This window comes from Vidua chalybeata, chromosome 7, assembly GCF_026979565.1.
Source record: "Vidua chalybeata isolate OUT-0048 chromosome 7, bVidCha1 merged haplotype, whole genome shotgun sequence".
Taxonomy (NCBI): domain Eukaryota; kingdom Metazoa; phylum Chordata; class Aves; order Passeriformes; family Viduidae; genus Vidua; species Vidua chalybeata.
Window position 1 is genome coordinate 569,766 of NC_071536.1, and position 57,351 is coordinate 627,116.

Consider the following 57,351-nt stretch of genomic DNA (forward strand, 5'->3'; position numbering starts at 1 on the left):
CCAAGCCCTGTCCAACCTGGCCTTGAGCCCTTCCAGGGATGGGGCAGCCACAGCTTCCCTGGTCAACCTGTGCCAGGGCCTCACCACAGCAGCTGGAGCTGGTCTTTGGGGGAAGAGTAAAAGTTTTGGGCAGCATTAACTCAGGGAAAGGCAAAGTGAGAAGGAACAGGCTGGCTTTTCCTGAGCGGGCATCAGGCTCTCAAATGGTGGCCCACGGACATGGTGTTTGCTGGGATTCCATGTTTCCCTTGGACAATGGCCCACAGACATGGTGATTCCCACAATCCAATGGTCCCGGAGGATGGTGGCCCACTGATAAAGTTTCCCAGGATACAGTGTCATCTGTACATAGGATGGTGGTCTATAGTCATGGTGTTTCCCAGGATTTGGTGGCTCCTTGGGGATTTGGTGGCCCCTGGGAAGAGTGGCTTGTGGACACTGTGTTTCCCAGGATTTGGTGTCCCCTGAGGATTGCGGCCCAGGTGTGTGGTGTTTCCTAGGATTTGGTCTCCTCTGTGGATGGTGGCCCAGGGGCACAGCGTTTCCTAGGACTTAGCGTCCCCTTGTGAGGGCAGCCCCTGGGGCTCAGTGTTCCCAGGATTAGGCTGTCACCTAGGGACAGCGGTCCACGGGCACAGTTTTTCCCAGGATTTGGTGTCCCCAGGCACGGCTCCCCGGGCGCGGTTGCCACTCAAGGGGTGTCTGGGGCGTGGCCTGTGCCGGTGCCCCGGAGCCCCGCCGGTGGCGCGGTGCTGCCGCTCCGGTGGGTGCTGCCGGTGGCTGGGGATGTAGACCGGCAGGAAGAGGAAGAAGCCGGTGCCCAAGAGGTAGGTGCGTGGGACCGGGCAGGACGAGCGAAGGCCGGGCAGCGAGAGCCCAGCTGGTTCTGGGGAAGTGCCTGGAGCCGCTCTGGTGCGAGCGCTGCGGGTGCAAAAGGGAGCAGCATGCTTGGGTTACTCGGTTTTAATCAAGGTTAATTGGAGCTAACGCTGTGTCGGCTCTGGCACGCTGGTGGGAGAACAGAAATCCCAAAGATGCTTGTCCTGCATCCCAGTGAGGAAACTCGCCGGAGAGTTCGAGCCGCTCAGCAGTGATTTGCAGGCTGGGCTATGTTTTGGTGCCCGCCTAAATCAAACATACAGCAATTAGTAATTACCAAAACATCTCGGTTCCTTAATTATTAATTACCATGCTGCTCAGTAGCTGTTGCATAACATCCCCCTCGGTGTCCCTGGTGTTTCCTGCCTCCTTCATGCCTTCCCCAGCTCCCAAGTCCCACCAGCCTGTTTAAGCTCAGCTTTTCCAGGTGTATAGGAGCTAAAGGTGGGTATCTGTTTCTGGGAGGCTGTGGGGGAGGACATGGATGAGCTGAGTCCAAGCCCAGGATGAAGGAGGGAGCATCAATACTTTAAACCTGTGGTGAGGTGACCCTGAGCCTCTCTTGGGTATTTAAGTGGGAGTCTTGTTGCGTAAACATGAAGGATAGCTGTTTTGCCACAAAGCTGTCTTCTGTTCATCTCGGAGTGGTGATTCCAGCCCTCTGGCATACCAGCCTGAGGGTTTGGGCTGGATCTGTGTGGCTCCGGGTGCAGGAGAAGGTGTCTCTTTGGAGCAGAAAGGCCCTCATTCCATGGTTCTGCAAGGTCAGCCTTGGGAATCGGAAGAGATTGTTTTTCTCTGTGGTGGGTTGGATCTTGGAGCGGGATCCTGCGGGGAGTGGCCAGGCGGAGCAGGGCTGGTGGCAGTGGGATGTACAGCCAGCCAGAGGGGACAGCGTGGGCTGAGTGGCTTCTCCAGCCCCTTTGCAGTCTGCTTGGGGCTTTTCACTTACTAAAAAAATCTAATCATAAGAATTAGGAGACAATAGATCAGCTCAGGCAAGTTCCACTGTCGGGAATAATCTCCCTTGGTACTTGCCAGCTTGCAGAAGGGACATGCTTCCTACTGGGTTCCCATTGAAAGAGCAGCTGAGGAAAAACAAACCCCAGCAGCAGCACAGCTTTGGGGCTGGGAGCTGAGCTTTCCCTCGGCACAGGAGCCACTAGCTTCACCATGAACCCCCTGGCACAGTGTGCTTCATAACCACTGGGCCAAAGGGAAGGGAAATTAAGCAGGTTTGGAATGTCTAGAGCAAGCTTCACTGTTTCCATGAGGCATTTTCCTCACTGGCATTCCCCCTCTCAAGGCTGGCCGTGGAGCACCCTGCGTGCTGTGGCTGGGCCATGCAGGACCAGAGGTGTTGCGGTGTCCTCCTTGGGCCTTGGGGTGACTTGCTGCTGGCTGTGTCACCCTGTGTGCCTCAGCCAGAGGATTTTCAGTGTTTGGCCAGGCTATCCCAGTGGTTCTGTTATATACCTCAGTGTTTTACCCACTGCCGTGCTCATCTCCAGTCTCATTTTCTCTTCTTTCTGTCTGTTTGGAGCTGGATTTGGTTGGTGAGTGGCCAGAAGACTTTAAAAGATATTTGAGGAATCTCAAAAAATTTTTCTTCACCCCTTTTTTTTTTTTAATCAAAGGAAAACTATTTTAATTTTTCTCCTTCCTGGTGCATGACTGTGATTTCAAAAGTGTTTAAGCTTTGTAAAAGCCCTGGTGCCAGTGTCTTTTAGCCAGCTTGCGTGGACTAGTTTGGAGCTGGGTTGTGCCAGCCTCCCTGCGAGAGGGGATATCCCTCCTAATGCTGCTCTTACAACCCAGCAGGCTTGAGCTTTCCTGGGGAAATGCTGTAATTTTCCATTCAGCCTTAAAAGACCCCTCAATCTCTCTCTGAGCTGCAAATTCAACAGGCACTTCAGTGCATTTCATTTAATGCTCATTTCCTCTCGTGTCACATATGTGAGCAGCCCTGCCAGATGAGATTGGAGAGTGGTGGTAGAGGAGAGAACTTAAATTGCTGCCAAACACTGGCAGACCCTGTTAATCAAAGCTCCTTCCTGAAGTGAGGATGCCTGCAGAGAGGGAGTTTGTGGTTAGACAAATTACATCAAACCAAATGAGGTGCATGTTAGGGGGATGCAGCTGAGTGAGACACAGATCTGGGGGGGACTGAAGGGTTTGTCTTTGAGCTATGAAATTCAGATTGGCATTAAAAAATGAAGGACACAGGGTGACATCCAGGACTTGTTAAAGTTATTAACTGAGCTCTTACTGCTGTACTGGAGTTTTGGCTGGGGTGAGTGAAATAACTGCAGCTCACAGAGAAGGGACCTTGTGTAGGCTTCAAGCTGCTCTCCTGGACATTGTTCCTTTTGTAGGCTGAGGGTTGCCCCTGGTGCCTAAGTTTGGCATCAAATGCTGCTTTAATTTGTAAATGCCCATCTGAAAGGGACAGAAATCAGAATATTGGAAGAAAACAAAATTTTTACATTATTTTTTTTTTAAGAGAGGCTCTTTTCACAGTGCAGTGCCCTAAATCACCCTATATGATATCCCTTTGTTTAAGTCATAGAATCCCAGAATGGTTTGGGTTGGGAGGGATCTTAAAGCTCATCTTATTCTGCCCCATGGTTGCCCCATCCCTGGAAGTGTTCCAGGCCAGGTTGTACAGGCTTGGAGCAACCTGGGATAGTGGAAGGGGGTGGAACAAGATGGGCTTTAAGGTCTCTTCCAACCCAACCACTCTGTGATTTCTAAGAGGATCAGGGTGTGTGTGGAAAAATCTAAACCATTTCACTGTTGTGGCTGCACCAAAGCCAGTGCTGGGTTTGAAAAGAGCCTGTTGGACAATCCCAGTTTGATTAACCTCTCCTCTGCCTCTTCCAGCCCCAAACCACCCCCCGCCTCCCGCTCCAAGGGCATGAAGTCCAATCCCTCCAAGCAGCACCGGGAGTGGCTGAACCAGGAGCTGAACAAGGTGATGGGGCTGCTGCCCTTCCCCAAGGATGTGCGCTCCAGGCTGGATAAACTCTCCATGATCCGGCTGGCCGTGGGCTACCTGAAGGTGAAGAGCTACCTGATGGGTGAGTGTCTGTGCTGGGAGCGGGGAAAAGCCCCTGGAATCGATCCCCAATGCACAGCTTGTGTTCCACCCCAAGCTTTGGGATGGGAGGTTGTGTTTCCTGCAGGAAGCATGATGGTGAGTTATGGGAGCAGGCCCTTGAATGTTGATACTGGCAGGAAAATGTCACCATGTGTAAGAGCCCATCTGAAGCCCCTCATTTTCCATTCTGCCTTCCGATTGCCACAAGAAAAGAATCCCTTCCCCCACTGCAGTTCTGGCTTAGAACAGGACACAGCACAGGTGGAACCACTGAACCGTCATGCTGGCTGTTCCGAACAAGGCCTGGTAAGAACTTGGCAAGGAGTTGGCAAGGACTTGGCAAAGACCTGACATGGAGCCAGCACGGGACCGCCTGATGCGCGGCCTGCTTCTAATCTCTGTTCTTAAGCCGAATGAACTTTTGGGGTGACTCCCGTGGTCCTTCATTGAAGACCCCTCATCTGCCTCGTTACCACTGTGACAAACAAAGAATGAGAACCCTCCTCCCAAGGACTGAGGCTGAGACCCCTACTACAGGGAGGAGGGGAAATTGGTGGTCTGACCACTAATGACATGACCTGTTTCCCTTCAGTGATTCAAATGGACTTATTCTTCATTGTATTCGTTTTGCTTTGGTGGTTTCTGTGGACTCACCTGTTCCCGCGTGGCGATTACAATGGACTTTCATTGTTACACTTGTTCCCCCCTCTTTCCTCTGTGGACTATAACTGGACCCCCGAGTCGACCAGAACTTCGAAGACTTCCCCGACACGACAGACGGATCCCCATCGTCTGGACCACTGAGGATCTCGCCTGTGTTGGTAGCTATTCCCATACCCCTCTTCTCTCTCTCTCTCTCTCTCTATCCTTTTATCTCCTTTCCGATCCCCACTATCGCATTTACTGTTTTGGCCCCTAATAAAGGTGCATTTGTTGTGATTAACTGATAGTCCCTTGTTGTTTGCCTTTTTGCACTTTTGGGATCGGTGAAAAGAACCATCACGACACCCCGCAATAAGCGGATCGTGACACCATGGATGGTGGGAGACACTTGGGAGCCTGCCCAGCAGCTGAGACCTCCTGCAAAGTTCCTCCATCTCATTAGCAGGCATCCTGTATGTCCAGAACTCCTCCTGTGTTGCACTCCCAGCACCCTGTGGAGAAGAGAGAGGTGGGTAAAACAGTGTGTCTTGTTGAACAGCAACAATGCCCTCATCTAACTGGAATGGCAATTTAAAATTAAATTCACTAAGTAATTGAATGTTCATAATATAATACATATTACATGTTCCTTTTTATTATATTTCATATTCTGTATTTCCTTATTTATTCCATATTTGGTATTCTTATATTTCCATGTTCCTTCTCCCTCCCTCCCTATTCTTCTTTAACCCTTTATTATTATTACAGTTACAGTATGTTTAATAAATTTTAACATTATATACAGCGCGGAGCCTGACTGGGGGCAGTCACCACATTCCCAGAAGTCACCAGAATGTGCAGATAGGGACGCGTTCCCTCTCTGGCAACTTGGGCCTGATGGAATGGGTGATGGACACTGGGGAAGGCAGAGCATGTGGGGCAGGAAGGCAGCAGCAGCTTCTATTTAGAGGCTCTTATTGCGTCTTCTCCCCGCCACAGATTGGATAAACTTGGCTCCCTTGGTTTTTCGCTCATGCCCACTCCTCTGGGCTCTCCCAGCGCCCTCTCCAGCTGGATGCTGGGCTCCAGGAGGAGACTCCTGTGCCAGACTCTCCAGATGGGACCTGTGCCTGCAAGCAGGAGCTGGTTCCCAGTGGATGTGCTCAGCGTGTGCTTCCCAGTGAGAGAGCTGCTCTGGAAAAGCATTTGGCATTGCAGGGGTTCTGGCGTCCCGTTCTGCCAGGCCAGTTATTCCCATCTGGCCACTTGCCTGTGATTTCCAGCTCCTTCCCCTTGCTCTGCCCTGAAGTTCATCTTGTTTGACTTCAGATCATCCCAGATACATCAGGGCTGGCCTGGGTCTCAGGCATGCCTGATGAAGACCCGTGCCAACTGCAGGTCACAGCAGCCTGCTGCTGGCGTGTCCTGTCGGGCATTTTGGGGGGACATGCTGGCACCTCTTGTGCTCTGCTTTCTGCCTCGGGTTTGCTGTCCTGTGCTTTGTGCAGGCTCTTCTCCCGGAGCAGGAGAGCATGGCATCATCTGAAGAGCATCCCTATCCTCTCCCCATCCCCAGCCCAAGCCTTATCTCCAGGCAGGAGAGAGATGGATGTTTTGATAGAGTGGTAATTGCCTTATCTCCAGGCAATTGAGAGACCAATTGCACAGTGGGCTCAGGGTGATGCCCTGAGGCTCCTTTTTCCCTTGTGCTGCATTTCTCCAGCCCTAGAGTGGAGCTTCCTGGTGTTGTCTGCATCTTGGCTGGCTGCTAACACCAGGATAAATCTGAGAAGGGGCTTCCTGCCTTCTCCACCTTCTCTGGTATTTTGGAGGTGTGGGTGTTGTGTGCCTCTGGCTTGGGAACAGACCTGTTTAATGGGGTGTAGGAAGCCAGGCATCAGAGCCTGGGGCAGGGTTTAGGGTGGGACAGAGCAGAGGACAACCACAGTGGGTTTGGGTGCTCGTATCAGTGCCTGCTTCCACAGCGGATACGAGGAAAGGGATTTGTCATCTGCGTGGGATCCTGGTTTCTGTTGCAGGATAATGCCTCACCGCATCATCCTTTGAATCTGCTTTGCTTTTAAATATTATTCTCTGTCTGTGCTTTAACGAGAAACCAGACTAATTAATAGTTTCCTGGAAATGTTAAGCTTCGAGCCTAGAGAGGGAAGCTCTGGGAGCTCCCTCCATGCCTCCACAGGCTGATTCAGGGTGTGCACATCTGTAACTCCTCTGTGCCCCGGGGCAAACGCTGCAGGTGTTGCACAGCTCTCTGCTGCCTGGGATCTCAGCCTTCCCTGCACAAAATCAGGGGGCTCAGGGCTTGGTCTCCTCAGGCTTTGCCCATCAGGCCCAGCCTGGGAGCAGTGCTGGGTAGCGGTGACAGCTCTGGTGCTATCACTGCCTGCCTCCAAGGCACTTTAAAGGTTTTGTCACTCGTGTAATCAATGACTGAACCTCACTGCCAGATTTGTGCTGAGCTCTGTCTGCAAACCAGTTTGCAGTGGTTGCTACTTGGACCTGTATCTGACAGCCTCCCAGAGAAATCTGGAGTGACTTTGCTGATCCTGTCTCTTTGAGAGCAAGCGCCCAAGGAGGAAAGCTGGTGTCTATGTTGCCAACCGCCACGATGCGCTGGCCTCTCTGTGGTGTGACAGGAGCCCCACTTGCTGCAAAGAGGGAGATCTCATGAAAACTTGGATGGATTTTAGTGGCTTGGTAAAGCTCCAGCTAGCTGGAGAGCTGTGCTGGGATTCGTTTCCTATAGTTCTGTAACAACGGAGGCAGATGTTGGGATTGCAGATGTGGCTCTGCCAAGGGTGAGCAAGAAAATGGGGCTTAAAATGCTCTCTGAGGTGGAGAGGGTGTGATTAGGAAATGTGCTGACATGCCTTCTTCCTAGGACACCAGGCAGAGAGGTCTGCAGTGGCAGTGCGTTACTTTTCTTGGCCCCGGTCAGCTCTCAAGCACCCGGCTTGGGCATCTCGGCTTCTTGTCGGGGCCAGGGCTTGCCATGATTCCCGGGTGCTTCTGCTGCCACACTCCGGGGTGGGCTGCCAGCCACGCTTTGCCGTTGGCGCGAGGGAGGAAACGAAGAGGCAGGGAAAACGTCCAAATCCGTCCACGTGGCGGCTGGAAGCTTTATTGGCCGCGAGAGCCACGACGGAGAAGCTGCAGCCCGTTCCCAACCTCGTGTGGACGAATATGCCCCTGGGATCGGGGGGAGCGGGATGATATAGGGGTGGGACAGGGAGGATGGGGAGTCCTCCCGCCCAATGAATACAGACGCCATGGCGGTGACGTGTACTACGGCGACCAATGGGAACACGGCACGGGCGGACACGGGGCTTTGGGGCGACTGGGACCACGGGAATGGGGTGACGGGCATGGAATCCTCAGGAGTTGGCAGGGAGTGGTTACAAGAGTGACAGGAGGAAACTCCAATGGCAGGCAGCCTGGAGCTAGGCACCGTGGGGAGGGGGGGGAACCGTGGGGAGATGCACGAGGGTACACAGGACCGGCAAACTAACAAAAATCAGAACCCCTAATCTGAACCCAAACCCAGGATGCAACAGTCTGCAAGAGAGAGGATCACAGAGTCCCAGACTGGTTTGAGTTGGAAGGAAGTTCATCCCATTCCACCCCCTGGCATGGGCAGGGACACCTTCCACTACCCTAGGGTGCTCCAAGCCCTGTCCAACCTGGCCTGAAACTCTTCCAGGGATGGAGTACCCACAGCTGCTCTGGTAATCTGTGCCAGGGCCTCACCACCCTCACAGGGAAGAATTATTTCCCAACATCCAACCTAAGCCAATCTCTTTCAGAACCCATGGAAAACCCTGTCATGGTGCGAGACCACACTCTGGAGTCTGGCAAAGCTTGAGATATCTAACAGCTCCTAGCAAACAGTGAACAGTGGGCTACCTCGCCATACAGCTGACCTGGCTGGAGCAGGGGCTGGGCTTAGGAGGTCTCACCAGGTCCTTTCCCACCTCTGGTGCTGGTCTCGCCAGTTCCCTCCCCAGTGCTCCACTGCAGGGCAGCTGGCAGCAGGTCTCCCTGGGTAATCTCCCTGCAATCAGCACTAAATTAGCTTTTGTTGCTACCAGAGCTGACTGTTGGGCCAGAGCTGCAGGGGTCTGGGCCTGAAGTAACTGAGGCAGTGAACGGAGTCAAGTTGAAGTCTGTCCCTGGGCAAGATCCTGCAGGACTGTGTGGGATGAAGGTTTGCAGCAGCAGGTTGGAGAGGCCAATGTGTCTGCTGGATCGGTCCGTGTCTCACAAACGGGACGGGACCCTGACTGGTTGCAAACTTGGGGATGCCAGTGCTCCCCAGGGCATTTCTGTGCTCCTTGGAAAACGCTGAGTGACTTTTCCAAACAGTTTATAATTTGTGGGTTTGGCATTTGTCTGTTTCACTTGGATGGCATGAGCCTGCTCTGCCTGGCACCGTGCTTTGTTAAACAGCTGAGGCAAAGGTTAGTGCTAATTTGACAGGGTTTGGGATTGGGTCCAAGACAAAAATGGTTGTGTCTGGCTTGGTGTTACTTGAAGAGTTGGGAGCTCCTGGTTTTTGGATGCCAAGTGTTTGCCGTGCGTGAAGCTTGTCAGCTCCCTCCAGCGTAACCCAGTCTGAGAGAGTAGATCTGGCTCTGGGGTTGTTACCAATAACCTTTTATTTTCAGTGCCAAATCTATGCCAGAGGCAAGGGATGTGTTTTAGCCTCCAATGCTGCCTTGCCATGCTTTTCTTTGGGAATGTGATGGACAAAAAAGAGAAGAGATTAGATGACTTTGCTCCTTCTCCCTTCTTTCTCCTGCTGGATTTTTTTCCTCCATTGCAGGGCTTAGGAACCTCCTTGCAGAGGCAAGAAAGCCAATCCAGGGGGTGCTCTTGGGGATGTATGGGGCACATCCTGATTCATTGATGCTGGAAGCTCTGCTGATCCTGTCTGGCATCTTCCCTGGCTGAGTGAAAGCCTTGCAGTCTTTGGGGATCACACCAGCGGCAGGAACCCTGCAGTGCTCTGGCTGGTTCGGGACAGAGCTGGATTTTCCCCTGCTGTCTTAAAAATTACACACAGCCTCTGTCCCAGCACTTTAAAAATGTAAGTGATCACCACACTGCTCCAGCAGATGCCAGGGACTTACCTGGTAATGCAGATGGCTTTTGCCATGGTCTTTTTCATAGAATTACAGAATCATTAAGCTTGGAAAAGACCTCTGCAATCACCAAGTCCAACCATTAACCCAGCACTGTAAAGCCCACCACTAACCCATGTCCCTAAGCACCACATCCACATGTTAATTCCCATTAATTGTGCAAGATGCACTGCAGGAGATTGGAAAAACTGGGCACAAACAGCAAACGTGAATTGTTCTATTAGCCAGTTACTTTTGTTTTGTGGATATATTATAGATTGGATACATGTTGGACCTGTTTCCTTTAATCCCATTAATTCGTGGTCTCAGCTGCTTTGTGTGGGAGTCTGAGCTGCTCCATTAGAAGGAGTGTGTTAAATGGGATGAATTAGCCAGCTTTTAATACATCTCATCACCTGCTTTGTCCTGCCTGGCAGCCAGCAGGGCTCTCCTCCTGCTGCCAGCCACTGTTTCCAGTCCATCATAGCCATTGGCCCCTTGGAGACCTGACTTCAGCAGGCTGAAGGATCCGTAGCTCCGGGGGGGATTCCAGAGGGTGGCATCTCCCCATCTTGTTTCAAGCAAGGGGATGTTTCAGGAGTGACCCCTCCTTCCCATGAGGTTTCCTGTATTGTAAATGAGCTGGGATATGGTTAAAATGTTGGGTTTTCCCTTCCAAGTCAAAAAATGACTGGGAATAGCCTCTGTACCCTTGGTGGTTGCATGGGCTTGGAGTCCTCTACCTGGAAGTGCTTGGGTTTCTCTTGGGATTGCTCCCAGTCCCGATGCCTCTTGGCAGTTTGAGTGAGGATGAGTTCAGAGTGTTGGGGAAGATGAAATAGCAAGGCCCTATAAATATGATGGCCTGGCAAAAGAGTCAGAAGATACAGATATTGAGATGAAAACAAGGTTTGAAATACCAAACCTTAATTACTGAGCATCTGGAAAACAATAATGCAGCCAAGCTGAAAGCAATCCCCCCTTCTGATAGATCCTAAGGTCAGATGGAATGTCCTGTCTCACCCCGCAATGTATGGTTCATCCCATACCTGTAACCCTCCCCTGAAGTATCAGGTGTCTGTAACCCCATTGGCCCAAGTCCTGTCCCAGCCCACCTTGAAGCCCCCTGATAAGGTGTGGCCAAGGGACCGGATGCTCTCTCTTGGACCTTCCTCCTGGGACGCTCACCTGGGACACTGTCTCTCTCTCTCTCTCTCTCTCTCTCTCTCTCTCTCTCTCCCTGCTCTCCCTGGGCCTGCCACGAGTTGCGGCTAGCAACTCTAAGCAGGGCCCTTCATCCTTTACAATAAACCATATGTTCTAAAGACCAGGCTTCAGAGATCCCTCATCACCACACATCCAAACCGTCCTGGAGCCCAGCAGTCCCCGCACAGAGACCTGTTTGGAGGAGGAGAGCCACAGGAACAACATGGCCCCTGGCTGTGGATGGTGAGGACTGGGCTGGATATGACCACCAGCTGCTCCACACCACCAGTCCTTTGGTGGCAGACAACATCTCTTTGAGTTTCCTCCCCTCTCTCCATGCTCCAGACCTTCTCCCCAGGTCAGGTGTGTCCCATGGGAGACAGATTCTGGAGGATTTTTGAGCTCAGCTCTGCAAAAATGGACTGCTCTGTGTTTGAGAGAAGGGGAAGTGAGCACCTTTGGTGGGAGATTAAAAGCCCCTTGCTAAGATCAGTGGGAGAGGTGAAGAAATTTTGCTGGAAAGCACAAAATGGGTATTTCCTGCTGGATTCTGAAAGCCAAAGCAGCTCTCCCCAGCTTTCCCTGCAGATACTGCTGGTGAATGCTGTGGGAGAGAGCTGGAGACCAGATGCTCTCAGGATGTGCATGCTCTCAAAAGGTTCTGTGCCCTTTTGGAGCTTTATTTTGGAAGAACTTGCTTCTTTTTGAAATCCCCTGCCAGCCTGCCTCATTTCAATGCTTTCAAGAGGAGTCAACCCTTCAAAAGAAATAACATTTTAAATGAGAATCAGTGTTTCATTTTGAAACTATTACCCTCCATGAAGTGCAAATTGAAGCCATGTGGTCTCGATGGGATTTTTTTCCTTGAGGATCACTCGGCAATCATGTGAGGAGGCTTTTTGCTTGGTGTCTCCAAACAAAGATTCTGTTGAATCTCGTCTTTCCCAACCTTTCCCAGAGGTCTCACATCCCCTGAGCAGGCTGGTCTGACAGCACAGGATGGAAAAGAGCAGAAGCCATGGCTCATGGATAAGGTGGAGATGCTGCCTGAGCATCTCCAAGGAGTGCTGAAGGTTTGAGGGAGCAAGAAATATCCCAGCTCTGCCAGCAATGCAGATGGAGGCTGACTCTGCTCCAGAGCACCCTCTCCACTGCTATTTGTGTCACCTTGTGCAAGACCTGCAGCTAGTTACCCTAACCCTACTGTATCCATACCTTGGTTGATGAAAGCCTCCACAGGTGGGTACTTGTTGACACTCAGGCTCCGGGTGTAAATACATCCCAGGGATGCTTTGATTCCAAATTAGTTTTGAATTCAAGCATGCCAATCCACCACATTTGCTGCAAAGCAAAATGTCCCAGATCAGCAGTTGCACGTGAAACTGCTTTAGATTCCAAATTTGGTTTTGAACTTGGTGTTACCAGGGAAGAAACCCAACAAACCTTCAAAACATTTCAGTGGTGAAGTGAGAGCTTCTGCCATGGAGAAAATTAAACGTATGGTCAGACTTGGGATGGTTTGAGGTTCTTCCTCATATCCAGCTTTCAGAGGATCTTTTCCCTTTGGATCCAGCACCATCTGACAGCCGGGGCTGAAATGGGGCAGGCAGTGCTCTCTGCTGGGATGTGAATTACACAGGGGGTGTGAGCTCAGTCGGTCCTCAGGGAGCTGCACGAGCTTCTGGTGGTGGTGGCAGAGGTGGGGTGGCTCCTACACAGGAGCTGCTTTGAGCTTTTCTGTGATTTTCCTTTTTTTTGGTGTGAGCTGGCACAAAGACATGTCTTGAAAATCATCCTTTTGCTGGCAGCTGAGCTTGGATTGAGTTTTTTCAATGATAATCAGCAGATAAAGGATCATGCTGGAGATTTGCCTGGGAGCCCCTGTCCTCATTCCTGTTCCCTGAACAACTGGTTCTGTGGGAGTCCTGTGATGCTTGAGGTCCCACAAGCAGGGCAGCAGGAGGTTTCATGCTGGCTGCACCCAGGGGTGTTGCCTTGAAGGCATCCAGTGCTGAAGCATGAGGCAGCTCCTGAATCAGCCTAGGGAGGTCATGGCAGCAAGTCCTGGGAGCCGAGAGCTCTCAGGTGTCACTGGGAGTACCATGGCCGCCAGCTCTTGATCTGCTTCCAGGCAGCCAAAGGTGGAAGGGAGAAAACAAGTATGGGTGCTTTGATGGCATCTGAGGTGCTTTGGGAAGCTTTGTTTCTGTCATTCTCTAACCCTGAAGGGCAGCAGAGCAGACAGACCACCCCAGTGGGGTGGCTTGGAGCCAACTCCAGCTCTGCCAGGCTCTAACCAGAAGCCTCCTGGCTGTGTTGGGTGGTGTTCTCCAGCCTGGGCAGCAGAGAAGCACTCAGCCCCCCTCTGTCCTTTGCATCTCTGCCTCACACCCTGGCAGGAGTGAGGTTTCCCAGAAATGAGATCAAGCAGGGGAAAGAATCTCTTGGAGGAAGCCTCAGGCAAGCTGGGCATGGCTCTGTAAGTGGGCTCTGTGCCAGTTCCCACTGATGGTCACACCTTCCTCCACACTGAGCTGGGTCCACGGCATCCAGTAGCTGCATGAGCAGCCCTGGGGTGGGAAGGAGAAGTGGGAGGCTCCTGCCTTGCCTCTTCCACACTGATTTCTTGCCTTCTCACTTGCAGCTACAGCTCCAAACGTTGGCAACTGCGTGGATCAGCCCAGACCCCCAGGAGGGGACAGATGGACGGAGCCGCAGGGTGACAGGGAGCTGTTTCCTGAGGGGGAGCTACTGCTGCAGGTATGGTGCTGTGGTTTGGTCATTTGGGGTCTCCCCAAGCTGCTTTGGAGCTTGTGGTCACATCTGTGGAGCGGGAGGAGACCCTGCCTTGCCCAGAGCTGCTTCACTGTGATTCCTGCAGGCAGTGAGTTCCTGGGGACAGAGACCAGTGGCACTGCCTGGCTGGGATGGGTCAAGATCCCCATTCCCACCATTCCCTCTCATCCCACAGCAATTTGCTGCCCCTTTGATTATATTACATCTCATGGACATAAGCTCCATCCCAACCAAGAGGTTCAGGGATGTCATATGGTGGTGTAAGGATTGATCCCTGAGTAGTTCCCAAGGTGCTGGCTTGGTTCATTATCTTTAGCAAAGGCCAAGAGGAGAATGTTGAGAGCTGTGGGACAAAACATCCCCCAGGAACTCCTTGCCTTACCTGGGGCATTGTGTGAGCTCCGGAGGGATGAGTTCACAGCCTGCCTAGGATGGGAAAAGCCCAGCTTCAGTTTGTAGGTTTTGGGGGAGAAAAGAAGAGCACTTGGATGTTGGGCAACAGTGGTGGACAAAACCAGTGGGAAATGAGAGCTATGCTTTGTAGAAAGGCCACGTGTGTCTCATGAAACAGCTGACAGTGAAGCTCGGAGCACGAGGGCCTGGTGAATCAGCCTCCCACAGTGCTGCTGCTTTGGGCTGCCATCTATAAATGTCAGCTGGAAGGGCCTGGCATGGAAGGTCACATGGAAAGGCTGACTGCTGAACAAGCATCTGGGCACATCAGCTGAGGAACATGCTTACTGGGGCTGCAGGACGAGTCTGTGCAAGACCTTCAATCATTCTGTGCTCTTGGCATCTCCCATGCCTGGCCTTTCACAGAATCCCAGAATGGTTTGGGTGCGAAGGGACCTTAAAGGTCATCTTGTGATGAGCTGCCATGGGCACAGACACCTTGCACTATCCCAGGTTGCTCCAAACCCCATCCAGCCTGGCCTTGGCCACTTCCAGGGATCCGGGGGAACCACAGCTTCTCTGGGCACCCTGTGCCAGGGCCTCACCACCTTCTCCAGCTCTCCTATAGGCTTTCTGGGCCTTCAGTCCTCTTCTCCCACCTCTCCAAACACCAGCAGATGAATGCTTGGCTCTCTTTAAGCCTGGCTTTGGTTGCTTCAGCCCTGCTCCTGCAGAGCCCTCCAGGCAGCAGGCAGTGTGAGCAGACCCCCAGCAGGAGCCTCCATGTGGGATTTTGGTGAGGCAGTGACTTCTGGGAGCTCAGTGTGACTGTTGGCAGTGAATCTTGGACTACACGAGGTCCCCCACGGTCCTAGCTATGTGCCAGTGTGATGGTCACAGAGGAGCAGCTGGATACCAGGAGGGAGCCCGTGACTGCCCCAGCCCCAGCATCTCCTGAGCACTCCCCAGGGCTGTGGACTTGGACCATATGATGGCAATTTGTTGAGCCATCAACATCAGAGCATTGGCAGGCTGGGGTGACTGAAGGCATCTGGAGAGCTTATGAGGTGTTACTGCGACAGAAATCTCCCCCGCTGAGCTGCCTGGTGGCTTTTTTTCCCCCCCCACAAAGATCATTTTAAGCATATACTGTGATTTGCAGCAATCTCTGACTTGGGATCCCTCAGGGGGCTCCCAAACAGCACACAAAGGGAAGGGACTGGTCCCTCAGCAAGCTGGATCTGTATGCTAGGATTCCATTTCGGGTGTTCTTTCCCTAATTTCTCTCCTTCCATTCACTAATAAATTAAACATATCACAGTGAAGAACAGGGGGCATGAGTTACTATCTAGTGCAGTGCTTTGCTTTTGAGGAAAATCAGCCTGAAATGGTCACCAGAATCATAGAATATGCAGAGCTGGAAGGGACCCACAAGGATTGTCATGTCCAAAGCACAGTCCTAGGAGAGTGTAGCTATTCCCAGCTGGAAAGGAGGACTCCACATCCTCCATGAAACCTCTCCCTATCTGGTCCCTCCTGATGCAGGAGCTGCCCTGCAGTGAGAGGGGGTTCCATGGGAGGTTTGGAGAAAGTGGTCAGTCCAGCTTGGATCATTGCTTGTGCTGAGAAGAAGAAACTCCGCAGAACGGAATCTTGCATGGTTACCAAGTGCTGTCCTTCTTTGTGGGGCTCCTTGTTGAGGAAGAAGGTTCCTTCCTGTCCCTGGATGCTGAAGAAACAGCTGGGGGATTTCATCGTTCAGCAGCGGGATTGAAGCTGGGCAGAGTAAGTTTGGACCGAACTTTTGCTTTCAGGCACTCAATGGATTTGCCATCGCCGCGACTGGAGACGGCTACATCTTCTACATCTCCCCTGCCGTGCGGGACTACTTGGGCTTCCACCAGGTGAGCACCATGTTTTCCTGGCTGGAAACAGATGGATGCACTCCTGGTGTGGGAAGGAGGTGCAGATGGAGAGCAAAGCTTCCCAAAGGGCAGCAGCTCCTGTGGCAGGGGAAGGAGCTGGAGTTTGCCTGTTCTTTACACTCAATCCTGCACGTTTAGTGCCCAGGAAGGGAAACCTTCTGCCATGTCCTCCTCCCGACACCTCTGCCAGGCTGTCCAGGAGCAGACACTATTCTGTTTTGTCATTCCAGTCGGATTTCATCTACCAGAGTGTGTACGAGATGATCCATGCGGGCGACAGGGCCGTCTTCCGCCGCCAGCTGCACAGGACCCCACTGCATGCTGCTGACAGTGAGTGCCAAGGTGATCCCTGCAGGGGTTCACTTGAGCAGCTCTGATCCATGAGCTCAGGGTGTGCAGCACAGTTTGGAAAGCTTCCTTTTGATTTTCCATCTTTTCCCCCTGAGCAGCCGCTGCTTGCCAGATGCAGCGCCACGTCCAGCCCCCAGCACCTCCATGCTGAGAAGCAATCCTTGGTGGAGAGGAGCTTTACCTGCCGCTTCCGCTGCCTGCTGGATAACTCCTCGGGATTCTTGGTAATGCTGGGACACCCTTCTGCTCCTCCTGTGCCTGCAGGGTGTTCCCCCAGCGCCACTTGTGTCCCATAGGGATGAGAGCACAGCCAATTCCCACCACCCTGTTTGCTTCACACCCACGTTTTCTAATCCCTGTAAGGCCTTGAATTTCCATGGGTGCCTGAAGTTCCTTCTTGGGCAGCAAAAGTCAGCAGCAGACAAGTTCCCAGTTGCTCTCTTTGCCATTGCCACACTCCTCCAGCCTCTCTCCATCCTGGAGCTCCAGACCAAAACACTGATCTTCCAGACAAAGCACAAGCTGGACTTCACTCCCATGGCCTGTGATTCCCGGTAAGGCATCTCTCACTTTCCCTGTGGCAAAATCCCTGGTGCTGGACAGAAAACTAGACCTGGTGGGGACAAGGAACACCTGACCCAGCTCCCATGGCCTGATGTTTTTGTCCCTCTACTGCAGGCCCCCAGTAACACAGGGAGCAGGTTAACGGGGCACCAGCACTTCTTGTCTGCTGTGGTTTGCGTGGTTTGTGGAACAGAGGATGCAGCTCAGCCCAGGGCGAGGTTGCACCATCCAGAGTGGGGGTCTGGCCAGTGAGGTGCAACTGTGGGGGATGCATCCCTGGTGTCACTGCACTCCTGTGCTGTTTCCAGGAGGAAGGTTGTCCTGGGATACACAGAAGTGGAGCTGTGCAGAAGAGGGTCCGGATACCAGTTTGTTCATGCGGCTGACATGATGCACTGCACAGAGCACCACGTGAGAAGTGAGTGCTGGGGGACTGTTGTGGGGGTGTTTGTGGGGTCCCTCAAGGTCTGGCTGTACTATTGCTCCTCGATGCTGTCCGTCCCGGGGCTGGAGTAGCTGTGACAAAGGCTTTTCCTCCTGGATGAGCTTGGGCAGCTGGCAGAGAGACAGCACACTGCATCTCCTGCCCCTGTAGCACGGCCACGAGGTGATAGTCAACCTCGTGGCAACTTGCGTGTGTCATTGGTCTGCCTCCATGGAGGAGCTCTGTCAGTGGCAGTTCTTTTGTGTCCCTGCCCCAGTGATGAAGACAGGGGAGAGCGGGCTGATGGTATTCTGGCTGCTGACCAAGAGGAGCAGCTGGGTGTGGGTGCAGGCCAACGCACGGCTGGTGTACAAACGATGATGCCCGACTGCATCATCGCCCGCCAGCGAGCCCTGTCGTGAGTATTGCTGGCCCCCTTCAGCTGCTCTGGGCTTGGGGGGCTGCCCGAGGCACGCAGAGGCCATGAAGGTGGAGGAAAGGGTAGGTGAGGTTGGCACTTTGCAGCATTTGTCCTCCTGTAGTGTGAGTGAAACAGCTCTGAGGAGGTGGTTGTGGACATGCTCCTGCCTGGGAGCAGCAGCCCTTCCCTGAGCCATGCAGACCTCCCTGTGGACTCCCCAGAGCCCTCTTTAGCCAGCCCAATCCAGCCCCCTTTTCCTCTAGAAAAGCCAGGGCAGGGCTGTGAGTTCCCCTCTTGCTGTCAGAAGGGTGGTTTTGCCTGGCCTGGAGGAGCTGCTCATGCTGTTTCCATCCCTTTTTGCCTCCACACCGAAGGAATGAAGAAGGGGAGGAACATCTCCAGAAGAGAAACTTGCAGCTGCCTTTCAGCTTTGCCACAGGGGAAGCAGTCTTGTGTGGGAATGATCTTCCTGGGTTCTTTGACTCGTTCCAAGCCAAGGAGGAGTTGCAGGTGCAAGCAAACTCCAAGTCAGAGCAGCGCTTGGTAGACCCCAGCTCTCTCCTTGGGGCCATGATGAAGCAGGATGCATCCGTATACAATTACCACACTGATAATGTGCCTCAGGTCTCCCTGCTAGCTCTCATCCCTGAGCCTGATGGGCTGACTCAGAAGGAGGATGTCAGCAGGGCCAAGGAGGACAGCAACTCCCTCCTGGTGGTCATCGAAACCCTCTTTGAGAAGAGTGAGGTGGATGGAAACGTCTGCCAGACCCTAAAGGTGGACAGCACAGAGCTGCAGCAGTGGGAGGAGGCTCTGCTCAGCCTGGGGGTAGAGGAGGAGCCACTAGCTCAGGGGCTTGGCCAGAGGCCGGGCACCAAGGTGACATCCTATATGGAGCAGATGCTCCCCAGGGAGGGTGTTGGAAAGAGCCTGGACTTCCCACACTGCCATGAGGAAAACAGTGCTATGGCTCACTTCCAGCGCTGCTGGGCAGCTGCTTCAGCATTCCCAGCACAGCCCCAGGCAGCGGGCACATGGGGAGGCCAGGGGGCTGTGGGCTCCGTGGGCTCCGTAGCCTCCGTTACCTCTGAGGGCAGCTTTGCCCAGCCAGAGCAGCAGGTCCCGTTTAACCCAGCTGGGCCAGTGGCAGGGACTATGCTGGCTGTTCCCATCTCCAGCAGCAAATCCTCTGCAGCACTTCAGCTGGCAAACCAAGTGTTTCAGGCAGAAGCTACCCCCTCTGGTCCTGTAGATAACACTCTTCCTACTGCTCAGAGCCAGCCTGGGTGCCAGCTGGTGGGCTCAAGCTGCTCACCCCCATTGAACTCAAACACGTTGGTGACTCTGTGGCACAATAAACTCCTCCAGGCAAACCCAGTCAGTTGCCCATCGGAGGCTTTGCTGGCCATAGTTCCAAAACAGCTGGAAGCTGCAGGAGCATACGTGGAGTCCCAGACTCTGCCAGGTGGCAGTCCTGAGAATTTCCCGGGGGCTGGGCTGTGGTGGCCACCCCCCTCCCAGTCTTTTCCTTGCCCTACCCAGGGCTTGCATCAGTCCCTGTTCTCCGGGGATGGGAAGCTCGATGATGTGGAGGCTGCTCTCCCTGCACCCTTAGAAGCCAGAAGGCTGCCAGGGCATGGCGGCTTCCCCAAACAGCCCCTGGTAGCCCACGTAGACCCCAGCTTTTCCTGGGAGGGGGAGCAGGCAGTGCTCCGAGAGGACAAGGGGTTCTCACAGCTGTGGCTCCCACAGGCTGGGGCAGCTCCTCAGAGGAGCCATGGGGCAGGGCCAGTGCACCACAGCGGACTCCTGCTGAACTCCAGCATGGATCCCAGCACCCACCAGATGGACTGCATTGTGCTGTCCAAGTGCCAGTATGAAAACAGCCTTTTTAGGCAGGAGAGCAACTTCCTGAGGGATGCTGCTAAGGTACGCCTTCCCCAGAAGCCAGGCGCTTTGCTTTGCCCTGCTGAGAACCACCCTGGAGCACCTTCCTCCTCACTGGGCTCGGTTTCAAGGTGCTCAGCAGCTCTCCCTGTGAAGGTGGGTGCAGGAGCACCCCTGTGCTCCGGGCAGGGTCCTGGCTGCCCATCAGTTCCCTTCTCAGCTGGGCAGCCCCTCGGTACCTGTGAGATCCAGGCTCAAGGTGAGGTGCGAGGGCTGCAGAACCTGAGGGGTGTCCGGCTCCTGTGGAGGTCTGCCAGGGGTGCAGCCACGCCATCCTTTGTGGGCAGCCTGGTTTGGGGCTCCATGTGAACCAGGAGCCCTGTCTTGAAAAGCCACCAGCAGCTGTGAGCTCTTCTCATACCGCCAGTTATGCCCTGTGCTCCCTGGTCTCTCAGGATTTTGTCTTCCAGTGCTGTCAGGCAGTCTAAGATGAAGTGGTTTGGACTACAGGGAGGTAACACTGAACTGCTGTTTCTCAACAAAACAGTGTGGTCTCCTCATCTCCTGTGTTGGACCACCCTTGTCATGTTGCTGTTTAGTCCCCTGCATCATCTCTCCCAGCCTGAGCCTCTTTTCCTCCTGTGCTCTCCATCTCCTCCAGAGATCATCCAAATCCTTTGGAAAAGATGTTACCAAGCACTTCAAGAAGCTCAGCAGCATTGAAGGGTCTCGGTGAGAGGTGGAGTTGGTGGGAGTGGAGGCATCCTGGGGATTTGGGCTCTCCAGCAGCCTCCCAGGGGAGTTTGGGAGAGGTGGGTACCAGGCACTGTGACTTTTCTGGGATGCAGGGTGGGAAAGGTCCAGCCAAGCTCCCCTTGGGTTTGTCACTGGCTTGTTCTTGTTGTCCTCTTCTCTGCTCCACAGTGACATGAGACAGAGAAGAGTGGGGCTTCCCCCTGTGGTTTTGCCAAAGCAGTGAGAAGGAAAGGCAGGGAGGGATGCAGTGACCACTGGCTGCCTCTCCACTCCAGACCCACTTGGTGCCCTTCAAACCATTGTTCTGCAGCCCAGAACAACCACTTTGTTGAATTCTCTTCCTTTTCTAGATACATAACCTAAGATTTGAATGAATTGGTTTTTCCCCACCATGAGAACAAAGTCTTGCAGATCCATCAGGGAAATCCACAAAAAAAAGCAATGATTTTTTTTTTTGGGGGGGGAAGGGTGGGGATGATTTGAGACCACACTGACTTGCAACATTGGGTTAGAGAGGTCAGAGTTCTTGGGGACATTCACACCTTCCCCTCAGGCACCCATCAGCCTGAGCATCACATCTGCCTCTCACACCAGTGTTAAGCATTTGCTGATCAAATTAAATCACGCAATCAGGCAGGGCCAGCAGCAACCCCACATGTCCCGGTGTAGACTGGCCTCATCTCCCTGGGTCTCTTCCTTCATTCCCCGCTTTGCCTCCGCTCATGGGGCCTGGGAAAGGTCAAGCTCCTCTCTGCAGGCTGGGAGCAGAGCAATGCTGAAACGTGCTGGACCACTCTAAGGCGGCTTCGAGGTCCGGCAGGGAGTTGACTGGCCATGATCCAGATCCAAAAAGCAGCAGGATGGACTCTGCTCACTAGCCTTTCTTGCGCTGGTGCCTGTGAGACGGTGCTGGGGGAGTACCAGGGGCTCCCAGTGCTGCAAGAGATGGGCCTTGGGGTGGGGGCACTGCTGCTTGGGGCCGTGACAGACCTCCCTGTGCTCTGTCACTGGTGTCTGATCTCTTGTACCTCGTGGCTGTACAGATAAAGTCTGTTCTGGTGGCAGCATCTCATTTCTGCTCCATGAATTCTTTGTGCTGCTGGTGGCAGCTGGATGGTGCTGAGGGGAAAAGAGCTGTCTGGAGCCTCGCCCCTGTGTTTGGTGATGTATTAAAAGGCGATTTGCTTTGTGCTGATGTTTGTTTTGACCCAAACCCATGTCTCTCCATGTTCTCCTTGACTGAGCAAGTGCTGAGAAAAGCCTGGCCCTGGTGCTGGGTGGGTGACACTCCCGTTGTCACTGTCCCCATCTACTGTGGGCATGCACAGCAGCAGAAGCGTGACAGTGTCCCCCCTTTGCACCCCAAACTGCCCTGTGGTGTTGTGGGACTCACAGGCAGGGTTACATTCGTCATTGGCACATATGGTTGTTAATATCTGACTATTAAAAATTATTACAGAGATGTGCCTGCCCAAAATAAGGTGTAAATGACACCATATGCCAATGCCAATGGCGTGGATTTTTATTTAACAGTAGACGCGAGGGGGAGAGAGGGAAAAGATAGAAGGGTGGAGAGAAAGTGACTGCAGACTACATCCATCGAGTGGTGAAGGGAAACAGTCCAACAAACACCACATGCATGGGGTTTACATTCTGCTGAGGCTATGTGAGAACATCCCCTGTACCTCTCCCTGGGGCCGGGAGCTTCACGCTGGATAATACTGTGGATCACAGGATGCTCGCCTGGGGACTCTTTACACCTTCTGAGATGTTGCAGCTGTCTCCAAGTGAGCGTAGTTGAATTAATTATGGCCCATGAGTCGAGATGGGTACCTTCAGCTTATGCGTGAATGTCCCCGTACTTGGGAACGGAGTTTTCACAGCTGAGCCATTACGTGAGGGAGGACATTGGCATGATGAGGACTTACTCCACATCGCAAATCTGCAAGCCTCAGGTGCACGCACTCTTCTGCACCTGGCAGGCTGCTCTGTGCATCACTGCCAAAGCACCAGGCGTACTGTTCGAACCATTGGCACCCACGGTCCAGTGCCCACCTCCCCATCAACACCCTCACATCCCCACCCACCCACGGCTCCCTGCTCACCCCCACGCACAGCCCCTTCGCGCCCCGAATCCTCATTCAGCCTCCTTCACTTCCTCATTAACCCGCTCTGTCCCTCGCACCTACAATCCTTTCTCTCCATCAGCTCCCACTCCCTCTTCAGCCCCCAAAGCCCTCTCTCATACACCAAGCCCCGCCGCTCCCAGTCGCCCCGCAGCCCCAGATCCCGTCCAGCCCCGTCTCCCCCCTCGCCGGGGACGGGCCGTTCCCGCTCCCGCTCTCGCTGCCTCTCGCCCTGAGGGAGCGGCGCTCGGGCGCTGCCGGCCCGGCCACGTACGCGGGGCGCAGGCGGAGGAAGCCGGTGCCACGGGCGTGAGTGAGGGCGAGGGGGCTGGGGGGGCCGGGAAGGGCTGAGGGCTGTCCCCCTTCCCCGGTAACGCGGCTGTGCCCGGCAGGACGCGGCCGGGCCCGGCCGAAGGCGGCGATTCCAACCCGTCCAAGCGGCACCGGGAGCGGCTGAAGAGGGAGCTGGAGCGGCTGGCGGGGCTGCTGCCCTTCCCGCCCGACGTGGTGGCCGGGCTGGACAAGCTCTCGGTGCTGCGCCTCAGCGCCGGCTTCCTGCGCGCCAGGAGCTTCTTGGGCGGTAAGGGATGGGCGCATTCCCAGCCCTCCCCCTGCTCGCAGTTCCTGCCTGGAATTGTGTGCTGTCCCCCTCCTCCCTCACCACTGCGTCCTCCTGCAGCTGTGTCACCCCCTCCCGGGATGCTGTTGCACCCTTCGGCAATTCCTTCCCCCCCCCCCCTCCAAAATACTTCGTGGGCTTGTTTTCCTTCACAGAGTGTTTTTCACTTAGAATTTCTAGTGGTCGGTGGGTTGTTTGTGGGGTTTTTTTTGTTGTTGTTTTTTTCTATTTTTTTTTTTTTTTGTTGTTGTTGTTCCCTAGAGTTTCATGAGGTCTCCCTCACTAAAAACTTGTTTTCTTTCCGTCCCATAATAGTGCTTTCTTTCACCCGTAGAATTTTTCGGGTTTCCTCCGCACTCTCAGGAGTTTCATGTCGATCCCGCCTCGAATTTTGTGGGATTTTTTTTTCTCTTCTCGGACTTTGACGGGGTTCCCCCACTTGAATTGTGTGAGTTCTCCACCCTCGAATGCTTGTGTCTCTAACAGCGTCAATTTTTCTGTTTGGGTTTTTTTTTTTTTGTTTCCCCTTGAAATTGATTCCCTCCATCCGCCTCGAATTTTGTGGGATTTCCCTCTCCCCCTCCAATTTTGCTGTTGGATTGGGTTTTTTTGCCCTCGGATTTTGGGTTTGGTTTCTCCCCTCCCCACCCCCCTTGGATTTTGGGGCTCCCTCCCACCCGGGGCTCCCTCCCACCCTACTTGATTTTTTCTGCTTCAAATTCTGGTGGGTTTTACCCCCTCGTATTTTGTATCTTTCCTGTCTTTACACCTCTGGAATTTTGCCGTGCCCCCCCGGAATTTTGTTTTCCCCTCCCCCCGAATATTTTGTTCTTTACCTGCCCTAGAATTTAATCTTTTTACCCCTCAGAATTTTGGTTTCTTTCCCTTAGAATTGCTTTCCCCCCTTTTCTTGCCCACATTTCATTGCTGTGCCGTCTCCAGCTGCCAGGCTGGGGCTGTGTCCGACCCTGCCACGGGATCGGAGGGATCTGGAGGGGTGAAGTTGGTTTTGTTTGTGGGTTCTCCTGAGGTAAAATATTCTGGTTTATGCAGGAGGGTTGAGGCAGAGCCTTGTGCGTCCCAGCTGGGGAGTTTCCCGTGTAAGTGACTTTTTTCCCCCTCTGTTCCGATAGGCTCACGTGCTGGCAGCAAGCAGTAAGCAGTGATGTGCTTGCAGTTGATCTGGGAGCCTTTTATTTTTGGGAATCTTTTATTTTCGGGAACCGTTCCGCCGCCCTATAATTGTGATTTAGAGGAGCCCTCAGGAGGGCATTGAGGTATCCCTGGATTTTCCTGGTGGAGTAGCAGTGGCTCGAAAATACTGTATTTTCAAGCCACAGAGTCACCACAATTTCTCATTTAATATCTTCAATGCTTCCCTCCCCCCCCCTTTCCACTCTCTTTTAACCCCGCTTAAAGGACTGGCAAGTGGGTGAGCTGGGAGAGGAATGGCCGCACCAGGTCATCAGGAAATTGACTGTTCTGAGATTGTCTTACTTGTTTTGGGTCCTTTTTCCCCCCTGTCGTTCCATCTGGTTTAATTCCATGACACCGATTTCCAGTTTGCCCGAGGCTGTGGGATGGCTTTGAGGAAGGTGTGGCAGGGAAGGAGAGCTTCAGCCTTTCAGATGCAAACAGCGATTGCAGACCGAGCTGAGTCCTTGGTGTTGCTTAATACTAATTTAAAAAGAATCCTTAAATGGAACTCTGGGTAAGCTTTTCAACAAAATAATTGATTTTAAGTGACTTTATTTATTTATCTATCCACCCTGCTTGAGTGCTCCCTAAGAGAAGATTGTGGGAAAGCAAGGACAAAATCTGGGAGGTGCTGCCATGGATTGTGAGGAGAAACAGCTGGAGCAGGTCTCAGGTGTTGCCCATGATCACTGACAGTAATTCACCCAGCAGATTTATGCCAGCCCATCCCCTGCCAGAATAAATAAATAATTATTGAATTATTTATTATTAATGGGTTTAATAATTAACAGCACATAATGTTACTTTGTCATCTCAATTTATGCATAGGATATGTGGGGAAGTTTGTATGGGCTTAAAGGTCGTTCACTGTTATAAGGATGTGTTTTTCCTGTGGACGTGAGGATTTTTATTCTTTATATAGCCCGAAGGGAAGCTGTCCCTGCTGCCTCTCTGCCTGCCTGGGGGTACCACTAAAGGCCTGCAGTTCAGTAACAGGAATCAGAGGATTTAAGGCTGCTCAGTGTTCTGTTGTTTCATCTGTGGAGTGGTTTAGCGATCATCAGGCGCTGCCTTTGCCGAGCAGGGTTATTTAGGCAAACAAACCCTTCCTTGGGCTGATGTGCTGTGTGGGCGGCTCTACTGCTGCCCTGGTGCGGGCTTTCTGCAGGGCTTTGGAAGAGCAACGCACAAGAGCATCCTGTTTGTGTTTGTGGACTGATTCCACTCCATTTTTTTCCACTCAAATCTCTCCAGTTTAACAAAGCAGGAAGCAGCTCAGTGCCAGCTGTGTTCAGTGGCTCTGGGGGAGGAGGGCTCTCAGCCAAGGTCTCCTCCTGGTCCATGGCAGGTGGAAGAGGCTCCCTTTGTGATGGGGCAGCGCCACTGTCTTCTGTGAGGTTCCCAGGTGCCTTTCCCTTCCCCCATTGCCTGACTTTGCAATCCCAAGTTCACACAAGTGCTTCCTTGCCATGAAAGTGGTGAGCTTAGGAGAAGAGCAGGGTCACAGGAGGGATGCAGATATTGGGAGAGGTGTCCTGTCAGGGAGCAGGATATCCAGCCCATCTGACATCCATCCTGCTGGAGAAGCAGCACTGAGCAGAACCCAGCACCTGGACCAGAAGGGCCAAAAGGAGCTGAGGTTGCTTACGAGCTGAGGGTCCTATCCAAACATCAGTGGCAGCTGATTTAAAGGCTTGTACGTCCTCCTTTCCCATCCAGGTTTCTTCCCCTACAGCAATCCTCCCAAATGCCTTGTTTCTTGTCTGCCTTGGTGAACAAGTATTTTGAATTATCATTCACTACCTTGACCTTCCTCCCTGCTCTGCTGGAGGCTCTTTCAGCTCATGGCATTTGGTAGAGGTGGGACTGTTCTGCAGGGCACCTCCCTGTCCTCTAGCCCACGTGCTGCTGTCAGTGGCCGTGCCACCGCTCCAGGGGGTGTAGAGCACATCACACCAGCTGTGTGCCAGCAGCTTATCCTGGTGGTGCCTGGCCGGGCTGCTCCCCTCTAATCCCTCCCTGTTCCGCCTCTTGGAGCAAGGGCCCAGCAAACGCTGCTGGGAGGGGAGGAGGGGTCCCTGTCTCTTCCACCTCCTTCACCCTCTGGAAAGGGGGAGGAAACAAGGAAAGATGCTCCAGGGGAAGGTTTGCTGTCTTGCTCTGTGAGAGGATTTCTTATCAAAAAAAGAAGATGCCTCAAAGGCACCTTTTCATGTGTCTGTCGGGTGCCATCTGTGTATCTTGGGCCACTTAAACTCCTGGTGGGAGGCCAACTGGCCGATGTCACAGTGGTCAAGGGCTCACTTTAGAGAAGCGTCTCTCGCAGTTTGTTCCTGCAGAGTGCTGGGACGGTCATCTGAGCTGTGCTTCCCATCCTATAGCAAGACTGGCCCTTCTGGTGTGTGAGTGTAGCCCCTGCTGGGCACTCACTTGCCTCTGGGTGCCACCTGGGTGTTCCCAGCGTGCCCTATGCCTGTCACAGACCTGTGCCTGATGTTCAGTGATTCATCCATGGGATTTCTCTTGATGCTTTGAATCTAGTCTAGGGTTTATGAGCTGTAGGAAGAGGTCAGTCCATGGTGCCGGGAGCTGCATGTTTGAACCCCTTAGCAATGGGCTAACCCTGCCTTGCAGTGGGAATCCTTGGAGACGCAGATGCACCTCTGCCTGTGTGCAGCATCCTGCCTGGCTCTCTGGGCACCTCAGGTGCATCACTGGCCAGGAGGAGAGGCAGAAACACCCTGGCATGTGTTGTGGCCTTAGAAACTTTCAGCTTGTTGGCTGCACAGTCTGTGATTGTGGGTCAGAGAGTTGTTCTGGGCTCTCTGTGGGTTTGAGCTCTGCATGGGTCTCTTCCATATGGAAGCTTAAGGTCGCGTATCCAAAACTTGAGCAGCTTTTCTCTCCCATGTATCTTTAAAAGATAGCACACTTGTGGATGTTGGAGGCTTGGTGATTTTCCCAGAGTCCTCTTAAAATCACTGGTAGCTGCTGTAGGATCAATGTGCAGCCTCCGGGCTGAGCCTCACCCTTTGAACTGTGATATGAACCCAGATTGTTATTGCTGGAGCTGTGGTAGCGCAAAAAGTGCCTGAGCTGCAGTCAAGTCAGCCTGGAAAAGTGCTTTTAATTATATAATTATTATAGGTTATATGACTGTGCCCCTGAAACCTCTGCTTAGGGATGAGGGCTTGAGATGGGGTTTTGGGACTAACGCTGCTCATCCCTTCACTTGTGTGCCTTCCCTCCTCCTGAGCTGTTTGTCAAGCACAGCAGAGAGCTGTAGCAGTGAAGCCTAAGGGCTAGTTTAAGAAAAATAAAGCCTGGTCCTGTGATCACTGTGCTCTCTTAATTGCCTGGGTAATGAGCTGACCTCGGAGGAACAATTTAAGGTGAAGAATTATTGAGACTTCCTTAGGCAGGCAGTTTTCCTGCTGTGTGCTTTCCTTGCCAAGTGTTTTTCCCCGACTCTCAGGAAAGCAAGGTGGGAAGCTGTTGGAGCTCCCTGGGCCCACAGTGGGCTCCTGGGGGCTGTCTGCTCTGCTGCCTATGAGCAACTGGGCTGTCTCAGGGCTCCTGCAAAGGCAGGTAGGGGAGCAGGACTGGGAAGAAACTCCAGGCTGGGGCTTTGGGCTGGGATGATCCTTCCTGGTCTAGTGGAGGGTGTCCCTGTCCACAGTAGGGGCGTGGAACCAGGTGGTGTTTAAAGTCCCTTCCAACCCAGACTGTTCTATGATGGACACTAAAACTCCTGAGGGAGGAGCAGTGGGAGAGAGAGGGTTGAAGCAGTTGGTGATGCTGCAGGAAGAAGGAAAATCTGGCAGGTCCTTGTCATCTTTATCCTTGTTTAAATTCCTGCACATGCTTCTTCCTTCGAGACCCAAGTGACACAACCAAAAGCTACATGCAGTCAAGTTTTTGCTTCTAAAAGTGCAGTGAGATCTTTTAAGAGGCCATCCATTATTAACGAGTGTTCTTGGAAAGCAGGGCACCCACACCATTCAGATAGGGATAAATAATGCATCTGCTTAATGAAATTTTTGCCAACAGGAAGCTGTGGCAGGTACAAAGTTAAGTAAAACCATGGTATCCATTATGAATTAACAAAGAGAAAGTCAGGAAGTACTTGCCAGTGGCTGGAAAATGGGCTTTGAACAGCGCTGATGAGATCCCAACTGATGGTTCATCAAGGCAAGGAAAAGATGGCTCTATGGCCTAGTGTCAGCAAATCTGTGCCCACTTCCCTCACCATTTACATGATGCTTTCTAAACTTCCAATATTTTTTCTCTTACTAACAATAAAATGTAGGAAAAAGCAATGTTGAGGGGTTATTTGATGTGAGGAGGATGTACTGAGCAGCAGAGCTGCAGGTCCCTCTGCCCATGAGCAAGGAGAAGCTGGACAAGTGGATGGGAAAGTAAGATCTGGAGATCCACTCGTGGGAGTAGAGACTTTACTGTGAGGTAAGACCAGTTCTTCAGGGGATTGGCACAAATGACGGAAAGAGAGAGGTGGATAAAAGGCAGTTTTGTTAAGAAATCAATCAGTCCTTCCCCCAGAGAGGCTTGTACACACTGAGGTGTTTGGCAGAAGGCTTGTAGGGAGCACCATTACCAAAATCCTTCTCTGTCCCCTCTCCACAACCTGCTCAGACTGACAGTGGCCATGCAGATGACCCAGCCCTCTCCTGCAGCTCTTGAAGAGTCAGGAAGCAGTTTGGTTTCCTTCTTCAACACCTGGAGCAGGTTTGGGATCGAGTTGTTTAATTGTTCTCCTTTGCAGTCAATGGCTGATGGAAACCCTGCTCCCACCAGGAGCTTTTGCTGTGTGGAGGGAAGGAGCCTGGGAGATATCCTCTCAAAAATGTTAATTCCTGCTTGGTGCTGCAGAGATTTCTCAGGTCTACAAAGCCCTTGGCAGGTTCAGGAGTTCACTGGCAAACTTGGTAAGCAGCGAGGTGTCCCTGCAGCACCACATGAAACAGATTCCCAGGCTGGGAAGCACCTGGAGATGGAGGGAGGAAACCCACCCCTGGTGGCCCCTCCTGCTCTCCTGGTGACAGCACGAGGCCGGGCGGCAGAGAGCTGGTGAGCACTGTGTGTGAGGATGACCACGGGGCAGGGAGCATTGTCCTCCTGTGGGGAGGCAGGTGTGGGCAGGGAGCTTGTTCCGCAGAGACAGGAGAGAGTTTCTTCCTCTCAGCTAAAAGGCTTTTTGTGGCCAAATAGCCTGCAGGACCTGGCAGGAGCTGTTTCTTGGAAGAAATAGCATGAAAGTTGTGTAAGCCTGGCTGCTTTCAGGTGACCAGCTTCTCACCTTTCTCACCTCCAGCAACAAAGATGACACTGGTGGCCAGAGGGAGGGAGCCCAGGAAAAACCACTTCTCTCCTTTTTATTCTCCTCTTTTTTCCCTGCAAGTGCCTGTCCCCAGTTGTGCAGCAAGGGCAAAGGCTGCACCTGGTCTTGCTGCCCTAGGGAAAGGAGTACGCTGTGCCTGGAGTGTATCCTGCCTTTCCTGGTGCCCAGCTCCAGGCGGGATGCAGGTAGCAGAGAGGATGTGGCGGTTCCCTGGCTCGTTCTGCTCCATCAGTCTGATGTGCGGTGACAGTTCTGCTGAATTGCTGACCCCAGGGGCTGCACGGGGCTATTTATGGACACACAAAGCCGGGGGACACCGGGCAGGATGCCAGCCTGGTGTGGCCACAGCCAAGAGCCTGTCCTCTTTGGGGATCCTTGGGTGGCTCGGGTGGAAAAGGCGCTGTTTGGTGAAGTTCATGGGGCAGCCTCCATTGGAATTCTGATTTATCCCTCACACCCCGGTGGTTGGATCCTGTTGGGTGGCAGACATCCCCACGGAAGACAGCGGGCTGTCCTCTCCTGTTAATGTGTCTCTTCTGGCCCCACAGTCCAGATGCTGATAGTAAAGCCTGTTTTTAGGCAGCGCTTGAGATCAAGATTTCCGCTTGCAGGGGTGATGTCAAACCATTAAAGCAGAGCCCTGAGCAGAGGGCAGCACCTTTAGCTGCTCTCCTGAAAGCCAGGTTTATTTTTATCTCTCACCTCCAGCGCAGCAGGCTGGGAGCTCACGGAGGAGGACAGGAGACTTTAATAATTCATAGCTCCCGCATTTTGCTCCAGCAATCGAAAAGTGAGTTGCTGGAAGGCTGCTGGCACAAACCTGCTCCATCCACACCACAGGGCCCTGCCTGGATGTTGTGGCCTCTCTCATGCTGTTCTGCCTGATGACCTGTCCCTCTCCCAGATTTTATGTGGGCTCCAATCTGGACAGGGGAGCCCGGGTGGTCCCTCGGGGTGGGGCAGAGCGAGGCCACAGCAGCCTGTGTGTGTCCACCCCAGCTGTCTCGGGCCTGACCCACAGTTGTACAAACCTGTGCTGTAACCTTAGTCCTGGTGTCAGCCTGTCCCTGGCCAGCTCCTGAAATAGTCTGGGCAGGCTGAGCTTGGGGAATTCTCCAGAGCTCCCAGAAGCAGCGGGATTGCTGCTGTGTCAGGTGTTTTTCTGTAAGTATTAGAACTGGACTGTGCTTTGCCTTTGGTTACGGAGCAAAGTCGATCTTTGGGATGGTCCTGTGCCTGGTGGAAGAACTTTATTCCCAAAGCCTGACTCTGGAACATCTGCCTTTTGCAACATCTGAGATCGTTCAGGATCAGCTCCATGCAGATGGAGGAGCTGAGTTTCAGCAGCTGCTTTAACAAAGCACAGGAAGAGCAGAGCCTGTTACAGAGCCTGGCTTTGTTTATGTGCTGGTGGATGTCGCCTCCTGACTTGCTGTCCAATTGCTTCCAGGGTCCACTTGATGCTCCCATAGCCTCTGAGCTTGGCAACCCTCCTGCTGTCCAGGAGCTGGCAAAGGCAGATCCAGGAGAGCTCTTGCTCCATCTGTGCACTGGCAGGCCAAAGTGGTGCTGCAGCTGGTGTTTCACACCTTTCCTCCCAGATCCCAGTGAGAGCAGCAGTTTTACCAGCAGCCAAATGCTGTCCTCTGTCCTCATGGTGCTGGCAAGAAGCTTCCCAGCTTTCCTGTGAGCTCCACTGGACAGGCTTGTCATGCATAGGCAGGTTGTCATCTTACCCTTTAATTTTCATCCACACCAAAATATCCCCAGGAACCGTTCTCTTGGGGAGTACAGAACAAAATTTACAGGCACATCCTTCAGTTCAGCTGAGTGACGGATTCCCTCACACATGTGGATTATGCATGGACCACTATTAGATCTCAGGTGTCTGTGTCCGGATCCGTGTGTTTTCTGTGTTGTTTTTCTCCCACTGTGAGCTGTGGCTTGCCTTAATTTGGTTGAGTAAACCCACTGTGTTGCTGAACTGTAAGGAGACATCACTGACTGAGCTGTGTCCTCCAAAATGGCACATTCCTGATCCTGGGATTTGCTGCAATGCCTCCTGTGTAGGACAGACTTCTGCTGCTGTTGCCAGCATGTGCCCAGGTGGTCAGGAAGGCCATGGTGTGGCCACAAGGCCAGGGCAGTGACTGTCACCCATGCTGAGCATTGCTGAGGCCACACCTTGAATCCTGTGTTCAATTTGGGCCCTTCACAACAAGAAAGACATTGAGGGGCTGGAGCATGTCCAGTGAAGGGAACAGAGCTGGGGAAGGGTCTGGAGCACAAATCTGATGAGGAACAGCTGAGGAAGCTGGGAAAGGGGACCAGCCTGGAGAAAAGGAGGCTCAGAAGGGACCTTCTTGTTCGCCACAACTCCCTGACAGGTGGGGGCTGGGCTCTGCTTCCAGGGACCAAGGAACAGGACAAGAGGAAATGGCCTCAAGCTGTGCCAGGGCAGGTTTAGTTTGGGTATTGGGAAAAATTTCCTCACAAAAGAAGTCAAGCATTAGACCAGGCTGCCCAGGGCAGTGATGGATTCACGGTCCCGGGAAGTGTTCAGAAGACCTGTGGATGTTGCACTTGGGGACATGGTCTGGTGGTGATCTTGGCAGTGCTGGGGAATGCCTGGGCCCTATGATCCTTCCCCAACTTTAATGATTCCATAATTCTATGATTCTGATGCCTACCTGCTTTAAGGATCCCTGCCTTTACTGCTTTTTACTTATAGGTTGTTAAAAGGGGGGCAAAAGGAGTGGGGGAAAAAAAAAAAAAAAAAACAGACTGAAACAGTTGAGGGTGTTTGAGGGGTGGGGAAACATCCTGTTCAAATCAACTCCTGTGAGGGGTGAAGCAAAGGGCTGTGACTGCTTGGTGGCTTCCCCTGCACTGTCCAGCCTGCAGCATTCCAGCTGTTGTGGCAGTGTGTTCCTGCAGCACTGATGTCCCTTGCCTTTTCTTGGTACAGTTGCTCTGAAGAATCCTGGTGCCAAAGAAGCCCAGAGGGACGGAACCTGTGGCACTGGACCAGCTCTGGCCTCAGCAGTGGTTCCAGAGGGTGAGCTGCTCCTACAGGTTAGTGCTCCTCACAAATGCCTGATCTTCCTCTTGTCCTTCTTCCAGCTCCTTTGAGTTGTACTCCAAAACCAGGCTGTTCTTTCGGTCATGGCAGGTGATTTGTGATTTCATGTGGTGTAGCTCACTGTGCTTCTCACTGGGCAGAAGTTTAAGACCTCCAAAGGTCCCTAGGGCAGAAACTGTTGCTTCTTCCCTGCTTTTCCCATTATTCCTGGAAAAAGTTGCCATTTTTAAATAGTGCATACGTAAGGAACATCTTGTTAGATTTCTGAGCATGGTGCTTCATCTTTTCTGCTTCTCCGCCCTCATGTCTAAGTGTGCCAAAGGTGTAATGTGAGAACCAAACTGAGCGAGGTGATTGAGTGCAGTTTTCAACATGGGCACACTGATCCTGACTCGAGGCTATTGTCCAAACGCTGGTGAAAACAGGGAAGAAAGCATCGTGAGAGTCTCCCCTGATTTTGAGGAGGTGATGTGTTACACTGAGCACACAGATAGGTGCTGATGGGCCACGTGCCCATCCCTTAAACACAGGGTAGGTGGGTGTATCCCAGGAGCTCTGTTTTTCCCTAGTGGTCTTCTTTGGTGATGCTGGAGACAAGGCTGTTGGTGCTGCAGCTGCCATGGTTTGTTCAGAGGTGCCAGGAGGTCACCTTCTGTCCCCAGATTGTGCGCAGAGAATGGGAAGAGGCCATGCTCTGGCAGCACGAGGTCCTGCAAGGACACAGGTCTGCTGTCCCCTTCCTGGCCCCTGGGCAGAGGCTGTGGCACTGTCCCCTGCCTGGCCCCTGGGCACAGGCTGTGGCACTGTCCCCTGCCTGCCTGGCTGTCCTCCAGCACGGGCTGAGCATGCTGGGCAGCCCCAGCTCCCATCCAAGCTCTCACTCAGCACAAAGTGCAATTACTGTCCTGCCTGAGAGCTGAGGATCTCTGTGTCTAGTGGGAGAAGTGCTAAAGCCAGCCTGGTTAATAACCAGAAACCTGAGGGTTTTCCCTCAGGATATAACACAACTGCTCAGCAGGGCTTGCTGGGGGTTGATGTCCTGCTCATCAGCTCCTCCCACAGCTGGGTACCATCCTTTCAGAGGTACCAAACTGGGTCTGAAAAGCTGGTTCAGCTCTCTCAGGGTCTGTCTATGTGACTCTGCATGTGGCAGGAGCTCAGAATCTGTCTCTGTACCCCCCAAGGAAACATTCCTCCATAGTTATAAACATACTTCCACCTGGTCTGTCACCTCTGATGGCCAAACTTCCTTTGTTTCTCGGTCTGCTCTGATTCTTCCCCTCTCTTCCTCTGAAGCTGCTCAAAGGGTTAAAGTGCATTTGGCAGCACTAATTAACCTAAGCAGCAGATTCTCACACACTGAGATCAACCCCAGTAAATAGAGAGAGTGTTAGTGCCTGGAATAAAGGGAAGGAGAGGGGGGAGAAACTCTGACCTGGACAATGAAACAGGAGTTGGCAGCAACAATAGCTGGACTTGGCTGGGACTACAGGCCCTAATTAATGCTGATGTCTGTACATTATGAAGTGAGGGAAGCAGGCCAGGGCTGGCTACTGTGACTTCCCTGCCAGGTTAGTGGTACAGGATGGTTTTGGCTCTGAAGAGCCACAGGGCCCACACTGCAGGAGCCCTGCCTTCCAGAGAAGTCCTGCTTCGTGCTGCCAGAGTGTCCCCATGAGGATCTGTTCCCCTTAGGGAGGAGTGGCCACGTGGTGGTGTCAGGGCAGTGAAAGCTCTTCAGCTTCTGGGAAGATAAACCAAGGATTTTCATGGGGTTTCACTGCCTTTGCTCCTTGGGTAGCAGCACAGGTTTGAAGGTGTCTGCTGGGTGACTGGGGATTTTCAGAGCTGGGGACTCTGAGCCACAGAGTGATGTGTGCCAGCTGGGCTGAGGGAGCCCCCTACTGTGAGGCCACTCTCAGCCCTGGCAGGGGAATGACAAGGTCTCCGATGCCCTGGGCTCTGTGCCACAGAGGCTTACAAGGGTTGGTGCTGTGCCTGCAGCACTGGCGGGTGCTTCCCTGGATCCTGTCAGCACCTGTGTCAGCAGTGTTCTGCCTGTGGGCTTCTGCCTGCTGCCAGAGAGCAGGGATGGAAAGCCAGGGCTCCTGGAAAGGAGCTTCACTCCCAAACAGGTAGGGAAGCTCCTCTGCCCCTTCTAGTCTTCTGCAGGTGTAAAGGACACTGTCATCCAGCACCCTGGTCCCTTCTCACGTGTCCTGTCCTGACAGCTGTGGGGTTTTTAGCTCAGGGAAAACACCCAAATTACTTCCCGAATTTATGAAACCGGTAGCAGTGAGTCCCTCTTGAGTAAGACAGAGGCTCTGATCAGCTCAGCCAGGAAGCCCAGTGCTCCTTTGAATATTCGACTTTGCAATCCTGGAGTTTGAGGAGTGGATGGAAGGGCCAGTGAACTGTGAAATGTCTGTGTGTGTAACATTAAAAAGGCAATGGAAACTTCAGATTGATGGCTGCAATTGCTCTTCTCTGGGGGGGGGGGGCTTGGGGCTTCAAATCCACGCAGGCACAACAGCTTTGGGTATTTATTTTGTGAAAACAGAGCACAGTATTCAACCTAAGGGGTGTGGGGTCTGCATGAACCAGGTAGTGTTCCAGAGGAAGTGATCTTAGAGGTGATGATCTTAGAGAGATTCTCCAACCTAAATGATTTTGCAATGTATTGACTGAGAGGAAAAGGTGCTCTGGGGTCACTCAGGGATTTTGTAGTTTTCCCCCAAGTTCAGGCACCAGACTCAACCTGAATTCCCTGCTGCTTTGGAAGAAACTGGCTTTTCAGAAATCAGATTGTTTTTGCTGCAATTTCAAATCCAAACCCTTATGCTTTAGCTTTTGGCTTTTCCATTTCCACTGGCTAAGGCCCTTTCAGCACTGGTCACCTTAAGGAGGGAACGGGCAGCAGAGACAACACCTTCCTTGGCCTTGCTCCTTGCCACAGACAGTCCAGGTATTCCATGGTCCATCTCCAGGTCACTCCTCTGGAAGCTGGGATGGCCACACATGGCTGCCAAGGCCCTCAAGGCTGTTGGAAAGGCTCGTCTCCACCAGAATAGACCTGTTCCTGATGGTGTCCACTTTCATACTGCAAGAAGTTCAGAGGCTTTTATCTGCTCCCGGCACAGGATGGGGATAAATGTTCAAAGCTGAATCTGAGTGAATGCTCCCAGGATGGAAGCACAATTTTCCATCAGTCTGGATTAGGATATTCCCAGGCAGCTGTGTGGAAGAGCTGCATGAGCTCAGGGAGGCCATCTGTGGTGGCTCAGCTGCCTGCTAGCCAGGCCTTGGGTGCCCAGTGTCCTGCTGTAAAAGTGAAGTGATCGTGGCCTGCACCTGCTGATCTCCTCTCTCCTACAGGCACTCAATGGCTTTGTGCTGATGGTGACATCAGAAGGGCTGATATTTTACTCCTCACATACGATCCAGGACTATCTGGGGTTTCATCAGGTTGGTGAGACTCTGACTTGCTGTGGAGAGCCAGTTTTTCCTTGGTGGTGGAGAATAGCCCCAAGTTCCCTGCAGGGATCACAGGGTCTCAGGGAGTTGTTTGGGGCTTTTCCTTGGTCTTGGGAATTTGGACCCTGTATTGCCAGATGTGGTCACTGGTAGGCGACAAGGGACTTCATCAGCCCATAGATACTTTCCAGCAGCCATGCTGATGGGCCTTCATGGAGTTCATGGCCATGGTGAGATGTCTGGGGCTCCTTGCCCGCTTTGCCTGGGGCACCCACTCAAATCCTGGAAAATCCTGCAAGGCTCCAGCACATTGGGCACCCAGCTAACCTGGAGGACACTAGATTGTATACACAGGGAAGTGGGAATTACCTGCAGTCCTTCACCTACTGTGGTTTGATGTCACCCCCACACAGCTGGCTGTCCCCAACACCTGGGGTAGGTGCTACCTGTCCACCTGGGCACAGGGAGCAAGTCCCAGGGCATTGTTCTCTTGGGAATAATCTAGGGATGCAGTGGCCTTGCTGCTGTTTTGTTCCCAAATCCATGCTTTCATCTCATTTCCTAAGTCAGCACTAGGATTTTGAGTTATGGGAATGTCAGGGGGAAGCTGTATTGGCTCTTCAGGCTTCTCAGGGGAGGAAGTCATGCCCAACATGGGCAAGGGGACCTTAAAGCCAGATGTGCTGTCTGTTCCCACCAACATCAATTCTGGGGGAAAGTTTCCAGCCTCCTTCAGCCAGGGACTCATTTGAGCACCAGGGAAACTGGGTAAGATAAAACCAACTGGGGCCATGACGGGCTGTTCCCAGGTGGGACATGAAAACTGGCGCTGGGGACAGGCTGCAGAGCTTACAGATGGCGTGTCCCCTCTAGACAGATGTCCTACACCAGAGCGTCTTCGAGCTGATCCACACTGAGGACCAGCCGGAGTTCAGGCGCAACCTCCAGTGGGCCCTGGACCCATCACACACTCCCGAGGGTGAGCTTTCTCCAGCAGGTCAAGGCAGGCTGCCGTCCTGGGTGGCACGAGGTATGTGGCTCCCCAGGGGTGCTGGGAGGCCAGCTCGCTGTCACCACTGGTACCAATGTGGCTCAGGCCACGGCTTCATCCAAATGTTGTGGCTTTTCCCCCCATTTTCTGTTGCTGTGCTCTGCAAACTGCTGCAGTGCCCAGTGCTGGGGACCTCCAACCCTCGCTGGGGTGAATCCTTACTTGATTCTCTCAGTCCTTCTCTTCCACAGCAGGCAAGAGTCTTAGCTCTTCTGCTGCCATCTACAAGCTGGATCAGCTGCCCCCAGAAAACTCCTCCTTCCTGGAGAGGAGCTTTGTGTGCCGTTTTCGCTGCCTCCTGGATAACTCCTCCGGCTTCCTGGTGAGTACAGACCCTCCACACCAGGAGAGGGGCAGGCTCACCACAGAGGTTTATACCACCACTGAAACCACTACCCTGGAAGATCCCGTGCTCCTTTCTGCCATGGGCAGCACTTGCCTGTCTCAGCAGGAGACTTTCCCTGTTTTTCATAGGTTTGGCCTGTACCTACAGCCTCTCCCTGTGAGTTTTGTTCCTCTCCTCTCAGAAATGCTGAATCTTGAATAATCAAGTGCTTTTCTCCCGTGTTTTGCTTGGCTTTTCTGTTAAAAGCTTGTCTTAAGATCAAGTAGGTGGTGGTCATCCCTCCTCCTCTCTGCACAGGAGAGCACAGGGTGTCCAGGGAAGCTGTGGCTGCCCCATCCCTGGAAGTGTCCAAGGCCAGGTTGGATGGGGCTTGCAGAAACCTAGGATAGTGCAAGGTGTCCTGGCCCATGGCAGGGGGGTTGGAACGAGATGATCCCTAAGGTCTAAACCTTAACCTAAACCTAAATCTAAATCTACACCCAAACCATGCTGGGATTTGATGAATCTATTCACACCAACTCTGTAGACAGACGTCTTCCTTTCCATGCAGCTCTCTTCCTTCTCACTTTTCTGAATGACACTGAGCTTTTCTTCTCTTCCCAGGCTTTGAACCTTCAAGGCAGGCTGAAATTCCTTCGTGGGCAGAATGAAAGGTCTGAAGATGGCTCTGTCCTGCCCCCCCAACTCGCTCTGTTCACCATCTCCACGCCCCTGCAGCCCTCACCCATCCTGCAGATCCAAACCAAGAACATGATCTTCAGGACCAAGCACAAGCTGGACTTCACCCCCTTGGCATGCGATGCCAAGTAAGCAGCAGAGCTTTCAGTGCTCCATTCCTGACATCCCACCCCAGCCTTGCCTTTGAGCTCAGTGTGCTCTCTTGTGTCTCACAGGGGCAAGATTGTCCTGGGCTACACTGAGGCAGAGCTGCGTTTGTGTGGCACCGGGTACCAGTTTGTCCATGCTGCTGACATGCTGTACTGTGCTGAGAACCACGTCAGGAGTAAGAGTCCCCTCCCTGGTGTCACTTGTGCTGATGAGTGGGCTGGGACTGGGGCAGCTCTGTGGCCGCTCTGTCAAGCCCGGTGGCTCTTTCCCACAGGATGCTTTGCTGTGCTGCTCCTGTCACTACAGGGAGCTTGGTGTGGAGTGCAGTCAGGGGTGTTCAGCTGCATGGTGTCCCCTGTACCTGCCAGCCATGCTGCTGCTGTTTCCAGTTGGAAAGGGCAGTGTGCCATGGTGACAGCACTGGTGCTTCCTCCCGGCAGTGATGAAGATGGGGGAGAGTGGCCTGACAGTGTTCCGGCTGCTGACCAAGGACAACCGCTGGAAGTGGGTGCAGGCCAACGCCCGGCTCGTCTACAGGAATGGCAAACCCGAGTACATCGTGGTCACACAGAGACCCCTCGTGTATGTGCTGGGGCTGGCATGGGCACAGCCTGGCTTTCTCCATGGCTCTGGGATGTCCTGAGCAGGGCAGGAGGCTGCATTTGTCATTGCTGCTTGTGCCTTTTAAAGGAGCAGCTGTGGGATTCTGTGCTTGGTGCTGTTCAGCCGCATCCCCGTCTGCAAGGCCACCCCTCAACAGGGGTGATGCTCAGTTATGCTGCAGATGTTTGGTTTCTGTGTGAGTGTATTTGTGTGAATGCATGCTGGCTGTAGCAAAGGGGCTTTGGCTTGCAGGGATCACAATTGCCCATTGCAGAAGCACTTGTGTGCTGGATTTGTGCACATCAGCCACAGTGTCCTCTTCCTGCCCTGCAGAGATGAAGAAGGAGGAGAGCACCTTCGGAAGCAGTCCATGCATCTTCCCTTCACTTTTGCTACAGGAGAGGCACTTCTGTACCAAAGTTCTCACCCTCTCCCAGGCTTCCCTGACCTTTTCCAGAGCAAAGGGAAACCCATCAAGTCCAAGAAGCCCTCCTGCAGCCGTGTAGGGCGCTCCCAGAAGAATGGCATTGACCCCAGGTCTCTGCTGGGTGCTGTGATGCAACAGGACAAGGCGGTGTACACCTCCCACTCAGCTCCCATTCCAAACCCTTCCTTCAGCAGCACTTTCCAGCTTGAGGGTGTGTCCGTGCCAGGTGCAGGAGGGGATGCCTGGAGTATGGGCACAGCTCCAGCTTCTTCAATGGGCAACAGCCTCCAAGAGAAGCTGTTGGATTTGCAGCAGGAGGACCCTCTCTTGGCCACCATGGACTTGCTCTCAGTTAAGAGTGACCAGAGCTGTTCCAACAAGCTCTTCAGTGCTTTGGAGGGCCTGGACTTGAATGCTGAGGACCTGAAGCTCCTGCTGCTGGATCAGAAAATGGTGATGGTCAGCACAGACCCAGACCAGTCCCCATCCCTGAACAACAACCTGGCCAGCAACCAAATTCTCTCCTGCATCCCCAGCGCTCCAGTGGATGGGCATGAGAGAGGGCAGCAGCTCTGTCCCCTGCCAGACACGGCCCCCAGCCCACAGGGGGCACTGCTCCATGCCACACGGAGAACAAGGACTCGAGGTGCCACCTGGCACAGCGTGCAGGGCAGCCCAGCACTGCCCTGGCCCAGCCCCCCATCCTGCTGTGGGAGCAGCCCCTCAGTGCTGTGTCGGGGCTGCTCCCAGAGCTGGCTGAGCAGGAAGAGCTGTCCAGTGGCTCCCAGTGGAGACCAGCTGGGGAGGAGACACTGCTCCATTCCTTCCAGCCAGTGCAGGGCACCCCATGGCACAGGGCCCCCAGCTCAGCCCCGGGAGCTCCCTGCCCGCAGGAGCCACCTGGCACCCAGCAGCTGCAGGGAGACTTCTCAGCCATGCAGCCCCTCCAAGAGGATATCCACCAGTCCTTCTCCCTGCCCAGCCAGTGCCAGGACCACGTGGCACCACACAGCCAGCCAAAGCACCATCACTTGCTGATGAGCGGGGTATGTGGCCACAGCCCCAACTCTTCTCCACACGCCAGCCCATGGCAGGACTATGTTTGCCCACTCCTGCACTCTCCAGCTCAGCCTGGCGTTCGTGGCCTCAGCAAAGACGTGATCTCCCAGCCCCAGGGCTGTTTGGGCCCCGAGCCTGGTGTGCCCCCAGAGCATTTCAACCTGAACGGATTCTGCAGCATGGATGCTGCCGGCACTGGGGACTCCTGGGAAGAGATGGCTCCGTACCCCAGGTTTTTTCCCCCTTTCTACCAGCTTATTCCCGAAAAGCAGCTGAGCCCTGTTCTTTCAGTGCCCCAGCACTCTTCCCCCAGCTCAGCTACAGGGCACTTTGGGAGCACCAGCAGCCCTCTGGAGACACTGAATTCCTGTGGGGTGCATGGCTCTGCATGGAGCCAGGAGGGCAGGCACAGGGTAAGGGCCTTGCTCCAGTCCGGGGCTCAGTCTTTTCTGTGCTGGGAATCTGTGCAGCCAGTGCTAATAACCCCCTGCAAAGCGCCTCACCACTATTCTCTCTCTCTCCTAGCCCCACAGCAGCTGTGGCTTGCCCAGTTCTCCCATGGGACTGCCCCAAGACCATCCAGTGCTGGGGGGAAGCCTGGCACTGCCCTGCCAGCCTCAGCCCTGGGCAGAAGTGCTGCCAGATCCCCCTCACACCTCCAGGAAGGACTTCTATCTCTAGCAGAGACGGAAATGGACAAAGCAGGACTTTTCCCTGGGGAAGGAGCTACCTTCAAGCTGCAGATAAACCTTCCCCACTGCTGTGCACATCCTGCCAGTGCTATTGATGTTGGTTGCTTTGGCTCACCTGGGTTTTTTTCCTCAACTTCCTACCATCCTGCTCCCTGTGCTGTTCCTGTGTTGGTGTCCCTGATGTGGGGAGGGACAGCAGCAGGCAGCAGGGCTGGTAGGCACATTTCCCAGGGCAGTGGAGCAGGCTGAGCTGTGGTTGCAAGTCAGCCTATGAGTGCAACCAAAGCTTCACCAAAGCTTTGTATTTACATGCATGATCCAGCATGGACACCAGCCTCATGAAAGCCTGTCCTAAAGAAAGAGACAGAAAATGTTTTCACCTCTGGTATTAAATTTCCTGCCATCCCAGCCAGGCACCTGTGGCTGTGGCCATGTTGTACAGATATTGCCTGTTTAATAAGGAAAATGAGCCATTTGTGGTGTTCTTGTGTTGCTCTGGTCCTTCCCCACCCCAGCTTTCCCTGTGTCCCAGGTGTTCCCAGTGTTTGGGATCCATGTTAGAGCTCCTGTAGCAAAACACCCTGGGCTTCGCTGTACTGTACAAGACATGCTGAGATTGGCTGCAAAACTGCTTTTCTCTGTGTGCTGGCCTCTCAGGTGCCCTCAGACTTCAAGTCTCAAAGTTTTCAGTTAAAAACCAGAAATTTCAATAAGATAAAGAAAATAAGTATAATGCTACTTAAGTACTGAGAGAGTGATATTTTCCCACAGGGAAAAAAAAAAAAAAAAACCCACAGCCAATATGTGTGTTGACAACCCATATAATATGAGTTGACAGATTTATTTTTATGCCACTCTGGTGGAAGGAAAAAACAACCTCTTACCATCCCAAAGCAGCGTCCTGTGGAATGGGATGAAAAGGTTGTTTAAAGATCAGAAACACGAAACACAGTGACCCTTTAAGAAACCTGACAAAGCTCATCCCTCTTCCTGCTTGCCCAGCTTTGGATTCATGTGAATTCCTATTGGTTTTGTTTCAATAAATGGTTTTGGAGATCCTCCCTGACATTTCCCTTGCTGGTTGTGTCTCTTCCCAATCCAGAGCTTGTCAGGGTTTGCTAGCTGCAGCACTGGAGCTCAGGCCTTGCCACTGGTGACCTGAGACACAATGGGTTGGATTGGAAAGGATTCTAACGAACACTTGGTATATAACCGGGGAAGGGTAGGAGGGGTTAAGGATTCGAACAAACCAATGGGGTTAGGGGAGAAGGGAGGAGCTGGGATGGGGTGCCACAGCCACAACCAATGGGGAGCAGAGAGGGGAGTGGCTCTAGACAGAGACCAATGGGTAGACAGAGGATCCAGAGTTTTGCAGAACAGGGGGTGGGCACTGTTTAAGTGACAAAGCCAGATTTACATGAGAGAATGGGGAACCCTGGGAAAAAGCTTCAATTTCTCACCCTGACCTAGAAGGGAGTTTCCTCCCAGGGCATTCCCGTTCCAATGTCCAACACATGACCTCCCACAACCTTGCTTTAAATAATTTTAAAAAAACCAATTTGGACAAATCATAAAGTCTCTTAATAGGGGGGCACTTCAAAACATCACTATTGGAACTCCCCCTGCAGAGTTGAGTGGCCATCTATGCAGCCTTCTGTGGCCATGGTTTTCAAGTACAATGGGCTTTGATAGCAGTCACTTGCCCAAAAAAATCTATATTTGTGTATCTTTTAGATAAGTCCAAAGACTTTCCAAGCCTGGCTGGAAAGATCTAAAGAATGATGAAGCACATCAACCATCATCCTGGGGTGAAGGAGCAGCACATGGCTAGCAGGTACTTTGGAATAATGGCATTGCTGTTGGTGGTGTTATCATCATCATAATCAGATATTGTTATCATTGTTACTTTCTGGACCTAGGAGACTTTGATATGAATGGGCTGAAACTTTCTGTGTTGTTTGATAAATGTGTGTGCCTCAAAAATAATCCCAAATCCAATGTGAAATCTCAGACTCACAGAATGGTTTAGGTTGGAACCTTAAGGCTCATCCTGCTCCCCACCCTGCCATGGGCAGGGACACCTTCCATTATGTCAGGTTGCCCCAAGCCCTGTCCAACTTGGGCTTGGGCACTTCCAGGGATCCAGGGGCAGCCACAGCTGCTCTGGGCACCCACCCTGTGCCAGGGCCTGCCCACCCTGCCAGGGAGGATTTCTTCCCAATATCCCATCTAACCCTGCCCTCTGGCAGTGAGAAGCCAGTCCCCCTTGTCCTGTAACTCCAGGCCCTTGTCCAAAGTCCCTCTCCAGCTCTCTTGGAGCCTTTTTAGGCACTGGAAGGCTTTAAAAGAAATGTTTTTAACTCCCATTTAATTATTTTACACTGAAACTTACTTCAGTTTCCTTGATGTGTTTAGAAAGGTTTATATTTTATATTCCTTACCTTCTGCTGACATATCCCTGCCCCTTCTCCTGACACAGGGGCTGTTGCTCTGCAGCTGTGAGGACTCCTGCCCTTGCTAACAGATGTACCATTGTTACTACATTGCTGATGTCTCCCAGATGTCTTTCCACTGATCAGAGGAGTGTTCCAGGGCTGTTTGGTGTCATGGTGTCCCATCTCTGCTTTAAATTTTGCCATCCTTCCCAGTCCTTAATTCCCCTTTTCCTGGCCAGCTGTGGCTGCTAAACCCTCAAGTGGTTGCTAAACTCTCAAATGCATCTAGGAAGATTTCCAAGCTGAACAGTTGGACCAAGTGTCACATCTACTTTGCACAGTGTTCTGTACTAGTGCTGGGTTCCATCCCCAGCTGTTGCAGCCATTTCTGGTGTGTTTGGCTCTCCAGAGGAGGAAATGTCTTTTTCAAGCTTGCCCAGGAACAGTTTGCACTTCTGAGCTTGCTGCCTCCTCACAGGATGTTTCATGCCAGAAACTCACTTGGCTTGAGTTTGAAATACCTTCAGTATCAAAAGTCCCAGCCTAGGCTGATGGTGGCCTGGCCACACAAGGGGAAGGGAGCTCTTGAGGGAGAAGAAAACCTCTTTGCACCTTGGCCCTCAGCACTGTCAATAGCTGGGATTGCTCTGCAGCGAGCAGAGCCTGGCAGGGAAGGATCAAACAAACAAGCAATGGGAGCTCTGCACACAACGTGGAGGAGGTCAAAGGTGGATTGAGCTGGGCAGCCTGGTGTGGAGAGGGGCCCTTGGGGGCTGCATGCAGAGCAGCCCCTGTGAGACAGGGGAAGCTCAGCCTTCTCTTTCCCCTCAGCAGGACTGAATTTCCTGCAGCAAAGGAGGCTTTGAAGAAACATGCAAGGGAGGCCAGGCAAGGCTGGCAAGCTGGGAGAGGAACAGCTGAACATTATCCGTGCTGGCTGTGCTCCCGTAGAGGTAATCTCATACTTTAGTCTCCAGCTGGGATGTAGCTCTGATTCCAGCTTTTGCAATATCCTGCCAAGCCCAGGCTCCAAATCTGGACTTGCTGCCTCCGAGCAGGGCGGGCCTGTGTGGTGAGAACTTGCCAGCATCAATTGAAGGGAAAGACTTTTACGCTGCTCCCTTTTTGAGCCTTGCTGCCCATTTTGGGGCTCCTGGAAAGGGGCTCTAAACCCTGGGCTTGGCTGTTTGCTTTGGGGTTCCCCCCCCCACCACCCCTTCATAATATGCAGATTTAAAGACAAAACTGGAGCATTTGGATCCATGCCTCCCTCTGCGGAGAAGTTCCTTGGTCCCTAAAACCATCCCATAAAAACATGGGAGCTCTCTCTCCTGGACATGCTTGGTTTGGGTCTGTGTCCTGGAAATACATGAGGAGGCTGCAAAGAAACGCAGCTTCTCCCTGTTCATCAGCAGGGCTGCTCCTCCAGCAGTATTTCTGTAGCATCATTGGATCTGTAGTAAGTTACAAGGATCATATCTCCTGGACACACTGGCTACCTGCTCTGGATGGCTTCAACCTCCCTGATAACCTCATCAATGCTCCTCAAGCAGCAAGGCTGGGTTGGATCAGCTGCTGGTCCTCATACCCACAAGGATTTGAGCACTTGCCCAGTTTCAACTGGACGGTGCTTTGCTTTGGTGGGTTCTCAGAGCTGGATCAACACACACTCTTTGGAGTTTGGTTTGCTTCTTTATTTTCAGGATGGAAATGAAAACCGAGCTGGTCTGGGGGAAAAGGGAGGGTGGAAAGGCCGTGGTTTAAAGCAAGCTTTGCTTTCCTAGCCAGGTGGTTTTAGGAAGTCTCCACGTGCCTTGAAATAGATTAAGTGTTGCTCCAGGGGCCATTGTGGAAAGTGAGCACTGTAAAAATACAGATTTCAGAGAAAGCCTTATGCACTGTGACAATTTAAAGTACCCCCAAAGGGCATTCGCTCAGGCAGAAACACACTTTATTTGGAGCACATTATGAATGAGACAGGGGAGCAATTTGTTTGCTGGAGATGGCAGAGGATCAATTAAGCAGAGCAGAGGGCACAGAGCAAATCAGTTTGCAAAAGGGCAAAACACAGAGAAGGTCGCTACATCCTGTCTGGCTTCTGGGTGTTCTCTCTGCTGGGATGGAGTTGGGGAGCCCGAGTGCCTGTGACATCCCTGGAGGAGGAGATTTGCCTGCCCTGAGGAAGAGGCTCAGTGTAGCGTGTTCTGGGCACTCTTACAGTGTCATTGGGTATCCCCTTGCTTCTGCTCTTCCTCCTGGTTATCCTGGCGACATCCTGATTATCAGGGCTGGGGACATTTCCCAGTGTGTTGGGACAGTTGCTGGGACTCAGCTGTGCCACTCTAGGATCAGCTCTCCAGGTGCTAACAACTCACTTGGCTGCATAGAAATACTGGGAAACCTAACCCTGAGCATTTTTGGAGACAGGAAAAGGAATAATGCCAAGTCATTTGTGGGTTTTGGGTCGAAGGGGAGGGCTGACTGCTTTGGAATTGAATTTATCTTCTTTTTGAAGGGAAGGGACTTTGCTTAGGTAGAAGGTAAAGTGCTCTGAACTACAGGGCCTATCTGAAAGTGGCTGGGGAAAAAGAGCAAGATGGAAGTCTTAAAACTCCATGGATGTGCGTGTTTTTGTGCTCCATGGGATGTGCATGAGTTAACATCACAACTGTGAGGACCACATATGTCCTTCTGAACTTCAAATTTCATAACCTCAAAGCATATCCTTAATGACCAAAAGCATCTTTCTGAATTTTGCAAAACCAGGAATCCTGCTGAGTGCTCATAAGTTAATTGGAATATGAGAAGTGAAAATAATTTCCAGTGGGTGGTGGGCAACCTAGAATGGCCATGGGGCTCTTTGTGGACACGGTTTAGTGGTGGGCTTGGCAGTGCTGGGGGAATGGTTGCGCTCAAGGATCTTAGAGGGCTTTTCCAACCTTTGTGATTCCCTGATTCTGTGATTCTACTGCCATCCTGTGTCACTTGGTGCAGGCCCTGTAATAAGCATAGCCATTCTGCTGCTCCTTATCTTTAAGGACCTGTCCAGAGGGAACTGAGCATTTCATTCAACACAAAGAGCTCTCAGTTTCCCCCTGTAGCACCAGCCCCTAGCAAGAAGCTGCTCATAGTTCTGGGCAAGAGAGTGGGAATTTTGTAAAAGGACAGCTCTTCCCATTCCCTGGGAGTTCAAGTCCTGGTGTAGATCCTTCCACTGATGAAAACAACCATCATATTATGCTTTGTTCTGTGTTTACTTTGGTCACACTGGGATTTCAGTCCCTAAAATTCCTGCTGTCTCCCGCAGTGGCTGAGTATGCACAGCCCCAGTTACTGTCCCACAAGCTTCCCCTCCATCCTGGCCCCTGTGTGGTTGGAAGCAGAGACCCACAGGCTTCAGCTGGAATCACAGAGAGCAGCACAGCAGCTTGGAGCAGCCTACCCTCTGAGAGCCACCTGGCTAACGAGCTGTGACACGGGTAAGTCTCCCTGTCTGCAGTAAACCCTGGGAAGCCGCTGCCAGAGCCAATTCCAGACTCTGGGGTTTGTGGATAACCTTGTCAGCAGGCTGGTTGTTCTGCTCATTTGGGTTTTGTCACTGTCTGTCCTGACACACGGTGACGTTGATGGCAGCAATGCCATGCCTCGCCACCCTCACAGCAAAGAATCTCTTCCTAATACCTGATTCAAACTTGCCCTCTGTCACTTGGGAGAGCTGCTTGGATTTCATGCGAATGGGGAGTTTTGGTGTGCTTGAGCAAAAAAAAAAAAAAGCATTTCTGGGGGTGGCAGGTGCATTCTGTCTCTGTCTTTGCCTTATCTCAGATGATCTCTAAGGTCTGTTCCAACCCTAACTATTCCATGATTCTGAGGTCCCTTTAGCAGGGAAAATTCTGATTTGCAGCAAACACTTGTTTGGAAGATGTGTATATTATACGCAGGACTGTCAGGGCTAGCCAACATTTTCCCTTAAAAAACAAAAACAGAGAGGAAACTGGGTTTAAAGTGCAATGAATGTTCATTTGAGTGTTGTTTCCAGGAAAAATGCTGGCATTTTCATCAAAATAACCATTTAAAATGTGCTTTGTATTGCAAAGGAAGCTGGTTTGGGTTTCTATGAAGAATTAGGTATTTATTTATTTATGTTATCTTCTAGGTCCTGTGTTCTAAACATGGTATTTTTGCAAGCTGCAGTTGAAGTCTTTTATGGGTTTTTAGTCCTTCATTTCTGCAGAAGTGGTTTTCTTCTCCCAACTCACACCAGATCCCGAAGCTCTTCCTGTGATTACCTTGTGCGGTTTCCTAGAGTTCATTTTGTACTAGATGTGTTTGAAATCCCCAGGAATGTATTGTTCCACCTTAGCAGTTAGAACTGCATGGGGTGTCTGTGGTGTACCCACATAATCTCTCATACTCCATTAAATATGTGCAGGGGTCTAAGAGAGTGGCACAAGTGTTTGATGCCGATTGGTTTTTCCCCATAAGCTTTTGCCCTGAGGGAAAGTTCCTGCAGCCCCAAGACCAGCCATTTCCCTGGGTGTGCAGTCAGATCTCCAGGGTAATGAGCCACACATGTGGCTTGACCTGGAAATCTCACTAAAGGCATCACCTTCACTTTGGAGGGTTGTTATCTGATTTGATACCACCTGCCCCACTGTTTGGGAATAGCCAGATTCTTTCTCCCTGATGTTGGCTCTGGAAGAGCCTCTACAAAGGCTCTTCTGATGCTTCCCAGAGCAACATCAGAGGAAGAACAGAGGGTGAAGGAAAGCTTAGTAGGTATTTAGATAACTCACCCCCAGCCGCACTCCCGTGGCTGAGCTAGAGCTTGGCATTCTCACCATGCGGCTCAGTTACTGGAGATCCAGGGCTGAGCTTCAGTAGCTGGGGCTGAGTAGAGACCCCAAGAGGAGAGGCTGGTCAGGGCCACCAAGGTTTATTAGTGCTCTCAGGGCCCTGACAGGGATGAGAAGAGACTCCTTGACAGCAGTTTTGGGATTAGCAACTCCCAGACTGGAAGCTTTGGGTGAGGAGGGAGGATTGTGGGGTGAGAGATGAACTGATCTGTTCCACAGGGAACAAGGAGGAACTGGCAAGTTTGGATGTTCAACCCATCACTTCACTGGAGAATTTGTTTCTGCTTTTCCAAAAATACACCCTTGAAAAGCTTTCCAAATTGGGCAGCCAAGAGCAAAGCCACCCAGAGCCACCAGTTGCTTTGGAAAGCTGGCACTGTAGTGGGAAATGCTGCATGCACCTGTCAAGTCACACTGGGCAGTAAAAGATGCTTCCTGGAGCTGTTGTTTGTGCATGGTCCTATGTGCTCGTGTGGGTTTCCTCAGTTACTCTTGCATTACCCTTATGACTGTTGCTATTAATTACTAAAAAAGGAAGAGCCTGATTATGTCAGGACAGAGAGGTGAAGGAGAACTCCAAGTTGCACAAAGGCCTTCTCCCTTCTCTTGATGGCAGACTGTAAAGACTAGGTGGCCTTTCCCAAGCTTCCATGTCTTCCTTGCATCTGTAGCTGAGGAGAACCTTAAAAAGGGAACATAAGACAGAACACGGCTCTCTTGGAAAGAAGGGAATGATGTGAAGCATTCATGACATCTCTCTCTGATTTGATGTGATAGCAGAGCACTCTAAGCACTGTCTCACAAAACCAAGTATAGGTAAAATGTCTGCTTCCATCTCCCCCAGCCTGTCCCCTCCAGCTACAGCTGAGATACGCCTGCAATTCACCAACTGTGTCATGTCTGGCAAAAGGGTCTGTTCTCAAAAGTGTCTAAGACCGCTGGAAATGAACTTCAGTAATGGCTCAAAAAGTGAAAACTCAGCTCTTCTGCCTGCTCATTTCAGACTGGCAAGTCAAGAGAAAGCCATTGTGGTGAACGCTGCTGAAGCCTTTTGCCAAAGCACAGGCAATTGTGCCCACGGTCTCTCCCCATCTGGCATCCTGGCTGGTGCGGGAGCCTCGCTGAGCGGGTGCCGGCGTTCAGGGTGCTGCTGTGCCTGAGCACGCTCTGGTGCTGTTCCTGTGGGGTCCAGAGGCGCCGGGGCAGCAGCGCCTCTGCAGCCCTGCTCGAGGAGACATGGCCGCCCTCCCCATGGTGGCAGCAGCTCTGTGGGCCCAGAGCTCTTTGTCAGGGGGGCCTCGGTCACGGCACCATGGCCTGGGCAGCCACGAGGGCCTGGGCTAGCCACCAGCACTGCCTCTGCCCCCTGTCCCTTATTGGCAGCAGCCAGTGGCCATGCCCTGGCAGTGCCCTCTGCCCTCCCTGTCCCCAGCCAGCCCAGCCTGGGCACCTCGGGGGTGTCCCCACCCTCCTGCTGGGGTGGTGTCCCGGCATCGAGGGCTTCTGCCACAGGCCTGGGAGACGATCAGGGGAAGTGCAGAGCAGCCGGGTGCCAGGAACAAAGTGGCTGCCTGGGGCTGCTGGTGGCCTCTGATACCCAATTGCTCACGGCTGCCCACTGCCCCAGCCCCTCAGGGTCTCCCCCAGCCCAGCCAACCTGCCCGGCAGCAGTGCTGCAGCCCCACAGGAGCTCCAGGGGAGCCCCATCAAGAGGCACCTCGGAGCCCTCAGCAATCCAGCCAGCAACACACAGGCAGGTGGACACAGATGGTGCTTCCTGCCTGGGACAGGCCTTGTGGCCATCTCCAGGCACCGCTCTCACAGGGATCCCCACAGCTCCGGCCCTGCCCACCCGCTCTGTGGGCAGCACAAAGGCTTCAGCAGAACCACCAAAGGCCAAGGGGCTTCTGGCCATTTTCCCTGCAACCCTGCATGTCTGGGCACCTTGCTGAGCACAAGCACTCTTCCCCCGCTTCCTTGATGCCCTGTGGACACTGAGCAGCAAAAGAAAGATCCTGGACCTCTGTGCATGACAACAGTGATTTCATATTTCCATGCTGAGATGAGGTCTTCCTTGCAGCTCAGGTGCCCTGAGCAGACAGAGCTCCTAGGATTAGTTGTTCATAGATGTCCGCAAGCTGCCACACAGAGGAAGCTTCCTATCCCCCACCCTTCTGGAAGTGGTCTTGCACCTTCTGCAACCAGGAGAATATGAAGCTCTCTGTACACCTCTTAAGAGTTGCAGGGTTTGAATTGCCAAGCTCGAGATGGCAGGGCTGATGTCATCAGTCAGGTCCTGAAGGGCTGAAACACAGAGGAACAGAGCCACGGTCAGAGCCCAGGTCTGCAGGGATCTGAGGAGACTCTCCTGCATGGGCCATCCCAGCCCGCTCTTGCCATGGTCAGGAAGGAGCAGGGAATCATTGAACTACCAGGTTGGAAGAGACCTTCAAGGTCATGGAATCCAACCCACGCCCCAACACCTCAACTAAACCATGGCACCAAGTGCCACATCCAGTCTTTTTTTAAACACATCCAGGGGCAGATCATTCCAGTACTTTATCACTCTTTCAGTGAAAAACTTCTTCCTAATATCCAACCTATATTTCCCCTGACGCAGCTTGAGACTGTGACCTCTGGTTCTTTCAGTTGTTGCCTGGAGAAAGAGACCAACACCACCCGACTACAACCACCCTTCAGGAAGTTGTAAAGAGTGATAAGGTCACCTCTGAGTTTCCTTTTCTCCAGGCTAAACAACCCCAGCTCCCTCAGCTGTTCCTCACAGGGTTTGTGTTCCAAGCCCCTATCCAGCCTCATTGCCTCCTCTGGATGCACTCCAGCATCTCAATGTCCTTCCCAAACTGAGGGGCCAGAACTGGACACAGCACTCAAGGTGTGCCCTCACCAGTGCTGAGTACAGGGGAAGGATGACCTCCCTGCTCCTGCTGGCCACACCATTCCTGATCCAGGCCAGGAACCATTGGCCTTCTTGGCCATCAGGGCACACTGCTGGCTCATGTTCAGCCAGCTGCTGACCAGGGCCCCCAGGTCCCTTTCTGCCTGGGCACTGTCCAGCCACACTATACCCAGCCTATAACGCTGCAGGGGGTTATTGTGGCCAAAATGCAGGACTTGGCACCTGGATTTATTAAACTTCATCAAACGGACTTTGCCCATCCATCCAACCATTCCAGGTCTCTCTGCAGAACCCTCCTACCTTCCAATAGATCGACACATGCTCCCAGCTTAGTGTTGTCTGCAGATTTACTAATGAAAGACTCAATCCCCTCATCCATGTCATCAATAAAAATATTGAACAGACAACGGGATCAGCCTGAAGCTGCTGGCCACTAATCCCCCACGTGCCCCTGAAATCTCTGTGTGCTCAGCCCATGCCGCCCCTCATCCGCACAGGGAGCAGAGCCCTCCACAGCCAGGGCAGAGCTTGCAGCTCCCCCGCCAGCCCTGACAGCCCTCACCCTTGTAGATAAACTGGGTCTCTTCCTGCTGCTTCCTCAAGTACCGCCCTGCGATCCCTAGGAACACAGAGCCTGTTATAGACCGTGGTCCAGATCCTGCTGTGGCAGGACAGGGAGGGAGCCCGGGCTCGTGGCTCACCCATGAACCTCACAGCCGCCTCTCGCAGGGGCTCCTGTGGGCTCTGCAGGTAGGGCCGGGCCCGGCGCAGGTGCTCGGCCGCTCGGCTCCTGTCCTCTGCCAGCTGGAGAGAGCGGCAGCAGGGAAGGGTTGGCGCGGGCTCAGCCCTGGGCCGGGCGCTCCCTGCGCCCAGCCCCAGCCTCCCCTGCCCGCACAGCCCTGAGGCCCGGCCAGCAGCCGCTGGCGCCGGGCTCTGGAGGGGGCAGAGGGCCGGCTGCTGCCCGGTGAGCCGCCGTGCCGCCCTGCAGCCCCGCCGGGCCGGGGCTCCATCGGCACTCGGCTGGGACCCAGGGGAGCCTGGAGAAGAGCCCGCGTGGCCTCTGGCTGCAGCAGCGGGCAGGGGCACAGCTGCCAGCCCACACACTGAGCACTGTGCCCATGGGGCTTCTCCAAGCTGAGCCTGGGGCTTCCAGGCCATCCTTACCAGGACCTCAGCAAACTTCCATGGCTGCTCCTTCTCCACCAGCTGCTTGAGCTTCCTCCTCTTCAGGAATTTGGCCCCACAAAGCAGCGCTTCCTGAGAGGCCTGGAGAGCAGCAGAGACCCAGAGATGGCCCCACAGCCCAGGCCACAAGACCTGTGTCCCTGTGCCAAGGCCTGGAGGAGGCTGCAGCCCACCAGGCGCCAGGGCAGGAGGCAGCCGAGCCCCCTCCCAGGGGGACAGCAGCAGCCCACAAGTCCTCACCTCTGCCACACACCAATTCTCATCGTGGCAGTGGAAGAAGAGTGGGAGAAGGCTCTTGCTCACATGTTTCTTCAGGGGCTTTTTTCCGTTGTCCATTACTAGCTCCATCACCTCTCGGAAGAGTTGAATGGAGAGCACCTGCACATGGCTGTTGTCCTGTTGGAAAGGAAATGGAAAAGAACCAGCAATGGTTTATGGTTTCTCTGGGCCCACCTGGGCACAGGCCTGAGAATCCACAGAGCACCAAGTGTCTGGGCAGCACCCAGTGATGGTGGCTGGTGGCACAGAGCCTTACTTTGTCAATGAGTGGCTGTAGCACCTCAGCCAGCTGCAGGGCAGTGGGACTGGATATTAGGGTGGCTCTGTCCTGGAGCTCATTCAGGAATACAGAGAGGATCAACACAACCACCTCTGCATCTGCATCCTGCAGTAGGCCCATGAGGCTCTGTGTCAGACTCCGGATGCCTTCGGCCTGTGCAGGACACAATGCTGCACTGTGAAACCATGAACTGTAGAATCATAGCATATCTTGAGTTGGAAGGGATCCACAAGGATCATCCAGTCCAACCCCTGGCCCTGCACAGACAATGCCAGGCTGTGCCTGAGAGTGCTGTCCAAACAGTCCCAGAGCTCTGGCAACCTTTGGGCTGTGACCATTCCCTGGGGTGCCTGTTCAGTGCCTCACCACCCTCTGGGGGAAGAACCTTTTCCTAATATCCAGCCTCAACCTCTCCTGACACAGCTCCAGCTGTTCCTTCGAGTGCTGTCATGGGTCACCAGAGAACAAAGATTGGTGCTGCCCTTTCACTTCCCTTGCAAGGAAGCTGCAGATTGCAGTGAGGTCTCCCCTCAGTCTCCTCTAGGCAGAACAGGTCAAGTGCGCTCAGCCACACCTCCTATGGCTTCCCCTCTAGACCTTTCACTATTTTCATATCCTCCTTTGCACAATCTTTAATGGTTTCATGGGTTTTTTACAGTATGGTGCCAAAAATTGCACACAGCACTTGAGGAGAGGCCACGCCAGCCCAGAGAAGAGCAGGACATTCCCATCCATTGCCCAGCTGGTGATGCTGTGCCTGATGCATCCCAGATATCCCTCCTGGCTGCCAGGGCACTGCTGACTCCTACTCGCCGTCACAGGTTCCCCACAGGTCTCTTTCCACAGCACAGCTCTCCGGTGTCTCATTCCCTGCTCTAGTCACACAGCCAGGCTGCCCATGCCAGGTGCAGCATCTGCCACCTGCCCTTGTTCAACTTCATATGGTTGTCCACCCCGCAAATCTGTCTCTACACGGCCTCTACCCTCAAGGGAGGCAACAGCTCCTCCCAATGTAGTATCATCAGCAAACTTATTTAGTATTTCTTCAAGTGCTGTGTCCAAGTAATTTATGAATGGCTGCAACCCCACCCTGCTGCCGCAGGGCCCACAGGCCAAAGGCCTGTCCCAAAGCACTGGGGCAGCTGAAGTGGGAGGCAGGAGAGCTGGGAGCAGCTGCCCCAGCGCCCGAAGCCCAGCCAAGCCCAAGCGACTGCGTTCCCCAGCCCCACACTGCCTGCATGGCTTCAGCCACTGCCCCCTTCTCACCAGTGAGGGATCCTTGCTGAGAACCACAAGGCCTCTGAGAGCCAGGCAACGCCGCTCCCTGGATTTGCTTTGCAGATGCCTTGAAATGATCTCCAGGGCACTGTCACTCCATTCCCTCATGTCAGGGCACTCAAGGACCTGAAAGGCACACGGCAGTGACAGGGGACCCGGCAGGCAGGAGCCTGGAACCGCACAGGGCTGGGCCCAGGCAGCAGCACAGGGCGTGGGCACTGTCCTGGCAGCTGTGGCTACGAGAGGGCAGAGAGCTGGGAGGCAGCTCAGCGAGGCAGTGCTGACCAACAGGCTCACCTCCACAAGGAATGCCAGGGCAGGCAGATCCCAAAGTGGTTCCTGCCTGCTGAGCAGCCCCAGTAGGCGGAGTGCAATGCAGGAACACAAGGCGTTCGAGGTATGGTGCATCTCCCTGGAAGGCAGAAAAAGGCATCAAAACCCTAAGCCAGCAGGAGCAAATGTCTCCCAGGACTGTCTCACACAGTTCTTGTCTTTCCCCACCACCCTGCAAGGAGACCTGGGCCCTTTGAGAGGCGGCTGCTCTTGGGCACCCTCCTCTCCCAGCCTTTTCCAGTCTGCTTGGTGGTCCCTTAGTGATGAGGCCCTCTGACCCATGACCACAGGGACTGTGTGTGGCACCAGGGGACAGGGCACAAATGTCAGAGGCACCAGGGAGAAGGGGGTCTCACCTGGCCAGCAGACCCATGGCATAATGGTGGGTGTCAGCACAGAGCAGCGTGTCCCAGCCACGCTTGCACTCCATTGCCACCAGTAAATCCAGACACCGCAGGTGGCGGAACAGTGCCCTCACAGTCTGCACTGCAAACCTGTGTGCAGAGCAAAGCCCAGGTCAGCCCTGGGAGTCCTGGCACCTGCCCTGGGGAATTGGGAGAAATAGGATGGAGCACCTGTTGATGCTGGTGGGAAGGTTGAGTTGCTCCTGGCATTCCTTCCAGAAGGTGTTGACCTCCTCTGGCATATCTAATGTACTGACAAAAACTTGGAAGAGCAGAGCCACAAGGAGGCGGGGAGAATATTCCATAAATGGTGCGGGGCACCAGGGCAGGCGGAGAATCTCCCAAACCACCCTGGTTGCCTGCAAAAGGACAAAGCCCCCCGAGACAGCCCTCACTGACAAAGTCTCTGTGTGACAGGGCCCGTGCGTGGCAGGGAGAGGCCCGGAGAGACACAGGGGGAGCAACGGGACTGGTGGCCCTGCAGCTGCCCCTAGGCCAGGTTTCAGGGCAGTGCCTGAGGCAGGGAGATGCAGCGGGGGAAGGAGGATGGAGAGCTGCTGGAGAGGTGCCTTGGGGCCAGCAAAAACCAGATCCAGAAACTTACAGCCAGGGCAAAGACTCTTGTTTTGTCCCCATCAGAGGTGGACACTCTGTGCAGTGGCCAGTTCTCCAGCACACAGAGCAGTGTTGGCAACACCTTGTCCACTGCCATTCCTGATGAGGCTATGGTCCTCCACATGATTGTAGCAGCCCTGTGGGATCAGAGCTGTGTATCAGGAGGATCTCAGCCACAGCACCATGGCCTGGGCAGCTGTGGGGGCTCAGGTGACAGAGCCCTGGTGCCCTGAATGGCAGGGGGGGAGCATTGGCAGTAGGCTGGGTGGCTGACATGCCACAGCTGAGAAACAGAGAGCCTGGTGGGTCCTAGAACTCTCTACCTGTCTGTCAGACTCCACTGGATGGCTATAGAGGGTGATGGGCCCTAAGGCCCAGTGAGCCCTGAGGCCACGAGGAAGGTAGCTCCCGTACCTGTCACATGATGGGGCGCAGCGCAGGAGGGTGACCATGACATCAGTGGGGTATGCCTCGGTCAGCCTCAGGATGTCCATTAACATCCTGTCATCTGGAGGTGCATTGGATACAAGTCTCTGGTGCATGTTCCTCACAAAGTCTGGCACCTGGTGGAGGCACATGGAGAGCTGCCAGAACAGCAACTTTCCCAGCTTCCTCTGAAAAGTGCTTCCCTTTCCACCACACTCTGATGGCTTCAAGGGCTGAGGGGGGCCCAGCGGACCTGGCTTGAAGAGCCCCCAATTCCTGGGGGGATCCAGCCCTGGCCACAGGCTGCTTACTTCATTTGGGTGGGAAACAAGTCTCTCCCCAAAAATATCCAGGTTGGGAGCAGAAGCCTTCATATTTGCTGTGCTCTGAGTGGGTGTGGTATCAGTGTTAGCCATGTGGTCAGTGTAATGTCAGGATTTGCATCCTCCTTCTTCTCCTGGCCATGCAGGAAGGTCTCTCCCTTGTCCCATTGAGATCTGTCCTTAAGGGGACATGGAAGAAAATTGGCTAAAGCCTGGGGACAACAAGGAACAAGGTGGTTGCACAGGGCCTCCCTGCAGCACCACTCTGTCCCGTTGCCTCCTCTGGACACTGTGGCCACCAGCAGCTGTATTGTGATGTGTTACAAAGGGCCCTATGACACACAGCGACGTTTTTTCCCACAGTGCCCACTGTCAAAAAGGGCCCTTGCACACAGTGCCATGTGCCCTGGGGCTTCCCCCAGCCCAGCCAACCTGCCCTGTTGTGGGGCAGCTCCAAAGGAGCTCTACAGGAATAAAAGACACACTGATGTCTCCTGAACCCTCTGGGACACACGACTGGTGCAGACAGTTTTCTTACCCTCCATAACCATTGGGGGGACATATGGGAGCCCCAAAATCAGTGTGTTCTGCCTTAACAGATTCCAAAGGGTGATGATCTTGTACCAAGCAATGAAAAGGATCCACTGCCACTGAGGCTGCCTGCAGGCCAGC

At 53.3% G+C, this 57,351-nt stretch overlaps 3 protein-coding genes across 7 annotated transcripts; 2 read left to right on the plus strand and 1 right to left on the minus strand.

Annotated features, from left to right (window-relative positions):
* The first annotated feature begins 786 nt into the window (after positions 1-786).
* On the plus strand, positions 787-20,204 carry LOC128790596 (uncharacterized). The gene is given in 12 exon segments (XM_053947480.1): positions 787-827; positions 3,763-3,959; positions 13,613-13,728; positions 15,972-16,061; positions 16,313-16,412; positions 16,515-16,657; positions 16,797-16,987; positions 17,306-17,415; positions 17,699-17,797; positions 17,800-17,839; positions 18,217-19,981; positions 19,983-20,204. Coding segments are annotated over 12 exon segments (2,925 nt in total). The 3' UTR covers positions 20,016-20,204.
* Positions 20,205-22,335: 2,131 nt separating this feature from the next.
* Positions 22,336-42,409, plus strand: LOC128790628 (aryl hydrocarbon receptor-like). Its single transcript, XM_053947549.1, is given in 13 exon segments — positions 22,336-22,500; positions 22,712-22,920; positions 23,004-23,191; positions 32,755-32,861; positions 36,244-36,333; positions 37,216-37,321; positions 37,585-37,715; positions 38,343-38,545; positions 38,633-38,742; positions 39,008-39,149; positions 39,504-40,198; positions 40,201-41,069; positions 41,182-42,409. Coding segments are annotated over 13 exon segments (3,171 nt in total). The 3' UTR covers positions 41,338-42,409.
* An 8,256-nt stretch (positions 42,410-50,665) lies between these two features.
* On the minus strand, positions 50,666-56,928 carry LOC128790597 (maestro heat-like repeat-containing protein family member 6). Of its 5 annotated transcripts, none has more exons than XM_053947483.1 (13): positions 56,668-56,928; positions 56,345-56,493; positions 55,920-56,067; positions 55,487-55,674; positions 55,268-55,405; positions 54,876-54,990; positions 54,567-54,704; positions 53,277-53,453; positions 52,982-53,137; positions 52,721-52,822; positions 52,258-52,360; positions 52,119-52,175; positions 50,666-50,943 (listed from the first exon to the last, which is right to left on the minus strand). In XM_053947483.1, the coding sequence occupies exons 1-13, from the start codon at positions 56,770-56,772 to the stop codon at positions 50,753-50,755; spliced, it is 1,767 nt and encodes a 588-aa protein (XP_053803458.1). In that variant the 5' UTR covers positions 56,773-56,928; the 3' UTR covers positions 50,666-50,752. The 5 variants fall into 5 exon arrangements, with proteins under 5 accessions (XP_053803458.1, XP_053803459.1, XP_053803456.1 ...); XM_053947484.1 differs by having other exon boundaries at positions 53,277-53,405; positions 56,345-56,514; XM_053947481.1 differs by having other exon boundaries at positions 56,345-56,514.
* Between the last annotated feature and the right edge of the window lie 423 nt (positions 56,929-57,351).

Excerpts from the sequence above, each read along its gene's own strand:
- LOC128790597 (XM_053947481.1), bottom strand. The coding sequence starts at position 56,772 with ATGGCTAACACTGATACCACACCCACTCAGAGCACAGCAAATATGAAG. Across the intron at positions 56,515-56,667 it reads TTGTTTCCCACCCAAATGAA|CTCTCCATGTGCCTCCACCA; the intron begins GTAAGCAGCCTG and ends CTGTTCTGGCAG. Across the intron at positions 53,454-54,566 it reads TCAGCAAGGATCCCTCACTG|GCCGAAGGCATCCGGAGTCT; the intron begins GTGAGAAGGGGG and ends TGTCCTGCACAG.